Here is a 72,089-nt window from a genome sequence, read left to right on the forward strand (position 1 = left end):
GCATGTAGGACATTTTAATTCGATATTCAGCTATGCAGTAGTTGGTTTTGTAGCGAATTGAATATTGAATGGGCTTTCGCTTTACTTTAAGCTAGTAATTGAAATGTGCTTGTGTGTTTGTCTGTTTGCTAGCTTCTGTTGCAACAATTAAATTCACACTAAGCCGCTCCAGCCGCATGACTCGTTCAAATTGCATTCAATTTATGGCCTTCGTGTTGGCAAAGTACTCGAATTTCACGATTTACACATTTACGGCAATTGTATTTCAAAGGCTTGTCCCCTCTCTCTATATATATATATGTGTGTGTTTGTGTGACTGTGTGCTTGTGTGCACACACCTGTAATCCGGGGCAATTTATGTTCGGGTATTATCTACAAGTAATTGCCTTTCGATTTTCATAAAATTTCATTTGCAGCCAGCAAAAGGCCCAAAATTTCAATGCATATTTTATGCCCAAAAAGGAGAGATGAAAAATCGCTGTTGTTGTTGTTGCCGAGATAAGTTGACTTAATCACTTTTGGCATGCAAATAAGGCTGCATGCAGCATTGGCACTGGCTGTGTGGCAATAAATAACGACGATTCTAATGACAGAGTTCAGAGTTCACAAAACGTTGCTCTGGCAAAGTTTCTCTTGTTGCCACTCATCAATATTGATTGCACTGTGTGCACTGTGTGTGTGTGTGTGTGTGTGACTGTGTGCAGGTGCCATGCTATTTTACAATTTTCGGCACGAATTTATTATGCCACAAATCCCCAGCAGCGCTTGTCAAAACTGTGTTGCCTGTTGCCTGTTGCCAGCTTGCCAGCTTGCCACGCTGGCCAGAAGTGTGGCTGAGAACGGATTGGCCAACGCCCCCGCTTGCAATCAGCCAATCAGCCAATCATAAATAGTTCATTACGTTTGCACCGAGCTGGCAAAGGGGACAGCGCAGCACAGTGGGGCCAAGCATGTGCGAAATTGGAGATGTAAGATTAAAAAAAAAAAATAAAATATGATATAATGATACATATTTTATTTTATTTTATATTATAATTAATTATTGCTTTATATATAATTTTAAATATTTTTTATATTTTTTGGCGCTATAATTTATCTTATGAATCATAATTATTTACATATTTTAATTGCAATTTATTTTATATTTAATATTTAAAATACTAACTTAAAATTTATAAGATATTTTTTAATATATTTAAGCACTGCATGCCTTACATACATTAATAAATAAATATTAATATAAATATAAATATTATGTATATAATACAAATCTGATTCCTTTTCTAAGGTCATTAAAGGACGCATCTGTAATATCGATATCGATAACAGCAAATTTACTTATCTGAAATAGAGTCTTACTAACATTGATATATTCTTATATCTCATAAAATCCTCATATTATATACTATATATTCTCGGCTCTTGAACTCTTCTCAGTATCTAATACAATAGATTATAATATTAATATAATAGATTAAATAGCATTTATAAATAATTTTAATTTTAATTTCACATATTCTGAATTACATTTAAAATATTTCAAAAATAATTAAATTAAAATTTCTCCAAGCCATTGTGTTTGCTCCAGTGTGCCGTTGCCAAGTTTTGACGATTACAGTTGTGTGGGACAGCATAGCATAGTAGAGCAGGAGCAGAGCGAGATTGTTGGGGTTTTGGGAATTTGTAGCGCATTAGAGAAACATTTTCGAGCCAGGCCAAGCGATGCGATGCGATGCGATGCGATGCGATGCATTGGCATTAATTTATCCAGTTTTGCAGATTGAACGGCGCAAACTGTTTGGCTTGTTGCATATTTGAAGCGATTGCCAAGGCATCGCGGGACGGGCGAGGGGGCGCTGGCACGTAAACAGCTGAAAGCAGATTGTGAGAACGTGCTGCGAGTTCAATAATAACAAGTCCGCTTTGCCTGATGCCAAATTGCTATTTATTAAAAATCAATGTGTGGCTGGCAACAAAATCAGCAGAATTTAACCAGGTGGCAAGGTGGCAAGGTGTCGCTGTCTCTCTCTTTCTCTGTCTGCGGGTGTGTGTGACATCTGCTGAGCCTCGGGGCCGCAGTGCGGTCCGTGTTGCTGCCATGCTCCAATAACTGTTGCAGCAACACCCACACACACACACACACACACACTTGCCACATATGCCAGTGGTTGTGGAGGCAGCACCGGCATCTGGTCAGCCAGGCGACATTTCCGGGTAGTTTGAAGTAATTGCTTTGCAAGCTGTTGCCCTGGACATGAACGCAACGATGTCGTACAAGTCTGTTGCACAGCTGTGTAGCCAGACCCCAAATGGGGGGCGGGCGAGGAGGGGTGGACCTGTAAAGGGCGCGACGGCCGGGTGGTTGGCGTTGTCGTGGTCAGAGCTTAGCCAGCAAGCGGCTTAGGCTAGGCATTGGAGCCAACTGAGCGCGGCCCACGCGGCGTATGAGAAATTTGTCAAGTAAATTGCGCTGCCAAAGCGAATTTGGCAGCCAGAAGCTGGCAGCTTAAGCAGCGAGGGTCCATCGAGCAGTTTGGCGTAATTGAAACGAATTGAATTGATGAAATGAATTGATATGTTCACTCTGAAGCATTCCACATAGTTAGTGCTCTATATGGCAACTAGATCAGCAAGGAGTTGACAGCTTGGGTGGCGAGGGGCAATCGAAGAGTTTAGCGTGAGTGATATGAATACAATCGAATCGATATGTCGGTTGGGAGGCTCTGAATCTTGTATTATTTATTTATAATTTTGTTTATTTTGACTGTAAGAGCTTGCGGCTTAAGCAGCGAGGGTAGCTTGTGGAGTTTATCGTGATTGAGCTCTATTGATTATAATCATATTGATATGTTAATTGGAAGCTTTTGAAGAGATCTTTTAGTGCTTTAGTTAAAAGTTAACAGCTAGAATTTATAACGAGGGCTGTTTGTGAAGTTATACTTCATCGATATATATTGAAAGGGCATATACAAGTTGACAATTATCGTCTCAGTGCTCTTGCCTAAAGTAGATAGCTACGAGTTGTTGGCTTAGACAGAGAGGGCTGCTTGTTGAGTTTGTCATAATTATCATAAATTGCTGAAATATAAATTAACTAATTTTGTGGAAATCTAGCTCGAATTGGGTAGTTTAAGCTGCGAGGGTTGTTATTGAGTTTGTCTTCATTGAAATGAATTCATATGTTTTTCAGACAAAGAGTATTCCATTGCAATAACTGTTTATATTTATATGAATTTAACAACAGGCGGCGAGGGTTGCTTGTTGACTAAGGCATAAGCATGAAGCATTCATATATTTTAAAAAATGTGTGCTAAGCAAACGTGGTATTGGTATTTTGAGGCAGTGTGAATATAGTACAAATAGCGAGGGTGGTTTGTTGAGTTTGTTATTATTACAAATTGAATTGTCAATTGAGAAACATTAAACTATTTTAGTCTAGATCTATATGTATGCTTCAGTTTAAAGCGCTAATGGCTGGAATTGCGAGGGTAGCTCGTTGTGTTTGCCATGTATTGATTTTAAATATTGTAATTTTACCGATTTATCAAACTAACGTAAGTTCAACTCATACATACATAATTGTCATAACTTCAGTCTCTTTGTAGGTCCGGCCACATTTTACGTACTGCCCTCGCTGAGCATCTACGTGACTCTGAATGCAATTTTTTGCAGTTGTTACAGCTCGACGGGGCATGCAAGCTGTGCATTTTCTTTGCAGATTCCTCTTTTTTTTTGCCCTAACTGCTTTTATATTTCCACAGGCCGCCAACAGATGGCGCGTGCATGTGTGTGTGTGTGTGTGTATCCGTGGCAGCATCCGTAAACATATCCGGCAACGGCTTTGCATTGCGAGCCGCGCGTTTTGCATATTAACTAAGTGAAACATTTCGTTGACAACTTTTCAAACATTTGTGCGTCCTGTGCAAATATTTACCTACATGCAAGACAAATACAGTTAGACAGAGAGAGAGAAAGAGAGAGGGAGAGATTGCGATAGAGTTGCCTTCGATTTAGGGTCTGCTTTTTTTTTTTTGTCGCCTCAAGACGTTCGAAATTGAAATTTAAATTCGATACAAAATACTTTAGCATAGAACATAGCCAAAATAAAAGAATACAAAATCGAAAAAGAAAAGGGAAAAGGACTTCGGGGCGCATCCTTTTGACCGTATCGCTTAACATTTTCCTAAGCAGCATTTTTATTTATCACTCGAGCGGGCGGGGAGGCCGCATACAAATTTCAAATGAAGCCAAGCCAATAAGTCCCTCCCCCCTTCAGCTCCCACTCCTTCTGTCTGCAGCAGGATTTGTGCAAAAATAGCTAACTGAAAGGGGGAGCGGACGAACGTGGGAGTGAGAGAGAGAGAGAGCGAAACGAAATGTGCTATACGCCAACATATTTATTAAATATTGAATGTTTTCCTTTGCCAGCTGCCTGCAGGCGCACCCAGCATATCCTGGCTTCGTTTTTTCGTTTTTTTTTTGTTGTTGTATGTTTCTTCTTCTTTTTTCGTGTCCTTTACGCTTGCGGCAAGCAGCGCAGCGCACCCTCAAAGCCAGCTCGACCGAGAGGGCTTTCATCCATGTTTCTTGTATGCAAATGTTTGTTGTCGATCAACGTTGTTGTTGTTGTTGTTGTTGCTGTTGTTGTTGGCAACCATCATGCCGCATTAGTGAGTCATTTGGGCGAGCGTCTTTATGGCTAGATAATAATACGATGACAATTCGTGGCTGGCCATAAAAGCCATCAAATGCGCTCATCATAAGCCATCAGAGCTCCATCAGGTCCACACAGTAGTCGCAACACTTTGCTATCCTCACTCGCATCAGTTATAGTTGATGCAATAAAAGATTGCCAGAGAGAGAGAGAGAGAGAGAGAGGGACTGACTGGCAAATACTCTACATTTGCATTTAGAAATTTCTACTGTCTTCCATAAACAAATTAAAAACAGAGCAGAGCAAGGCACTTGCTCTATCTCGATGTTTCTAGACAGAGATAAAAGTGAGGAACTGATAAACTTATGCATATCATATCACTAGAATATATGTATATCAGTATAAATTTGAGTATATATGTATGTTTGTAGATTCATAATGTAAATAAATTAAAAGTTTTCCTAGTTTAGTTTATGTGGTTGATATATGTATGTGTATGAGTGTGTGCGTCGATTTGGATTTTAAGTACTATGCGAGCCAGAGTATTTTCTCGTCGGGCACTGTCAAGTTGAGCGAACTTCCGTTAGGTAATTATACCCTGGACTCATTCAAATAGGAAATTAGAGATCTATGCAATCAGTTTTAATGATAACATAGTATGGAACTTCCTTCATTGAATAAATTCAGAATATATTTAAGATATACATATATGTAGACAGAGAGAGAGAGAGATAGATAGATAGATAGATAGATAGACATAAAGACAGCGAGAGGGAGATAGAGAGCGAGCGTGAGTGGGATACAAAGAGTGTGTGAGATTGATCGAAAGTGTTTAATATCTGGATAAATGCGATTGTAGTTTTATTTTTTTTTAGTTTTTTGTTAATTTTTTATTATTTTTTTTTTAAATTTATTTTTCTACCTAGTATTTTGATTGCGAGTACATGGGAGTTCTTTATCGGGCACATCGATCGAGTCACTTGAGATATTTACTTCCTCTTGCCATAGATCTCGACGGTGGAGTCGATGCCACGGCTGACCTGGCTGCGCAGATTGATCTGGGCATAACGGTAACCGGGGCCGCCGCTCCACAGGCTGGGCGTGGCGCCGGAGGTGTTGCGGAAGTTGTCGATCACATTGATGAAGCTGATCGTGTAGTTGTTGTTGGTGCCCTGCATAAAAAACCAAGTGTTAATAGCGGTACTACTTGACATATTCCACTCGGGCTACTTACGGCACGTGGGTAATCGATATTGACGCTCCAGTAGTTGTTCTTGAGTGGGGCACGCCTCTCGTTCTGGCGGGAGAGCAGGATGTCGGTGTTGTTGCGCTTGCCCCAGCTGGCGCTGTAGGCCTGGCTGGCGACGAAGACGGCCAGCAGTAGAACGCAGATGTATAGGAATTTCATTTTGTTCAGTTGTTCGTTTCTAGTTTCTACCTCGAAGACGTTCGATTTGATTCTGCTTCAGGTCTGCCCGGCCAGCTGCTTATATAGTAAACGCATGGCGTATGAGTAATATTGTTTACACACGAGTGGGGGGGATTTTTAATTAATATTTTTTTTTTTGCCGTAACTGAGAAGTGTTTCGGCTTTTTTTGCGCTACATTTTTATTGTTGTCTGCGATAAGCCTGGCCGGGCATGGGCGTCGTTGTGGCCAGGTGAACAGGTGAGCAGTTGCAGCGCAACAGGCGACTGCCCCTGCGCTTCGTTTAATCAGTTCGCTTCTGATAAGCGAACAGAATATTGTTTTTCTCTTATTACAATTTCTTTGAGTCATGCCACTCGACTGGGCCTTACTTTGGACATGTGTCCGTTGTTGATGGCCGATTCTACTTAGTTAATCGTAGATCAGAATTAAATAGAAAAAATCACATATATGTATATTAAAGTGCCATCAAATTCGTGGAACCTACTTTTGGCCAATAAAAATTGATAACCATATCATCACTTGGTGCCTCTTTTGGTTCAGGTATTTTTATTTGTATCAGCTGAAAATAGACAGGCCTTATCATACATACGAAATGTAAAATATGCAAATGCTATCAGTTCTGTACATTTTTCTTCCATTAATTTTTTAAAGTGTATTTTATTTTTGTCTGTGTACTGAAATAGAATTTTTTCCGTTGCTTTGCGCCTTAAGCACTGCTATTGCTAAGCCTCTCTCAACTCTCAGCTCTCGATACGCCATCTTTGTTTGTGTTTATGTATTGAATATTTTAGACTTGCTCTCTCCCTTTGCTCTCAATGCCACTCAGCAGTGCAGTTGTTGTTGCTGGCATATACTTCACTGCTCGCGAGCAGCATTTCAATGATCCGTTATGCTTTGCTCTTGTTATTGTTTTTGCATTTGCTAATGCATGCTCACATTTGTTGTCTGTGTCGCACACATTAAAATCTCAGCTCTGCCTTCACGACTGCCTTTCCTTTAAGCATTTAGCTGCCGCTTTTGTTCTTGTATTTTATTGCTGTCGATGCTTCGCTTTGTGTTTGCTTGTGCATTTGATGTTGTAGCTCTTCTCACTCTTACTCGGTCTCTCTCCCTCCTGCCGAGTTGCTGTTCTCTGTCTTTGCAGTGCTTATGCGAGTCTCTGCTCTCCTCTCGCTGCTTTTGAACGCTATTTTCATAATCCTTTTTGTGCAGCCTTCGCACTTGCAGGTAGCGTTTCGCTGCTTTTTAGATTGTTGTGTAATTGATCTATGATTAGTTGTCGCATGCACATGTTAAGTGGCTGCTATTCGGTTCGACTGCATTTATTTTCAGCTTTTGTTTTAAGTGACAGATACATGTGTATTTGTTCAATGTAGTAATAAATTGTGGATAAAAAAAAGAAAAATAATAAGTGTCGTAAATTGTGTTGTGTTTTAAATACATATATTTACATATGCTAATTACGCATTGTTAATAATGCATTACACGCACGGTCATAATTGTTACTGCTGTGGGTAACTACTTTAATTTTTAGTAATTTTAGCGTTGATATATGTATTTATATAAAAATATACCATAGAAAAGTAAATTATCTTTACGATCTCATCTTCTGCAGGCCCCGTTGTTGGCTTTGCTGCCGAGGACAAATTCTTGAGCTCTTTCTTCTTCTCTTTGAATGCCTAGCGGATTCACGCTCTCTTTGCATTCTTATAAGATTTCATTACATTCAAATTGGGTAAGTGGCACATTAACATTTGCTTAAAGTATTGCTTTTCTGTTAAGTACTTTAACAGTGGACTCTTTGCATGCTGTTTTCTTTTCTGATGGGTGCAATAACAGCTTATGTTAACCGAGAAGTATTTATTTGAATTTAATTCGTTTATCTCATTTAACAGGAATGTAAAAATGATAAAACCATTTCTGTTGAACTGTTCATATCGTTATCAATGCTATCACTCTATAATTAATTTGCGCACGTACGAATGTGCTGATCAATCAAAAAGAAACTAAAGAAAAAAAAAACTGTTTATTTACTATTTTAGAAATTGCTGTGATTGTGTCTAGCCAGGGCCTTAGGTTACGCAAAAAGCAAATATTTCAGTTAAATGCAAAATTTACTTGAATTTATGGCAAAGCTCTTTGGGCAATAGACTTGCTAATCACCAATAAATAATTGAATAAAATGTCTCAAAGGTCATTCACACACGTTGCTCTGCGTCTCTCGCACATGGAATCCATTCTAATAGCACTTAAACAATTGCATATTGATTGCAGCTCTCGCTTAAAGTGGCAAAGCAAACAAACAAACATACAGGAAATATGCATTTCGTCTACAAACTGAAAATAACAACAAATATTTGCCTGAGGTTAGAGCATCGTTATGTGTGGAATTTGTTTAATTATGCCCGAAAGTTTGTGGGTTCATTAAAATGCTGATTACTAATATATCAAATGCCTGTCTGTCCGTTTATCCGGCTGTCTGTCTGTCTGTCCGCCTGTCTGTCTATTTGCCCAGCCAATTGAGTTGAATGGCAGAGCTTAAGTGTAAAGTTTTATGTATTTCAGAGATATGGCAGCTGCAGCCAGGCTGAGCATTGCCTGGGGCTTTATGGATGCCACACGCCGCACGCCGCACGCCTCACAGCTTTTATCTAGGCCGCTGACTCTTGGCCTGGTTGGCTGCATATTTATTGCAAATTACAGAAACCCAAGATACTTGGTTTGAAATAAAATCTCATTACTTGCAGCAGCCGCTGCCGCTGCCGTCGTCTGATAAGGGCAGCGACTTGCCCCGCCTCAGTCTCGCCCCATTTCAGTTTGCCTGTCTGTCCCTCTGTCTCTCTGTCTGCTCCCAATTGCAGTTCGACAGACATATTTGTCACTTATGAAAGGGATAATTTGCCACGCTTGCCAACGACAACAGCAACAGCAACAACTACAAAAGGAAAACTGCTGTGGCAAGAGTTTCCTTTGGGATTTTGAACAAAAGAAAAATGCCTGCGGCCAGAGGCGTAGAGAGTGGCAGAGGGAGGGTGAACGGCGGTTGGGCAAGGCAACGCAATTGCAATTGACTGTCGGCATTTTTATGCAAAACTTGTTAATCACATTTTATTGACACATGCAACGGGGCACGGGGCACGGGGCGCTTGCTGTCTGGCTCACTCTGCACTCGGGGGAATCGATTTCCATTTTTAAATTGGGCAAATTAAGGGCGGCTAACGGAATGACTGCTGCAAATGCGGCCTGATAAGCAATTGGCAGTAGGCAAGTACCCTCATTGACACACACACACACACACACACACACACATGCACACACACACGCACACACACACACACACACACACACACACACACACACACACACACACACACACACACACACACACACACACACACACACACACACACACACACACACACACACACACACACACACACACACACACACACACACACACACAGGCGAACGCATGTTAAACTCGACTCGACAATTGCCAAATTTAAAAGCAATAAACGTACGAGCAAATTTCTGGGTTTATGCCACGTTCTTTACTTCATTTTTTTTAACTGTTTGACAAGAGGGCGGCGAACGCGTGCCACAATTTCACCCCCTGTGCACTGCACACCCACTGCAGCACCCCTCGGCCCAGCTCTCCGTCACTCTATCGTCTATGTCTGAGCGCTGACTGGCATTCCGGCGCTGACTTTGCCATTGCTGTAGCTGTAGCTGAAACATGCAAAGGCTTCCCTTTCATTTACGCTTTCAATGCCAATTGAAGCGCACCCCAAGAGAGAAAGCCTCACACTTGCCCTCTCGCCCCCGGGGCCGGGGGGCAGAGTTCAAAATGCGCTTTGCAAAAATGTCAAGTGCGGAATGTGCACTTTTGACAGTTTCAGTTCATTCGACAGTCACTCACACACACACACACACACATACACACACTCACATATACACTCGCTCGCCGCCTGGCGTCTGGGAACCCTGACAGGCTAGTCTTTAACCCTAAAACACCCTCACACACAAACTGCCAGCCAGACACGTACCCATAATAAAACTTGCCGCCTGCTCGGCAACAAAAAAGTAAATCTTATGAGTGAAGTGAGTTTAAAATACCCTAGAACTAATGCAAATGATACATATGCAAGCTAGAAATGATAGCTATTATTGTTATCGATACTCTATTGACTTTTATCGATAGTATGCCTGTGACATGAACAACCCTGTAATTTTGATCGATAGTCGATTGATTTTATCGATAATATGCCTGGTGACTTATAAATATTACTGATTGAAGTACCCTGTAATTTTATCGATAGTCTATTGATTTATATCGATAGTATGTCTGGTGACATAAATATTACTGATTGAAATACCCTGTAATTTAAGAAATGTGACCTTAGCTGAAAAAGTGTTAAAGCTTAAATGCTGCTTTTAACTGTTTGGTTGTTTATCGATAGATTCTAGTGTGTACAAAAATAAATGAAACTGATTTGAATACTCCGTGATTAAAGAAATGTGATTTAACTACATACAATACAATCTTTACCTTTATCACAATCTTGCTGTGTATAAACTACACATAGATCGCTTATCGATAGTCGATAGGGTGTAGAAATACCTCAGTATTGCAGCCATTATGTTTCAAAAACTTAACAGGAGACACAAGGTGGGTTATTGGCATATACATATGTATATATATAGTATATATGATTTATATACTAATATCTATGATTTATCGTTTATCGGCAATCATAATTGCTTCTTTTCCATTGGGCATTTCTTTTTGTTTATAAAATGTATTGTATATTTAAATATACACTGTAATACATATATTTTAAATTCTCTCGAATATTCAGAACTGCTAACAGACATATATTATCGTTTATCGATAGTAATTGCAACTGTGCTTATCTACTAAATCTATCAAATCTTAGTGATTCCTAAACTTTCCAAGTTTCTGCAGAGCTTCGCTCTTTCATTCTGTCTACAGAATGTCTTTAGCAACAGCATACCCTACCCGGTCAATGGCACAACCAGGGTATAATAAACAAAATCAAATATTAGAAAATCGTCGGGCAACAAGCACGCTCTCCCCCCTCCCTCTGCTCCCTCCCTGCCGTTGCTCGATCTCAGTCACAGCGTGTGTTTTTTATGCTTTTAATGTGTTTTGTTGCCCGCTGCGGCGGCTGTTGCTGCTGCTGCCACTGTTGCTGCTTCTGTTGCTGCCCCAGCAATTGGAATTAGTTGCTGCTGCTAACAAAATAACAGTAAAAAAATAGAACTTAATGCGACGGCAAACGACAACAAAGCCAAGGCACAAAACGAGCAGAGCGCTAAAAGAACAGGAAACGGCAGAAGAAAACGAGCAATACACAGTCAAAGGCGGAGAAAAATAAAGGAAAAACCCAACAGAGAAAAAAAACCGTCATATACAAAGCGTTTAGTTGCTTTGGCAAATGCTCAAAGCCCGTTGAAGTTGCCACCAACAGTTGCCATTGTTGTTGCAGCTGCTGCTGCTGTTGCTGTTGTTATTATTGTTGCTGCTGTTGTTGCTGTTGCTGTTGTTGCTGCTGCTATTGTTGTTGTTAATTGCTGACTTAATGGCGTTTTAATTAAATCGCTACACTGCAGGCGGCCGCTCAACTTTAGCTTAGAGTAATGGCAAGCACACACACACAAACACACACATATATATATATAAATATATATATATATGTATGTATGTAAACTTTGTATACAACAAGTCTCGAGTGCAGCTGCCCCATGCCTGCGTTGCCCAAGTTATAAACTGTTTGCGCAATTTTTATCAATAACAAATAAACAAATATCTGCTGACCGCAGACACGATAAGTTTTTCCTGCCTCAGTCTCAGTCTGAGTCTCCTCCTGCTCCTGTTCCTGCTGCTGCTGCTGCTGTTGCAAGTGATTCATTTGGCTGCAACCCCAAAACTATGCAACATTTTATCTGCACCCGCAGCTGTCTGCAATTCTGTTCGATTTGTATCTCAGTCTCAGTCCATTGTCTCTCTAATTGCCGACTCGCAGTTAAATTGTTGTTAGCTGCTCAGGGCTAAGACGAGCTATGAAAAATGCGCTATTGGCGTTAAATTGCATTGAACGCGACTTTCAAATTGCTTTCAATTAAGCTAACAACTGGTGGAAGAAACTTTTACTTTTCCAACTAGTTTTTCATGGTTTGCACTCAAATACAATTTTTCCTCTACATATATATATTTTTTATGTGTTCATAAGCTGGAGTAAAGTAAAAAAAAAAATCTATTCTAGAAAAACATTTTCTCTGTAGACTCTGTAACTGACAATTTTCATGTAGTATCTCTTGTGTGCTTATCTGGGCAGCCTAACTGCAGGTGCGGCAGGTGCGGCAGGTGTTCCATTTACACGAGCTCCGCACTATTTTGCTTTATTTATAAGCATTAAGGCTAGGCGCACACCGCTTGGATTATAAATATTTCATTTTGCTGCCTTATAATATTTACGTTTAATCAAAGGGAAAATCGATTGCAATAACTGAAAACTGTAATAAAATTTTCATGAAAACGAGTAAGCGCCCCTTGTGAACCGTATACAAAAATATAATATCTCTGAATATTAATATCTCTGCAGAGCTCCACATATAGTCTCTTTCTCTTCAATTGCTGTAAATATTAAATAATAATGCATTGGATTTTAATACTCTTACGCAGAGATGTTTTTAATTTGGATAATGGGAAACGTTTATCAGTTGGTCGGTGGTATTTGAAGATAGAGAAAAGATATATGAGTGGTCGGTGAAGAGGATTATGAGATATTTATATATATAGATGATGTAGAACAAATTTGTACATCTCTGTTCTATATAACTGTAATTAATATTATATGAATATTGTATTAACAAATTATTTTATATTTAAATATAATATTTATACTAGTATAGTATACCAAAATTAATCGATTGTAATGCCTTTTTAAATATGTACTTCCGCATTATACTTATGCTCTGACAGCTGGTGATATAACTCAGTATTATGATGATTTGGCTCAGTTATCATGATTAAGGATTCTCACAATCCTCAGTATAATGATTAAAAAAAATCATTTATAACTCTAGTATATCATGTACAGCTATAGTATAGTTATATCATTTATAATTATCCACATATCCCAGTACACACAACTCAATAATAATCAACCTGATTGCAGCTAGGGTATATCGTAGTCGGATATTCCCCAGTTCGCTGTATTGCTTGTTTTCTTATTGCAATGCTTGCAAATGTATTTATTTTGTGGTTGTGAGCTTTTCAGTTCCGCTAAAAATGTATTACACAGATACGCGCACACACACACACACACATACAAAAAGTCACAGACACACACACACACACACACACACGCTTGCATATATCATTTTAATTAAAGGCCCAAAGGCGTTTAAAAGAATTGAAACTATACACACACACACCTATCCAACTACATACATGAATACTCACACACACACACACACACTCACACACACATAGAGACATGCAAAATTGATTATATCCGCCAAATTCCACAATTTGTTTACCAATTCAAAACAATGCCAAAATGATTGCAAATGAAACGGGAATGGGCGAGCGTGAAAAAATATGAATTTCATTACATTCATTCCATAAACATATACATATATACATATACATATATATATAGAGAGAGAGAGAGCGAGTGCAATAAAAATTAATTTTGCTTAAATTGATTTCAATTTATTTTGATTAAAGCGCTTTGCCCCCGTCTAATCCCCAGCACAATCAAATGTCAGCGCTCGTAATGCGGATTTTAATTGAGCGGCCAAACGGATAGAAATCGCATTTAATAACTGGAAAAGCTGTGGAAGGCTACAAAAATCAAAGCGAATCCAATGCCAAAGCGTTGACATTGCCATTGCATTGAAATTTATCGATTGCGGCTACGGGGCGTATGAGTGATAGCATCGAATACTCTTCGCTATGATTAAAATGTGTCATAGCCAAAAGAGAAATATAAATAATTTCTACATCTAGCTGCAGATTTGACAGTTTTGTTGTTGGCCTGCATTGATTTTGCTGTGACGTTATCTGTGAGGTCAAAATGCCTGAGGGCAGTCCAAAATGTTCGACTGTGATAGAACATGAAAAACATTCGACATTATTTATCCATTTATGATGGCTGCTCTGGGTGCTCTGTGCTCGGGTTTTGAGTGTTGTAAATGGCTGCAAAATGCACACACGCGTCATTAGTGTCGACAATTATGAGAGCGCATAAAAACACGTTAGGCAGAGATGGTGATTGGCTGGGCGGGGCAGCAGCTGATGCTGCAGCGTGTGTGCGTGTGTGAGTGTGGCGCCTGATTTTGGGGCACGCACAGCAAACAAACAAGCAGCAGCAACAACAACAACAACAACAACAACAGCGGGCAGCAACAGCCGAAAGCCCTTTTGGTCAACTGTGCGAGTTGTTCGAGTTTTTGCCAGCTCAGCGAACAAACACACAACGTGGCACTTTTTATTTTTCGCCACTTGCCACGCTTGCCACTTGCCACTTGCCACTTGCCACTCGACAACAAAGTGCTGGCGTTATGAAAACGAAAAGCGAATGTCCTCGCACCAGAGAAATAACAAGAAAAACAACAAAAACACAAAAATAGAAAAGAACAAAAAAAAAGTACAAACAAAAAACACAAAACTGACAGTGATTTTGTAATTAGAGCGCACAGCTAAAGCAGGGTGCTGGAGGGGGGCGGAGGAGGGCGGAGCAGGGCAGAGGCACGCTGTAAATGCGCCGAGTTCAGCATTTGACACGCACAGCAAATACATTCAGCTGTAAGTGTGTGCATCAGTGTGTGTGTGTGCTCCAGTGTGTTTGTGTGTGTATGTGTGTGTGTGTGTGTATGTCTGGGCAGCTCAACACCCAGCTAGATTTGAGTGAAGCGTACCAAATTAAGTAGTTTAGTGCTTTGTGCAAGCCCCAAGTATTGCTCACTGAAGTGGAGTTTATGGATAGTCGGGAATATGTGTATATGACAAAAGCTGTGCTAAGAGAAGCGAAGATTGCAGTGGTAGTGGAAGAATAGATAATAGAATAATAAAAGTGTAAATTTCGGCTCAATAAAATTTCTATTCTTCATTTTACATGATATAAAAGTTAGGTTAGAGAATGAATCAATCTCCATTGGAATTTTTATATTCAAAGCCAAAAGAATTGTTCTTTGGGCAGTGTGGGAATACGAAGCTGAAGGCGTGGCTACCTTAGCTCTCTATATACAGTAGAATTCCGATAGTTCGAAATGGCAATGGGATTAGTTTGTTTGTTCGATTTACACAGAAATTGAAATTAACGAGAAATAATTGGCAACGAATTTCTTGGAAGGACATAGAATTTTGGTCGATTTATTGCGATTTTCGATCTAGCTGGATACGAATTATCGAGACTCGACTGTATATATAATCTTTCTGTATAATCTTATACTCACTATGATCAATATATTCTAAATAACCTATATAAATGATATATGATCTATATATTCAAACTAGATCTTAGCCAATTGAAGTACTGCTTATAGAATACATAAAATCTTCCACTGACTCCGTTATATGTGCCAAAATTGCTGTAAGAAAATTGAATAGCATCATAAGATATCAGTTAATTCATGACATTATATATCTCATAGGAATTTTTGATAGTCGTAAAGAGTTCAGCACATTTCCGTTTTCCTCTAGGCCAAACTAAGCTCTGTGTTAAGAATATCACCAATTACTCTTCTTACGCACTCCAAAGATCCCTGAGAGCGGCACATCAAGATCTCAGCGAGTTCCAGGCCTTACCCATGCCAAAGGTACACGCCATAGCAGTGAATATTTCAGCTAGTTTGGTACACCTTATAAGATTCTCGCTTCTATCTGTGCCACATTTGTTCATATCATCAAAATTATCAGCTTGGCTGTCAAATTGACATTTCTATCTGTTGGCGCATGCCAGAAGCAATGAAAAGGGCAAGAAAGCTCTCAGTAGCTGTGCAGTTTGAGTGCTCCATAAAAAATGGACGCGAGCCAAGCGAGGTTTTTTGTGCAGCTGTAACGGCAAAATAATGTTTTTTTTTGTTGTTGTTTTGTTTTGGTTTCTTTTATATTCTCTTAACCACGATGTAGCAGCATCTTCCTTGCTTCCTTGCCACTTTGTGGTACGTGCCGCGGCATGGACATCACGCATACGCCGCATAAGCAAAGACAAGCCAATCAAGTGAGCCAACAGCAGCGGCAACGGCAACGGCAACGCCAAACGAGTGCATGCAACAACAAAGTGTTGCAAGTGCTGCCTGCTTCGTACTTACTTGTTGTTGCTCTGTAAAACCCATTGAGAGATAATAATAATAAAGAGAGCTTTGTCAGTTTTGTTGATGATTCAAAAGGAACATTTATTTAATTTGCTTTTTCTGTTTTTGTTGTTGTTGTTGTTGTTCATTTAGTTTTTTGTTGTTTTGCTTTTGGGCAAAAATTGAATTTCTGCATTTGCTTTTTTGCTAGCTTAAATTGCCAACCACCCACAGAGGTGGAGTTTTCCGGAAAACCCAAAAAACTGTCGCACGAATGAAACTACATTAAGTGTGTGTGTGTAAGAGTGTGCGTGTGTGTGTTGGGTGGGTAAGGATGCGTGTGTGTGTGTGTGTGTGTGTGGGTTAGTTTAGCAAATATTTATCCAATACACATACATAGTATACTAGGGGATACACACACATACATATATCTTAAGTTAGACAGAGACAGTGAATACATCTATATAAAAATTGGGCAGTGTTAAAGAGTGAGAGATGTTCGGAATCTGAATGTTGATAATATTTAGGTTTTTTTGCTTTGCGTTGCTTTTGCTGTGGCATGTGTGTGTGTGTGTTTTGTTTTCTTAAAAATACATAGAGAAAACCTAGTTGCTGCATATGTATTAGTCATCGTATCCTTTTGCAAAAGTTTTCGATTTCTCGGTATTTGAAGACGAACGCAAAAATAACAAACAAATATCCCTCTGAGGGATATTGTTGGCTATATTTGTTTTTGCTTTGCTTTTGAGTTGTTCAATTTGATGACAAAATATGCATACATAGATGGTACATACATGCACACATACTGACATACCTACATATATACATACATACATACATAGAGACATTCAGAAGTTAGAGAGTATTTGATATAAATATATTTATATATGAAACACATTCAGTTCGTTAGAGTTCTTAGTGAGTGAGTGGAATGCTATGTGCGTGTGTGAGGGTGTGTCTTTGTGAATTATCTTTAACTATTTAAAACGGTCTTACACTTAGCTGTGTGGTATTATTTGGTTTTCTTCTGTTTGCCATCTGCCTAGCAGCTTCACTTAGTCTATATATACTACATAGAGTTGAGAGATCAGAATCAGAGAATTATTAGTTTCTGGTTTTCATTATTCGTTTCTCAAGTTAGTTTTTTCTTTTTATTTTTGTATTTTTTTTTAGTGAGTATCTAGTAGTAGTAGTAGTAGTTAGTAACATTCATATTTTGGATACCTTCGAGTGCAAAGTAAAATTCAGTGTGCTTAGAAAGAAAACATATAGATGTATATATATTTATATATATATATAGTAGAGTGTTATAGCTTACATAGTTTGATGAAAAAGCAGTTGCTGGTATTTTCAAAGAAAAACATTTGCTTATACAGTATTTTTGATACATTTGTGTATTTCTCTTTTTTTTTATAATATATTCTGTAGTTTTTCTTTCGTCGATTTGGTTTTATTGCACATTTTAACAATTACAACAACATTTAATTAGTATTTCGTATCTGGTATTTCGTACTGCGTATTCTATGAATTAATTTCCTGTTGTTGTTGTTGTTGTTGTTATTTGGATTTCAAGTTTTTGTTTACTGTTTGCATGACTTGGGAGCAACTTTGAGTTGCCCTTAACTTTGAACAGAAATGCAAATAATAACATGAATAGAAACAGAAACTGGATACAACGTAACGCAACTTCAACTAAAACTAAAGCAGAAACAACAACAATAATATCTTAAGCTAAGCTGGAAACAGGACGAGCAGTTACAAAAAAAAAAAAAAAAAACAGCATAATCAAGAGCAGTAAAAACATAGAAGATACCCTGTAAAAACCGTCTAGACTTGGATAAGTACAGCTGAGTAGGCTTAGTGAGTGACGTGAGTTCAAGGAGCAAAAGTCGTCAGTCTTCCTTGAAGAAGTAGAAGAGCTTTGTGCGGTTGAAGAGCCTTGAAAGCTCTATTGCTTGGCGAGCTTAAGTTTCGATGTGAGCTTTAAGTATGAGGAGCTTTCAAAGCGCATGAATGCTCGGATATAGTTTAATATGATCCAAGAGCTTGACAAGCCAAGGTTTTAATAAGGACTTTTTATTTAAGGAGCTTTTAAGTTGTGTGAAAGCTCTCTTAGTGCTTGATTCTTCTCTTATATATTATACTTCGTCGATCATTGTTTAGGGCGAGCTTTCAGCTTAGGCAGCTCTGAAAGCACATTGAAAACAGGCCTGTCAAGCTTCTGATTTCTCTTTAATTAGCATTCACTGCATTCAGAGTTGAAATCTGATTGAAATATTCCCTTGCAGCCGCACAAGCGTCTAATAAAACTTCAGGCAGACTGAGTGAGCTGAATTAGTAGTCAGTTTTATAACTCAATTAGTGTGAAGCTGTGTGTGTGCATGTGTGCGCATGTGTGTGCGTGAGTGCATTTTATGAGATTTAATTTTGGGTTTGCTCAGCTTTGTCTCTAATGGAATTTCGTTGATAACTTTTCCAACTTTGACAATTGATTTGAATTTGCATTGCTACGTTTAACAATTGAAACAAATTTACATTGTCTGCCTTTTCACCTGATTCTGATTCTGATACCGATTCTGATTCCGTTTGTGATTCTGTTACTAATTTGAACTTCAGCTGCTTCAGTGCCTCATATTGACTCGCAATCAGTCGAGATTTTCGTTATTTCTCTTATAAATATTCATATGTGATAATCATATATAATATAATAATATTTAAATGCTCGTTTGGTAAATAAATAAATAAATATATATTTCGTTTTTTTTTCCATAACAATTGAGGACAACATTTGAGAACAAAAGATTCCGTATTTTGTTGTCGCACATTTAAATCTATTCACTGCTCCTTCTCTCTCTCTCTCTCTCTCTCTCTCCAGTAATCTCTCCTCTTAGCTTTCTTTATTCGTCATATACACATTCAATAAAATATGCATTCTCATTCACATTCAAGTATCTCCCTTATCTCGTGCTCGAGGTGAATATCGATAAACGTATATCTATATATACAAATACATATAGTATATGCCTTGTAAGCCTGTGTACTTGTCTGTATTCAATTTCTAGCTACTTAATGCTCAACTGTACTTAAGCACTTGCATTCCAGCAAATGTATTTGCTTTAATTATCAGGAAATCCTTTTTCGAAATACAATTGCCTTTCTCTTAAAGGAGAAAACGTTTCTGGGAACAGCACATCTCAAATGCCATTTTGTCTCTGGGGGTTGTTATTGACTTAATTGGTTTTGTTGTGCCACTTAGACGCCTTAACATTTACTTATATAATGCATTGCTATATACTATATTCACATACATACATACATTCATATACATATACATTCATAGAGAATTTGGTAACAGGTAATTCACATTCAATTCTCACATTTAAAATGTAAAAGTTTTCAATTAATTTATCTCACGTAAATCGTAAATCTATCTCTTTCTCTTTCTCTTTCATTCTCCATCTCCCTCATTCAATTGAATACTTAGCCTGCAGTGCTTATCAGTTAGTCAGTTCATCATCATCGTCATCGCCATCTTCGTCATCATCATCGCGTTGCTTAGATATACATGCCCAAATCGACGTGAAAGTCCTGCAGATAGGACAACAGCTGCGAGGGCGTTGGACGCTGTTTGGGCTCCGAGTGCCAGCAGCAGTTCATTACCGTAAAGCTGCATTTGTGATTGAGAGGGGCGGGGGTGTTTGGGGTTTGGATAAAGGGTTGCATAATTGCCCAATGAAACTGGCTAAAAGGCTACTCACAATTCATCCGGGCAATTGACGGGCTGCTCCAGACGATAGCCGGCAGCCAAATAATTAGTAAGCTCAAATATGTCCACCTCCTCGTGCGGCATCTGGGCCAGTGTGACCAGCTCCCAGTACAGTACGCCCAGAGACCAGACGTCGCCCTGCGTGGTATAGATCTTCTTCTGCAGCGACTCTAGCGACAGCCACTTGAGCGGACGATTCTCATTGTCGCCAAGGCAATCGTAATCATCCGGGAAGAGATCGCGCGAGAGTGCGCTATCGCAGATCTTGACGTATGACTCCTCATCGACGCTGTGTGGGAATGTGAGGGTGGTTAATATAGATCCTCTGCCCCGCCTCTAGTAGAGGGCTACTTACTAGCAATTGCGTGTGGCCAGATCCTTGTGCACGATTCCCAGGGAATGCAAGTAGGCCAGGGCCTTGGTAATGTGCAAGCCAAACTCGACCAGCTGGCGGGTGCTGAGCGCCGTGCTCGACTCCCTCGACTTTTGCAAGTAGCTGCAAGGCACATGGAACATAGAGGCAATCATTGGACAAAAGAATTTCGCAGGGCAGCTTACATCTTCAGGTTGCCCTTGGACGGATAGGGGTAGGCGATCTCGGGTGGGCCGGGCAGCTCGGTGTTGGCCAGCAGGGGCGCCAGTATATGCTGATGGCTGACGCCAATTAGCAGCGAGGCATCCTGCAGCAGGCAGGCCACCTGCGTCAGCGAGGCGCCGTCGATGACAGTCTTTACCAGGGCATCGCACGTCTCGCCCAGCTTGCCGGCATAGATGCGCCCAAAGGTGCCCTCCTTAATCAGCTGCTCGTAGCTCAAGGCGCCGGGCTGCACGCTGGGTATGCGGCGCAGACGCTCCTTGGTCTTATCGCCGTGCCCGTGACTAGCTACTGTGATGGTGCTGCCGGTGATGCCGGCAATGCCACCAAAGAGGCTGCCGCTGCCGTTGCCACGACTGCTCTTTGGCGTGGACATGCTGCAGGGCTGTAAAAGGGAGAATGAGAATGAGAGAGAGAGAGAGAGAGAGAGGGGGGATGAGATAAGAAATACTTAAAGGAAGGAATTATGGGTTCATGGCTTAAATTTTGAGCAGGAATGTCTGTGAAACAACGTATAGAAAACTTCAAGAGAGGGTGCTGGTATGTTTTCTTAGGGAGTGAATCTGCGATTTAAAGAAAGGGTTCAATAGGTGTGTACTACCCAAAATAGCAAAGAGAGAGAGAGAGAGAGAGAGACATAGACTTAGAGAAAGCTCCACCACAACCGTCTGGTAGAGTAAAGTAGAGTAGAGTCTGTGATTACCTGCATGGGCTAGCAAAAAAGTTCCTAAAGAGAATTTCTCTGTGATTCCCAGGCGGTTTATCGAAATGATTTATAGAGAGTTCTAATAAAACCCTCTTTCCCTTTGCTTGCCTTAATTATATTATAATCGTAGATAACATTTACCAGCGAAACCTTTTCACCTGCTGTATGCCCTAAAACCTTAACCCATGCAGGAGCTCAAAGTGTTTTCTATTATCATATAAAACGAAACTCTTTTGGGGGCCAATTGATGAAGCTGGGGGCAGCTTGGGGCTGGGGTCTCACAGTTGGATATTACACATGGAGGGGACTCAATGGAAACGCAATTTCATCAACCGGATTTGCATCTTTCAGTTTGCATCCGTTTACCGTTAGTCATGCACTTGGCTGCGCTTCGTTCATTCATTTTAATGAATTGAGTTCCGTTTCCGCTTGAAGGAACTGCTGATGTTGCCAACTGGCTGGCAGTTGACGTTGCCAACGCCATCAAACGCCTGCTGCCTGCTGCTTGCTGGCTGCGCCATAATTTGTGTGTGGCCCTCGGGGAGGAGTGGCAAAGTAGTGGGTAGACGGACCAAAGGGAGGGGAGCGACAGGAGAGGGGATAGAGGAAGACTAGCTCTGTATCCGCCAGGACAAGCCGTAGTTGTCTTACGGCATGAATAATTTATTGGTTGGCAAAAAGCTTTAATTCGTCGAGCATTATGTTTGCATAGCCTTGTGCCAGGAGCCACTAGGGGCCAGGGAGGCCGGAGGAGCAGAAGCCAAGCCCTAGACCAACACGAACAACAACACGGCACGAAGGCATGAAGGGCGCAGCTGTAGGAAATTGCGAGATGAGTTGTATAAACAACGTTTTTCCCGGTCGGAAACGGAGGGATAGGGAGCACGACGGGCACTCAAGATGTATAAAGAAGATAGCGCGACAACACAGCAGTAGCAGCAGCAGGAACAGCAGCAGCAGGAGTAGCAGGAGTAGGAGCAGAAGCAGCTCCTTAGCCATTGCCAGCAGCTCATTTATTTTCATAAAATTCACACAGCGAAAATCATTTACCCGCCCGTTGAGCTGCATGGGTACCTAGAGAGCTCTAGGGGGCTCGGGGGCTAGGGGCGGCTGCTCTAATAAACTCCTAGAAAAATCTCTTCATTTCTTTCTTAATTTGGTGTGGAAAATTTACATAAATGTTGGCTATAACGGTCGAGCCACCTGAGACAACTGTCCAATAATTTTCGTTTATTAAAAGTAACAGCTTTATTTGGAGCACCGGCGTTACATGTGGTCCACTCTATGGCAGTGCCAGAGGGAGTTAAACCAGCGATGGGCAACAGCAACTTTGACAGCAATAAAAACAATAGTTGTTCGCCCATTGTTAGTGAATTTCATTCATTATTGCCTTTATTGCCTTTTCTGGCTGCCCCTGGCTGTCTATTCTGCTGTCCGTCCGTCTGTCTGTCTGTCTCTCTTCTGGTCTGTGCTGTGTTGTCCTTTATTTTATTTGTTCCTGCTCGTTGTTGCTGTCGCACAAAGAAAATTCAATTAAAACGCAACAGTATCGCACTCCATCATCAAAGCTCCAACTCTAGCTACTGCGAGTGCGACTGCTGTTGGTGTTGCTGCTCCTGCTGCTGCTGCTGCTGCTGCTCCTGCTGCTGCTCCTGCTGTATGTCCTGTCCGCTGGTTCAAGCTCATCAACGCGCTCGCTGGTCCCCTCGTCAGCGGCTGCTCGTGAATGCGACGCTGGCGATAAATCCTTGTCGTCCAGCTGGCCCAACGACATGCAAAGCGCCTCACACACACACACACAGAAAGGCAGAGAGAGAGAGAGAGAGAGAGATGGAGAGAGGAGGAGCTGTGTACTACAGCGACAAGCAACAATGTCACCGACAGGCACAACAAAAGTGTCTGCGGGCTGCACCGGCGTCGCTTTTATGACCCTAACTAAGACAGAGCGAGAGGCAAAGGGAGAGCGAGAGGGAGAGGGAGAGGCTGGTACTTCCTTTGCTTGTTCGGCTTGTAGAAACAAGCTAAAATTCCACATATACACATAGTTGTATATGTATATGTGTGTGCATACATATATCAATTTGCGTGTTTTTATTGGCTTTTGTTGTTCTTAGCATTAGGCGGGGCGAAGAGGTTGCCTCCCCTAATGAGCAGAGTTCAAGTGTAATTAGATTTTATGTAAGCAGCTTAACATTAAACGCAGTGTTGGATAATGCAGCAAACTTTGTGTGAATTGAATCAATGCAGAAAATGAAAGTGGCACGAAAAGCGTGTTAAATTTAATTAGAAAGGTAATGCGGAAAAGGTCTTTAAGTGCTGCTCTATGCGATTTTAAGAAGAACTATAGGAGAAACTACTAGAGTAGAGTTGTTCTAATGGGAAGGGAAAATGAAGAGAAGTAAAGTCTGTTTTACAGATGTATTAGGTTAATCTGATTATATATGGACGGAATGGGAAATTCATGTTTGGGCTTGCTCATTTACTTTAATCTATGCGAGACTGAGCCATACGTGAAACTCTCTAGCGATACCGTTGGATAAATGCACAATCCTCATCATCAGCGCGTGTTGTTGTTTCTATTGGAATCGCGTATTGCCGTTTGGGGCTGAGCAGGAAGCAAAGCAGACGAACTGTCTACAATTAGATTAGCACTTCTTAAGAGGAGTTGGAATGCTTCCAGTTGGTTTCATCTATAACTATATCTTGATCCTATACAGTATTTATAGCTGAAAAGACTGCGCGTTTCTATGTAGAAACGTACTATGAATAGACATATGATAAAGGAATATCATACTCTGTGTAAGAAAGTGAATAACAAATGAATGATATATGTAGCTAGACTTGTGTAAACTCTAGATGGAGTTATGTGACTATCAAATCTCCTTCGTCCCATCACAAATCAATCAAAGAGCTTGACTACGCAGATGAGCTAGAGTACACCTTCTGTCCAAGCTTTATGTGCTCTGAAGCATAAGCCACATCAGCATATTCAAATATTGCAATTGGAATCCTTTGACCTTTTCTTCATTAAATGCGAGCCAATAACCGAGAGTTGCTCTGGCCATGGTTCAGTCTGGTGAAGTTCGTTTTGGTAAAAGCACATTTAAGCTGAATCGCATTCCCTTTGTTTTCGATCAAATAGCCAACTGATGCCAATTCGTGTGTCAATGGAGCACTTTCGACTGCATGCATGTGCGTTAGCAGATGAGGAAGAAGAAGAATCAGAGTGAATTAAGCCAACCAGAGCAACAGCAGCAGCAACAGCAACAGCTGCAGCACCTGCAAAAGCCCACAGATAGTCAGCTTCAATGACTGGAAAAAGCTAAGCTATTTTTGTGAGAAATATTAAAAGTGCACGTCAAATAGACAATATTGCCATGGCTTTTGCTGCTGCAGTTGCTGTTGCTGTTGTTGTTGTTGCTGTTGTCTCTTATTGCTTAAACTGAAAATTGGAAAACATCCGTTTGCTGTCAACTGTCTGACTAGTCGCAGTTCTCTCATCTCGCTTTGCATTGACACTCAGATGAGGCGAGATGAGCCCAGGGCAATATAGCAGAGCAAAGAGGGAGTGAGAGAGAGAGCTAGGGGTTGGGTTGGCTTTTTGGGAGGGGGGCAACTGCTTGTTAGTATAAATTTGCACAAATTTAAACTGGATGTGGCTCGGGTGTCAGAGCAACAGCGACCGGGTGGGTGAGTGGGCTGGGCGTTATTGTTGCCAACAGAGGCGACACTTGGCAACACATCACCAAAAAACAGCAGCAGCAGCAAGAGCAGGAGTAGTAGCAGCAGCAGCAGCAGCAAAAGCAGCAGCAGGAATAGCCGCAGCAGCAGCAAGAGCAGCAGCAGCAGCAGCAACAGGAGCAGCAGCAGCAGCAGCAGCAGCAGCAACAGCAGGAGTAGCAGCAGCAGCAGCAGGACTTGCCGCAGCAGCAGGACTTGCCGCAGCAGCAGCAGCAAGAGCAGCAGCAGCAGCAGGAGTAGCAGCAGTAGCAGGATTAGCAGCAGCAGTAGCAGCAGCAGCAGCAGCAGCAGTAGTAGTAGCAGCAGCAGCAGCAGCAGCAGCAGCAGCAGAAGCAACAGCAGCAGCAGCAGCAGCAGGAGTAGCAGCAGGCGCTGCAACAGCAGTGTGACTCAAAGCGTTGGCCATGTTGACGTTTGGTTTGCAGCTGTTTGGCTTTGTTGTGACATTTCTAATGACAACACAACACGGCAGGCAGCGGAGGGGTGGGTGGCTTCGTTTGTCAGGGGGTTGGCTATGCAGCGTAGCTGCTGGTCTGCAAATGACATGTACACCACACCAACACACACAGCACACACGAGACACACACACACACACACACGTGCATAAGCAGACATACACAAATTTCGGCTCACACACTTGACAGGCGTCTGATTTGTTTATGTCACTTGCAGCTCTATGGCTGCCCACACACATACACACTCTACTACACACACACACACACACACACACACACAAGCACACTTCCTGCCTCTGCACAACCACAACGTTGAGTGGCGCTCCCTCGCAACTGGTTCGTAATTAAAAACGCTTGATGACAATTTTGCCAACATTTCGTGTTGCAACCAAAATGCAGCTGAAACTTTTAGCCAGCAACAGCAACAACAACAACAACAAACAATGGCGACAGCAGTGACAAGCACAGTGACACGAGAGTGCGTAAAAAAAGAAGAAAATAAACTAAAGCATATTTAATTGCTGTTGATTTGATGTGAAGTAGTTGGCTTAGGCAGCAGATTGTATTTGGTATATTTTTAGCATTTTTTGTATACTAGTAGTTGTAGTTGAATTTAAAGTATTTTTCAATTGAAATTCTGTAGCTAACTTTAAGAACTCCAAAATTTCGAAATCCATATTAAATTATTTATATCCTTTGCTCATTCATATAATGGAAAAAAATACTTTTCTTATAAACTCTATGATTAGGGTCTGAGCCGCAGGGGTTCTATGGTATGTGTGGGCCAAGGCTTGCTCGGCGACACATATTAAACTCGAATTAAGGAGCAACCCTAGTCAAATTTCAAATTCACTGAGCAACCCCACTGTGCACACTTCAACACCCTCCAGCGCACCACTGTGCATTCTTGAAATTGTTTTAGCTTGCTAGAAAATTGTTGTTGCTGCTGCAGTTGAACACAATTGCCAGAGGCAATGCTGCCAGCAGGGGGTGGACAGAGGCAGAGGTAGAAATTACGTATACGAGCTGTCACCTTGGCATTAGACGTGACGAGCGACGAGTCAGGCATCTTAATGAACTGAAATTAGTCAGTTGATAAAAGCGAACTCTGTGCCCAAGCCAGCAAGAGACTTGGCTCCGTAGCTCAATTATATTTCAATTTACCTGACGGGTTGGCCTACCTGCCCTTTGACTGGATTCCTATTCGAAAGCTCCTTGGATTGAGCCTGGGAATTTTAAGTTTTTTCATTCTCTCAGTCTCTTTCTTATGCAAACTCGAATTAATTTCGCATTTGTCTGCTGGTTAGAAAGAGAGAGAGAGAGGGAGTGACAGGGAACGAAATGATTTTCTAATTGGCAGTGAAACTAATTTGAATTTTCGTTTGATTTATGCCTGATCGATTTGATGCATGGCAATTTGATGAGTTACTCGCCTTGCCTCGCGCTCCCCCTTTCGTATATACTTTAGTATTTAATGGTAGCTTGGCAACTTTTTGAGCTCCCTTTGTTGTGGTCTTAAGCATCTAATGCATAATTAAAGGCAACGAAAGGCCTTTCGGGCCTAATTAAAGCCGCCGCCTAATTAACCCACTTTGCCACCTACACACACCCACACCACCACACCCCCACACCCACACACATATCTAATTACAGGTAATTGGCTTTCAATTAGGCATCGCGTGCCATTGGTCACGCCCATCACTGAGCAGCTGGGGATTGCTATTCAATTGTGGTGTGGATAGCGTAAAAGCATAATTTTGTTCAAATTCGTTTGAATGTTATCTAAAATGTGCCTGAGTAAATTGCGTAATTGAAAATTTCTTACACAAAAGACATGAATATTTCAATGGAGGGAATCTACTCAAGGTGTCTTGCTTATGGGAGGTACATAAATAATGCAAGCAGAGCTTTTAATATTCAATAAATTTTAACTAAATATATTTATCTTAAATTCCTAGTCACACTACAGAAATGCTTGGACAAATCCGATTTGAAAGTCGAGTATAAAATGTGCTTTAAGGCTTTGCACTCTGCTCTTATTTACGGCTCTTTTACTCTCGTCCCACAGCTTAAGTGAGATTGTAAGCCAGAGTTATTGCTGTCAACGGATGCCAATGCATCATTGAGCCACGTTTCGCGACTTTTCTCTCAATCTCTTTCGACTTGTCTACGTATCCCTTTTCAGTCAGTGGCTCAGGTGGTCAACGCAAACTGACCACAATGAAATCAGCCGAGAGCAACAGCCAACGCATCCATCTTATCGCATTGCCTACCCATTCGTTCGTTGTCTGGCCAAGTGTGGGTGGTGTGAAAACCGCAAAGGCCTCCGACACAGTCTGCAACTGACCAAAATCCCACATAAAGCCCATGTCGGACAGCCGAAACACTTCTCTCTCTCTCTCTCTCTCACTCTCTCTCTCTCCCTGTCTGTCTGGGTAACTGAGTAACCGGGCAACAGGCAGCTGGCAACAGGCAACAGGCAACAGACAACGGGCAACAAAGGCAACATCCGTTGCCGACTTCCGTTTGTCTCTTTCTGCGGCTGACAGGAAGCAATCAATAGTGTAATGGCAGACAAAGGCATTCGCCATAGTTTGGCACTCGCCTGCAGAAGAATAGAGCCAAGTCCCTGGCAGGGCCAGGCAGCAGCAAAGAAGAATTGCTGGTAAAAAGCAAAGCCAAAGATATGCAAAAAAAATGTGAACAAAAATCAACTGACAGTTGCGCAATTTGTCAACCTTTGCCGAGAGCGAGTGCCGTCACTGGTGGTTCCCTTCATCCGACAAGACTTAAGCCTCGTCGCATATTAAATCATCTCCATATACCCCTCCAGCTGGCCTCGGGCTTTGTCGCAAATGTAAATAATGCGTTTTAATCAAAAGAACAACAGTGAAAAATCCATTAAGGGCGTACGTGCCGCACACCCAGTGGCTCTGCTTACCCCAAAGTGGGGGCCTTGGACTTACCCCTTCCCACATTCGACTTGGCATGTGCCTAGGCTTAGCTTTTCGCATGCTGCGCGCGTCATTTGCAGGTTGATTTACAAATTTCTTTAATGGGGCGACGACAACATTTTTAATTAGCACCTGTTCAGGTTGCACGAATCTTCGTAATCTCCATAAAATACTCTAGCCAGGGCGTGCTCCATGGAAATTAATTTCCAACTTTGCCTTGCTTCTCCTATCTTCCGCTTCTCTGCCTCACGCACTCTTACAACTTCGCCTCGCTCAAATGATGCCATTCGAATGCGAGGCGGGGCTTGGAGCTGGAGCTGACTCTGTTGCTGCCTTCTAGTTAACCCTTCTTCTGGTGCTTGCTCTCGACATCTTCAACCGCAGCAGCCACTTATGCTATCCTCTCTCTCTCTCCCTCTTTGATCCCTCTTCCCTAAACCACTTGAGCTTAGTCCTGATCCAATATCCTAATGCCTTTCTATGTCTGTTGCCGCGTGTGCAGCTATCCTAGCAGCGAGCTCCTGCTTTGACTCCCCTCAGTCAGTGTTCCCCTTTCCCTTTCGCTTCTCCCTTCTCCCTCTCCTATTGAGAGTCTTTGTTGTTGCTGTTGCAATAATATTTTGCAAGTGTTTCTAAACAAGCACAAAGTCATGTTTCAGCAGCTGTAGTCTCGCTTCTTCTTCTGCTTCTTCTTCTCGCTGCTGTTTTTATTGTTGTTTACCCCTCGTCCCTCTGGCTTGGGCTGTAATTGTTGTACGTTAGTCCCCGCAGTCGTTAGCTAAACTTTCGCTGAACATTAAAGCAATTTGGCCAACATTTATAGACTGATTTAATGGAATCAAAAGGGAGTCACTGGGGGTGGGGAGAGAGGAAGGGGTAGCGAGAGGCATGCTGTTGGCAAAGGAGCCCCACACAAATGAGATATTTCCACACAAGTGAGCAGATCAGAGCCGACAACATTTCAGTGTGTGTGTGTGTGTGTGTGTATGTATGTGTGTGTGTGTGTGTGTGTGTGTGTGTGTGCACTTGGATATAATTGTTTGACTAAATGAGTGCGTCGCTCCTAGCTCGCCAGCCCCCTCGCCTATTCCCTTTGCCCAGTGCTTCACAGACACTTGTCTGAGTGTGGTTTGGGGATATAACAAGAGAACAGCAATAATTATGGCAAACACTCCCTTCACCCACAGCCCCCGCTCCTTATACACAAGAGCCATATGCAATTTTGGGGCTTCACTTTTGTATAAATTCACTTAATGCCCCGCCCTCTCCCTTGGCAGTAGATAGCGGCAAATGGATATGACTCTTGGTGCTGTGCATTATCCCAGACATCCAGATATGCCAGATATCCATGCGAGGAGAGAGACACCATGTGTGTGCGAGGCGAGTGCCGAGCTGCTCCCCAGTCAAATGGCTCGAAACGGTTGCCATAATGAGGATGAAATTGAAGTCTAAACAAACAGAAATCGTTTGGGCGAATAGCAGAGGCCAGGAACCGTTGGAGGAATGTTGAGGAATAAGCAGCAAATAAAAATCCAAAGGAGTCTCCATGGAAATCGAATATTTAATTATGCGTCGATGGAAATGGCGTCTCGAGATGGTGACGAAAATGGCCCAAACAATCATGGGAATGGCGACGGAGTGAGGGAAGAGGCGCCACACTTTGTTGTCTAGGAAAAATGTAAACGCTGCCTGATTTTGCAAGAGAAAAGGCAAAGAAGAAGCTGCTAAATAATTTATTCTAATTTGCGACAGATTTGCCAAGGCCAAGAAGCTAAAATGTCAGAGGGATTCCAAGAACAGAATACATAAAAAGAGAAACCGAGGAGGCAAAAAAGTTTCGTTGGGGTCTCGTTAAATTAATTCGAGGGGACTCGCAATAGATAATTCTTAAGGTTTGATGGCTGCCTCACAGGGATTCATCTGCGGCTTTTGGTTAGTTTAAACTTAGTTTGCCAATTTGCACCCAGCGAGAGCTCAACTGGAAGAAAAACAAAGGGACGAGCAAGCACAGTCGGAAGCACCTTCCGCTTATCTAAACAGACTCACACGCTTCTCCACAGCGACTCTCTGCTCACACATAGAGCGCGTATCTACATAATTTTCGTCTGCTTCGAGTGTGTGTGGGGCTACGTGAGTGCCAGGCAAAACTTGCCCCAACCCCAAACAACCCCACTGAACACAACTAGAGCTGGCAGCCTGGCAGATTGGCTGCCTGCTGGGTGGAAGGGAGAGAGAGAGTCCCATATTTATGAATGGCTCTTGTTTCGAGTTTAACGCACTTCGGGAGCTTTATCAGCTCGTAAATATAAATTAGAATTTAATTTTTATCGACGTGGAAAGGTGGCTCGAGTCGGGATTTGTATGTGGATGTGGACGCAGACGTTGCTGCTGCCTTGGGAGCAATCGTCTGGTCTGCTGTGGTAGCGGAGTGGATATGGTGGCCTAGGCAACCGAGCGAGCGAGCGAACATCAACGGGATTCATATCCATTTGTGGCTGGCACGTGTCGCAACATATCAAAGGCATTGATTTGCCTGGGGGCAGTTGGTGGCTCGATGCAACCCCCTTGGAGGTAATTCATGTGGCCACAGAATCAGATGGAGATTGGGACTCACCTGGGTTAGCTGCGAGGAGGCGTAGTAGGAAATCCTCGAGGGACATACCGATTCTGGTTTCGAGTAAATGGTCTCGCCGGCCTGGTCGCCCATGGGCAGCAGAGCGGTGGCGTAGGGTGTGGGCGTGGGTGAGCTGCGGAAGCCTGTAGGGAAATGAATAGTTCGAAGGTCGATGAAAAGGGAAGGGGATTATTGAAGAGGGCCAAAACTTACGGTCGAATATGCTGCAGGACTTTTTGGTCTCCGTTGGATACTTGTTGAGGCTGGCAATGGTCGCATAGGAGCCGGTGGCACTCGGCGGTCGTCCGAGGGGATCAAGGCGGATGAACACGTTCTGATGGCTGCCATAACCCGCCGTAGTGAAGCTGGTGCTGAGCATTAAATGAGAATGAAGGGTTAACAGTTAGCTAGATAATTAAATTGATGTGCCAATCAATCAGACTTACTGCAGCGAATCCTGGCGCAGCTGCTTGCGAGCCCGAACATACATCATGCTGGCCACAAGGCCTACGGCCAGGACTAGGCCCAAGGCACAGGCAGCGGCGCTCATCAGAGCCGGTCCCTGGGAAGGGGCGTGAGCAGGCGCAGGAGACTGATTCGGCTCCGGCGAGATGCCTGGAATAGTTATGGTAATGGAAGGGAGATATAAGCGAATGACAATTGGTAATGGCAGACGATTGGGAGCTTACCCTTGGCACAGATCTTGTTGCGCTTGAAGTGGAGTCGGGTGTCGTTGAACCGGGGAGGTCCTTGTACCACCATGTTGACATTGACCGGCAGTTGGAGGCTCACGTTTCCCGTGCACGGGAGGTACACCAGGAACGACTCGATCTCCTGCGGCACTACGCCCTTGTGGGGAATGCTGAGCGTGGGCGTGCCCAGTGCGTCCTGGTCAGTGGCGTACTCGATGCTGATTGTATAGCGCAGCTGTCAGTGAGTTGGCCAGTTAATGGAGTGCAAATCAAATTTTCAAGGTGGGTAGGTGGCTTACCGGGTAGCTGATGAGACTCTGCCAGGAGAACTCCAGCTCGTGCACATCTGCCGGGACGGGAACGGTGAAGTGCATCGCGTATGTGTTAATGGCTCCCTCGTGCACGTAGAACAAATCCGCCTCCAGCCCTATGAATGAGAGTAAAGAGCATAGTGAAGATGAGATTAGGTTTCCGATGCATTGCAGCTATAAAGAGAAAGTTTATTTCACAATTTGCTTTGTTACAGTTTCCCTTCGAGTCCCTTCCCGGGATTTTCTACTGCTGTGCAAACTTTGTGCATTCTCTGTTTACTTTCCTCGCAGTTGATGGCTCTCTCGTTCTCCACCCTCCCGCTCCATATACCTTTCAACTTCAACGGAAATTGATTTCCTCGACGATGCAAGGGGGTGGAAGTTGGCAGGTTGTGAGCGGTGGGTGAGCGAAGTTCGGTAAACAAAAACCAAGACACAATAATAATCGAAATCGAATCCGTCACCAGCAGGCGACAATGCAAAGGGCGTCAATTGGTTCTCGCTCTCGATTTCTGCCTCAAATGGTGCGCGACAGACACCCGAGGGGAACGAAGAGAACGAAGGGATTTGCGTGGGGATGGGGCGAGATATTAAAAGGTGTCAAGTGTTGTCTAACTCGATTCGAGACGAGACCAGGCGAGACAGCGACCGACTCATCTTCATGATTCGCTTTGTGTAACTTTAACTAGCTTCGGGAACGTCCTAATCTCTGACCCCGACCCTGGAAGCTCCAAGCCGCCGTCCCTCACTCTATTGGCTGTGAAAGACGAGCTGTTCAAGTTAAAAAGACGTGAAATTAAATTTCTTCATCCGCTTTCATTGTTGTCTCTGCCTCTGCATCATCATCTTATGTTGCATCATTTACTTCCTGGGATCAGGCCTTGCTTTGCATTGAAAGTCGCAAATGCTGTTTACTCTCCTTAACTTGACTACCAGCCCTCCTCCTCACCTCCTCCTCCTGCTTCTAAGTTTGCCATTCATCTTTTGACTATGCGTCTGTGCCGGATGTTGAGTGTTGCGTTTCCGGTAGAGGCCAAGGCAGGGCAGGGGCAGGAGGAGAAGGAAAGAAGCGCGTATGTGCGTGCATTTAGAAGAGAAAGGAGCACAGCGCACTCTGTGTTCTTAAAACAATTTCAAATCCAATTATAGAACAAGAAAAAGCATTTTTCGTTAGCTTCCTTCTATTCACTACTCGTCTAAGAACTTCCCCAGTTCTTACGCCGTTTTCCTTCACAGTTTCATTTTGTTTTTGAATTCGAAATTGTTATGCACCCCGCTGACTATCCTCCAGGCAGCCGAAGTGTGCTACTTTTCCTTTACATTTTCCGGTTTTCGTTGGCAAACTGCACAGAAAAAGAGAAGAGGTGAGGAGAGAGAAGAGGGACTGCAATTGACTCTACTTTGATCCCTCTTTATTCATCCATTTTGGGAAATGCGCCACAGACGAGACGAAAAACACAAACATAACCTCAAAGTGGCTCGCATTAAAAATGCACAAACACACGAAAAGGACAATGTCACTTAGTTCGAGCTGAGTCCTAGGAAAACAATGACGGGAGGTTAGACAAGGTGCTATCAGAGTGGGAAGTACACCTTGTTCAACCACAAAGGGAAAGGGGGAGGAAATGCACTTGTTCTGGCTTAATTAATTCAGCTCTGATTGGATACAAATGTGATTCACTCTCAAAGAGACTTTCAGCTTTTCGATTGGCCTCTTGGGCGAATTTAAGCTACTGCCTGAAACGACTTAAATTTTCGTGGGATCCTCTTCGTTCTGCAAGTGGAGATAAAAAGGAGAGCCAACTTGGTTACGGGTCCAAGTCTTCTTCACTCGAACTTTGGCCGTCTTTCATATCACGCGCCTTGCACAGCGCCAACTTTGCCGTCGCTTTGCAAAGTTTTTAGCTCGTTCAGGAGTCGTCCCAGTGCCTTGTCCCAGATAGTTCCCCCTGTCGCCTGGCTCTCCACCATAATTATAATACCTGCGATTGTCTGAATGGCTTCGCCACACACACGTGACGCTGCAACCGCAGACGCTCGCTCGCAGAGTTGAAGGAGGATGGGGAGAGATGAGGAAGGATCGGCAGAAGGGCTCCTCGGCTTGGCTTTGACAATGGCATCACACAATTTGCATAAAAGATTAAGAGGATAATTAGTGTCATTAGCTGAGCAGTGCAACGCCGAGCATTCCCTGAAATTATCATCTCATCTCTCCTCTCTCCCATCTTCTGCTGTCTAGGTGACACCTCGACAGGGCTTATCCCTTTACAATGAATGCAGCTCCCTGAATAGCCTTCGCATTCGCTCCTTGAATCAGAATCGAGCTGGACGTTTAATTGGCACAGTTTAAGAATTGTTCACGCCTTCTCTTTTCGCTTTTCTCGCCTTGCTCAGCAGTAATTCGAATCGACCCAGCTCTATAGAGAGATACAGATAGATAGAGAGAGAGAGAGAGAGAGAGAGAGGGCGCAAAAGGTCGAGGGTTGCTTTATTATTGCGGCGATTTTCGGGCTGTTTTCTATTCATTAAAAATAATTTTCTTTTGCATTAACTTTTAATTTAAAGGGAAATTTTCAGCCAAAAAGGTGGGAGCATGCTCTAGACCTAGAAACAAGTCCTGTTCGGCTTTGGGTTCCTGTTCGCTCTCAAGAAATGTGCACATCAAAGTGAAACTTGTTGAAATTGCATTTTTACGCACCCTTGCACAGCAGGAGGGAGGAGGAGGTGAAGTGGGTAAGTGGGGCAACCCTCCCCGACTGGTATATGAAGCTGGTGTCGCTGGCAACTGTGGGTCGAGAACTGTTCGTTGCTGGGATGACGCTAGGCAATGGAGGGCAGAGCGGAAAATCTTCAGCAAAAGCGTAAAAAATATTTAATTTTAATGTTGTCGTCTCTCCATCGAATCGAGACACACACACACATACATCAGTGTAGTTAGGAGCAGTCAGAAAAGAAATCGTTTAACTCATGTTTACAGCTCGCTGTATGGAACAAACTTACAAATTGAGAGTCGGAGGGGAAGAGGCAGAGGCAGGGGACGGCGCTTGAAATAGCAGAGCGAATGCTGTACTCGATTTTTATTGTGGGAATGCATCACGTCAATCACAGTCACGCAATGAAGGAGCTGCCAGGCAGTGAAGTTATTCGAGAAATGCGTATGCTGAATAAGGGACGAGGAGCAGGGAACAGGGAGAGAATCGGCAGCTGGAACGGGAGCTGGGTCATGCAGCCGTTACACACATTCCACTTGAACAAATAGCCATAGAGACACATGCAGGGGCAGATGAGGAGCCCGGGAAGTAAATCATGCAATGGCATGTCGCAGTTGGAGGAGTGGGAAGCGGAAGTGGGGAGGAGCGTGCTGGGCGGGTCAGTTTGTTTGATTTCATGCTGCTTGTTAATTTTGAAATGGAAAACAGGCCCAGAGGGTGGCAAATATTACAAGGGAGGGGGTGTTAACTGGTCGTTAAAAACATAACGAGCTATGCGGAAGGGGGTGCGGAGTGGAAGATGATGGGGAAGAGTGAAAAAAGGAATCTGTGTGAATCGCGCATTTCACAGGAAATTACAAAGAGCAACAAGCAAAGTGGAAGACTCTTTGAGTTGTCGCTAATGAAATCCGATTTGCATTCAAAGACGTGAGGGGGGTGAGGGGCCAGCGCATGCTTTGTAAAGTGTCAATTGCCAGGGCGAGCAGCGCATGGCTCAGCGAACTCGAATGCAATCTCAGAGTGAACTAGAGAAACGAGAGATATAAAGAGAGAGAGAGAGAGAGAGAGAGAGAGAGCTGGAGAGGAGGAGCTGGAGGAGCTGACCCAGTGACGTGGCCGACAGCTGCAGCTCAAAGTTCTTTGGCCATTCATCAATCTGGGATCCGTGTGGCACTTGTGTGGATTATTTTTATGCTGTTCAACTAATTGAAGTGCCGTGATTTGGCGATTAGCCGGAGAACTGGACTAGGACTAGGACTAGGACTAGGACTAGGACTGGGAGTACGATTGAGCCTGCATAATGAGATTGAAGCATTTTGCTCCAATTACAGCTAAGTGCCGGAAAATGCTGTGCACAGCCAACGCATGAATGATGGACTCTCGGCTAGAGGGAGGGAGGCAGAGTAAGAGAGTCGTAGGAACCGCCTTGGCTCACATTTTGGAGCCATGAACCATTAATCAACGAGAGGCAAGCAACACGACGTCATTCCGCCTTGGCACGCCGAATGAATGCCTATTACTGTAACTATTCTCGAGGACATGAATTGGGTAGGAGCTGGGGGAGTGGGACTGGGATTGGGCCTGGCACAAGGTCGACCTGGAGCCACTTGAATGGCTGGCGCCATCAATAACGAGGCCTCGCGTTGAGCAAAACAGCAAAACAAACAACAAAATGCGCCGCACCGGACTGTGAAGTCGTTAGCAGAGAAAGGGGGAGGAGGAGGGTGAGGGTGGGGCAACTAGGCGAGAGCAGGAGGCGGACTACTTGCAGCTGTCAACAGGGTGGCAAAGGTGCGAGGGTGGCTCCGTCCACGGCCGGAAATCGATTTGTGTGGATTTGTTTTCTTCCGTGTTTTCGCGTAACTTTTGTGGTCGTCCAACCCCGCGTCTCTCTCTTCCTCTGCCTCTTCTATATCGTCGTCGTCATGGTCAACAATTATTTCGGAACTATTAATGACTGCGACGTGCTCTGTGCCTAAGCCCCCGCCTCAACTTGTTTTGTTTGCTTCTCCTGCTGCTCAGGAGCAATGAATTTGTCCTGTCGCACTTTGCCATTCGGCTATTAATCATATCAGTGGGGCGGAGCTCTGAGTTGGTCTGGACTATTATTTTGAAATCGAAATGAGATTGCGCCACCCCCAATATGTGGGGCATATATGTATCTATAGACTTACCCATCAGCTTCATCACTTCGTGGTGACTGATGAAAATGTTGAGATATCCGCTGACCGAAGGCAACTGCCAAGAGTGCAGCGCTGTCCAGAGGAGCTGCAGCAGCAGGCAGCGGCTGCTCCTGCAGGCCATGGTGAGGAATGGAAGTTGCTCTCGTCAGTGTTGCTTTGCGGGAGATGCTTATCTGCCTGGGATGTGTGCAGTTGATGACTTGTCAGTGCATGTGACGCCCCAATTGGCGCTCATTTCAGGGGGAGTGCAGCGCCCCTTTGGCTGTGTGGCAGCCAATTTCAATGTGTGATCATTGAAGCGTTCCGCAGGCACAGACGAGACTCACTCTTCCTTTCAGCTGTGATTTGGTTGCCCGTTACCAGTTGCTGCCAGTTGGCAAACAGGCGACGCGGCTCTAAAAGATGCATTAAAATCAAATTCCGGCTACGGCTACGGCTGCGACTACGGCAACTGCTGCTAACAGTTCCGGATGCAACCACAAAGCGACGAGCGACGAGCGACGCCGAGCAGAGCTCTACGAAATTTGTGTCTGGTAAATTTTGGAACTTTTCAGCCGCTGCAGCCTCTGTCCCCGTTCAACTTTTCCAGTTTTGTTTTTGTTGCGGTTGCGTCTGTTGTTGTTGCTGAATTCGGCTGTCGACTGCAAGCGCCATCAGCATTTTCGCATCTGACTCTGAATTTCGTTAGCTTTTTTATTGGCCAGCTTCTGCCCTCTTCTGTGGCTGCTTCTCTCTTGACCAACTGCTGCTCCTGCTACTCCTGCTGGTGGCTTAGCTCGTCACGTTGGCAACGTCTCGCCCGTTGGTCAGTAGCCAGTGGCAATGGCAGTTGCTGGTGTCGAGCATGTGTCCGGGCTGTCCTCTTAGTCCAGCTTGGCTTGTCCTGGTGGCCTTTTTGTGTCGTCTGCTCCACTGGTTGTCCGGCTGGCCAGCTGCTGCGTCCTGTTGAATAGAAAGTGATTTAGTTAGGAGTCGAGTGGTCGGTGACAGTGGGGAGAGTGTGTGGTGCTGTGGTTGAGTGGCTTTGTTGTTTGTTTCAAAAATAATTTCAGAATGTGCTGCTCAAAGAAAGTTTCTGCCTGCAAAAGTAATTACAAAGTTGAAAAAAGATTAACAGCTTACAGAAACGCACATAGGGAACTTGTGGAGAAGAGGAGAAGGAGGAGGAGGAGTGGTAGGTGGCGTATCCTCTGCTGATTAAAAGTCACACGAGTTGCTTCGACTGGTGTTTTAATAAATTCGTGTTAATATTTTAAATTATGCAGAGGGGGAGAAGGAGAAGGAGAAGGAGGGAAGTAGGAAAAAGTTTTGCGTTGCAGAAATGTTTGTGTGGATTTTGTGGTTCAAGTGGTTCAGTTGACTCTCCCCTCGTCCCTCCTGCTTCTGCTGCTTGCGTGTGTAGCCATACGAAGGGAACTCCAGGTGCAGTTAGAACCAAAATCAAAACATTCGGCCAGGTGGAAAGTCAAGAGTTGGCATGGAAATGGAAATGTGAGTGGAAAGTGAAGAGAGACGGACGAGGGAGGAGGGAGGAGGCAGAGTGGGTGCAGCAGTCAAGTGCCTCCAAAATGAAATTGTTGCCAAGAAACCGACCTCCAGTTCCACCTGCTTGCACTTTCAGCCCCTCTCTCTATTCCCCTTTTCTTATGTCTGCTGCCTGCTCCTGCCACCCCTTGCAATCTCCATGGCTGCATATTGGGAATAGTTGCTCGGTTTTTGGCCGCAATAAAAATCGAAATCAGAAAACTTTGTTGCCTCTGCTTGCCAACGAAAAGTGCTGAGAGTTTTGCAGTGCGCGGTCAAGCCAGTTGTGGGCGTGGCAGCAATGCAGCCGTGGAATGTGGAATGCAGAACAGAATGCCAGAGCTTTAATTAAACTTAACTGCGATGAAAGCCAAAGCCGCGGGGAAAGGCCGAGCGACGACTCACTTGATTAAGATCCGTATCATCACGACGTCAACTGCAGCTCAGATCCCTGCCACAAGCTGAAGTCGATGCCATTCAGCAGATTCATTAATAATTCAAAAGACAAATAACAAAATGAAGGTACATGTGTGTGAGTGTGTGTGTGTGTGTGTCTCTTGTGTGTATTTGTGTTGACATTGCGAGCAATGTAACTGATTTAAATGGAGCAGCAGACAAACAGCCAGCAGCCAACCAGCCAAGCAGTCAGGCTGCCAGGCAGCGCGCCTCATCACTCGAGCTGCTGAAGCCGCCAAGTCGTGAGCGCGTGGCAGAGACTCGCACTGAGAGACACAGCAGAGACCCTCCGAGTCGAGGAGGAGCTCGGAGTGTCCCGAATCATCATCGATAACATATTAACGACGTCAACTCAATCATAATCAAAAGGAAGGATAAGAGGGAGCGAGCGGGGGAAAGGGGAGCTGTTTCTCTGCCAACTGGGGACAGCGAGTTGTCTGTCGCCGAGCTGGGGAGTCAATGCTGAAAATTTTCTGCTTAGTCACACGCATCATCAGTCTGGGTATCCACGCCTAGACACAGCTGCCACACCTTCCCCATCCGCCCACTAGCTACGGTGACAAATTATGCGACGCGCTTTGTCTTCGGCTGCGACTGCGGCTGCGGCTGCGGCTGCTGATGATGATGTGAGTCCTGGCAGTTGTGACAAAAAACTTTTCAATTACATAATTTGCCGTCTAATGAATAATCATCTTTCATTTTCTGCTCGTCCCCCCACCCCCAACTCCTGCTGCTGCTGCTGCTGCTGCTGCTGCCATTATTATTATCTACGTAGGCTTCCCTTTTCGCTAATTTTTGTTGCTCGTAATATTTATTGATGTTCTTTATTGTTTGGCTTTGGTCTATGCCACAGCCGTTTGCCTGTTCCTTATCGTTCATTTGATGGGGCAGACGCCTGCAGGCGTGGCAAGCGTGGCAGGCGTGGCAGGCAGTGAGGCAGGCAAACTCATTTCAATTATAAAATGGCTTTCGCTTCTTAATTGAATCGTGAGTTTGAGTTAAGCAAAGTTAATATTTTATTTCCGCCTCGTTGTTGTTTCAATTGCCGACGCCCCACTCCGTGTGGCCACCCTTACGTCTCCTGCTCGGGGGGTCCCTCTGCTCAGCTCTGTTTGCCGCTGTTTCCCTGCCATCATTTGGCGACTTTAAATGGCAGCCAAGGCAGGCAGCTAGCTCCCGTTTCCCATTTGGCATCCCCATTCCCATCCCCATCCCCATCCCCATCCACTTCCATTTCTCATTTCTAGACTCATTCCAATTGCTGTGCCAATGTTGCCAAGAGCCGCGAGGCATTTGCTTTTGCTTCAATTGCAGACACAAAACTCTGGGGATTGGGGAAGCTTCAAGCGTTGCTGTTGTTGTTGTTGATGATAAACTGGTAACAGATTCTGATTCAGATTTCAATTCACTTGAAAATGACAGAGAAGTATCTATCTCATTGCCTTGGCTATTAAGCTTTCTCATAAAAATGGCAAATAAAAATCCGAAATTCAGGCATTTGAGTAATTTGAAGCTTTTCACGTTCGTAAATAAAGTACAATTTCAATGAATTTGGCCTACAGCAACGTTTTGGCAAATAGTTGCCCTCCATTTGCCCTGCCCCCAATGAAATGACCACTGAATTCCTGTTCGAGCAATTTCCTCATTAACTTTAATGCGACTCGAACAACAAATTTCAATATGCACAAAGCACACACAGACACAAACACACACACAAACACACACACAAACACACAAACTAAATACAAACAAGCTAAAAGTCAAATGTGCCAAATGGGTTTTTAGTTGGGGTCGTGGTCTGGGTCTCTATCGTATATGCGCGACTTCATTAAATATTTGACGTGAAAAGAATTGCTGTTGCGCGCAATATTAAAATTGGAATGAAATGGCAAATGTTGTTCGGTTGCCTTTCGACAATGTTTCGGATGAATTTAGCAGCTTTACATTTTGATAGCTGATTAAAAATAACGAGCGACATTTGCATCTGTTTACCTGACAATGAGCAAATGTGAGTGAGTGTGTGCGAAAGGTGGAGAGTGGCTTAGATAGGGTATATGATCGTATGAGTATAATATCAGTAAGTCAATTTCTTTATGAAGTGTGAGCTCAAGTTCATTAAAGCTCATTCTTGTAAAGCTTAAGTATAATATTAAACTGTGCATACAGCTGGATTACAGCTTGAGCTTTGAGCTCGATTCGCCAGGATATTATAGGAATAGAATTGGAATAGAATAGCGCAGTGTTCATTATTCAATATGTACTTATAGAGCAAAGCTTTATAGGGGAAAGCACATTAAAGCTTCGTCTTATTTGCATTGGAATGCAAGATGAGTTAAGATTATACGAATCATTACTTACATGATTGAATTCTAATAATCATTTGAGTTCATGAGCTAAGATTATGCGAATCATAACTTAAATGATGGAAATCTAATAATCATATAAACCAGATGTACAAGATGAGAGATAGAATTTACTTGAATACCCTGATGTAGAGTGCTTCAAATGGGAGACTGGATGTTGTATATAAAGCCTAGGAATACTGTGAGGGGAAAGTGATTGGCCATATATACAATTTAGAGATAAATTGCAGAGAAAGAGTAAGAGATTCTGATGTATCTGCTCAATCTGTCCATTTCTATTGTCAGCTCCCAGAGTAGATTAATCCAAATTTAAAACACAATAAATATATATTTATATGTTTAAGGCAAAAGCTTGATTTTCCTACTTTCACATTCTCCTCTTAAATAAATAATATAAATAAAATAACACAAAAAATATATATATTCCTCATTAAGGCTCACTTAATATTAAAGTCAGGGTATATGCTAGTTGAGCATTTCGATGGCAATTATTTTTGCTGGTGATTGTCCAATTATTTCGTATGGGGAAATTAGGGAGAGTTTGCCCATTTATGCCAGCATTTGGTGCGCCTGGGCCTAATGTCCAAAATGTACAAAATGTACAAAATGTTCGAAATGTTCGCCGAGTTGGCTAATTTGTACAGGCAATTAATTTACATTTGGGGCGAGGGCACTGGGCAATGGGTAATGGGCTTTACGGGTAGGCAAACGCAAATGAAGAGGGGATGTGGTGCAAGCCATTTGTGCGATTTTGTAACATTTCGGCGCTGCGCTTCACTAGGCAAAGGCGAAAGAGAGAGGGAGAGAGAGAGAGAGAGAGAGCGAGCGAGAGAGAGAGAGAGGGAGAGGGAGATAGAGGCAATTGGTCTTGACATGGATATACATATAGTACTATATATACCAGCATAGAGCATATGCAACCCAGAGCGGCATGAGCTGGGCAGACAATTTGTCGTGTGCACTAAATATCGCAACTCCATGGACACTAATAAAGGCTGTGGCCCGAAACGGTGGTTGAGTCTGCCCGGAGGGGCCACAGGAGGCGGTGCGCTGGGCGTGACCCGGTAGCTCTGCGTGAGCTGAATTTGTGGCAGTGTAATTTGTTGCGATATAATTGACAATTTGTGCAATTTTCAATGAACAACGAACAATTCACGTTGAGCTTCAATTGTCCGCGCTGCCACGAAATTAATATGGATACAGTATATGGTTTTCATAATTAAAGTTATATATCATTCATTAAATTTAATTGAAAATAATAAAATAATTTAAAAATGATGTAAATATGGGAAAAGCAATCAAGTAAAATAGAGAAATATAATAATATAAATAAATATATATATAAAGAAATTAATTGAACTCTTTAGAAATAAAAAAAATTGAATTTATTAAGTAAATATATATTTTAAAAAATTAAATTTATTAATAATTTTTAGAAGTATATAAAAAAAGTATATAAAGTATATATAAAAATAAATAAATATGTATATAAAGAAATTAATCAAAATTTTTAGAAATTTAAAAAAATATTGAATTTATTAATTAAATATATTTAAAAAAATTTAATTTTTTTATATTTTTTAGAAGTATATAAAATATATTGAAAGTATTAATAAAATATATCCTTTAAAAAATTAAATCCGATTATTTATATTAAACATAAGAAATTAAGTTTAATTAAATATTAGTTTAATAACTTAAAAAAATGTAAATATATATTATATAGTATAACTCTTATTAATAAATTCCATTTTTAAAATAATATATATCAAAAGTAATAAAAAAATGTATATATAACTTAATTTTAATAAATAGAAAAAATATTTAAAAAATAAAAATAAATAAATAAAAATAATAAAAAAATAAATAAAAATAATAAAAAAATAAATAAAAATAAATAAATAAAAATAAAAAAAAAATAAAAAAAAATAAAAAAATAAATAAAAATAAAAAACAATATATCAAACAAAATATTAAATTAATCAATTATTTTAATGAAATAATAAAAAAAGAAAGGCATTTCATCTTAAATACAAATTTATTATATAAATAAATTTTACTGAGTTCAAATTATAATCTACGACATCCTTTTAGTCCATTTTGATATAAAAACAATTTCCCATAAATTGTTATGCGTCCTTTAAATCAAAGAGACTCAACTCTAAAATAAGAATATGCTTCATAAAGTTGTTTAAAGTTTAAAGCGAGCTATATAAGTCAGCTCCGCCATCCATGTGGGATGAAAAACAATCTCAAATTATGTTTTATGTGCTCCTATTGATAACTCGAACGCCCCGAGCTTGTCTCTGGCCATTTTTCATGTTTATGTGTGGCAAATTTATTGTTGGCAGCCAGAGAGAATGTGACAGAATCGCAGCTAAGCGATGACACATTTAGGCATCTCTCTCAGTCACCAGGCACACCCACTCAGACTCGGACTCGGACTCGACTGGGTCTGGCTGTGTGGCTGTTGCTTTTATCTGTGCAAGTGCCATAAAAAGAAATAACTCGACTCAACGACCCATTTTAAGAAATTTGAAATGTTCTTTGGCCAATTCCCCGGCTACAATGGCTGGCAATAATCATTGATTTACGATGGCTGTCAATGATGCTTATTAAAATCATATAATATTCAGATTTGAGTGGTAACATCAAAAACTCTTGGCCATTGATCCAGCTTACCATTTAGAATCCCCGATTGTTTGCTCTCGGCTGCTCTCTAATTGAATCATCGAGTCGCCTCATAAAGTAGGGCGCTAAAAGCATGCCTAATCTATGCATATTTCTCAACTTGCTCACATAATCAAAAGCCCTCCACTTAGCACTTGCCCCAAACTACCCAAAAAATGGGAGAAAAAAAAGAAAGAAATACCCATAAAAGCACAACAAAGGGAGGCGGGCAGGAGAAAAATGTAGCATACATTTCGGGGCAACATTTTGTTGCACTTCGACACTGGCGCCCATTGTTGTCCCTTATGCTTGGCCATTTAATGTGGCCGCTTGGCAGCGTGTCCTGGCCAAGCACTTAGACATTCCATCAGCATAGTGGCATAGCGTGCGCAAATGTTCGACGGCTGGGTTTGGGGGCATGGCCGACCGACCCCATTCAAAAAAGTTGCTCAAGCGCAGCGCAAGATTTGCATAACTTGACATTTTCTTAAGCTGCTGATGATGTTGTTGTTGTTGCTGTTGTAGTAGTTGTTGTTGTTGTGGATGTTTTTGATTTGAACGGATTTTGCGGCCATTTACTTTCGCTTGTTGTAAATAGAGAGCAGACATTAGTTATGTGCCCTAGAAAACGGGACGAGCGGGCTATGATGAGCTGGAGATCAGATAGGTAACTCTGAGAAACGTACAAGATGAGAGATGAGATTGACTTGAATACCCTGTTGTAGAGTGCTTGAAATGGGAGACTGAATGTTGAATATATATCCCAGGGTATCCTAGGAATAATGTGAGAGGAAATAGATAGACAATAGATAGAGTTTAGGAGGTAAATTGGAGGGGAAGAGTAAACAATTCTGATGTATCTATCCCTACTGTGATAGCTTAAAGGCTACCCAAAAATACTCGTATATATGTATGTCTACCCTGTAAAGTACACCAAAAAAGAAACCACCAACTCGATTCAGTCCCTAGGATACAGCACTACACGCCTATCTCCCCATGTAAGCTCCATGGAAGTTTACTCGCTTACTTTAGGGCAGATTAAGATAATTAGCCTGTAATATGCGAGCATGGCCAACTTTTTACGCCAGACCATTAAAAGACAGTAATAACTACATTTAAGCGTGTTTTTTTAATGTGCTTCATTTCAATAAACTCTTCAGCCCTTAAATCGCTTTTTACGCTCTTTTTTTACAGGGTGCTCGTGCTGTGGGCTGTCGTTCAATTTGCCTTTGATTGCCTACTTTGAAGAGTTGGCCAGAAGCTTTTAATCTGTCGCACGTTGCAATTAGTGTCAGCGCTTAACACAGACACTTCACACACACACACACACAGGCCGGCATACACTGAGCGAAAAATAAGGGGTAAGTGCTTCACTTGAACATAAACTGTTTACTTAATTTATTTATAAGCAGCTGCTTAAGTATGAGTGAGTGCTTAAAGTTTTTCGAGTTATGTTAGCATCTGTTTGTCATCTCGCAGTTTCGCTCAGTGTACTGACCAGCCACATGTCTGGCAATGCTTGAATGTGAAAATATTTATTTAGTTTCACTTTGAAGTGGGTCTAGTCTGTTGACGTTCCGTCTCGAACCGAGTTAGTCACGGCTGCTGGCGCTGGCTCCCCGAGCAGGACTCGTAAGGACCGAACTCGTGAAAAGTGGGTGCTCGAGTGTTGAGGGAAAAATGTGTTTAGCAAAACACATTAAATGCTTACTTATCAAAACGCAATCAGCTTAGGCGTAGAGGCATCCGTCCTCTGTCCAAGCTGCTGTATCCTGCTGTGGCCTGTGCGCCGTGTGTCCTGTGGCCTGTCAACCGATATGAAATGTTATGCCTTTAATCCTTTCATTGGCTATGCGAGAGAGACGCGCGGCCTTATGGCCAGTTAACACGCACACGGAGAATACGCACGCACACTTACACACGGAGAGACGGTGTCGGGCACGAAATGCTTAATCCTTTTTGGCTGAGAGCGCGTATTCGCACTTTGGAGCAACACTTTTATTTGCTTGGGTGTAATATATCATTTCACAGGACACCAGCCAAAACGCTGACAGGCGTGGAGAGGGAGCGCGCGAGCGTAATGAGAGGAAAAGCGCCTTGAAATTTAAGCGCTTAAAAGCCCATTTAAGCCTGTCAACATGGCTCTTTTCAGCGGACAGCGAGCGGAGGGCAGCGGGGTAGTATACCGACACTTGCGGGCTCAATGTCCTCGCTGCTGGTTTGTCACAGCACGCGCGAGGCGAACCGCTAACCGCGTACAACAATAATTCCGATGACAACGATAATGATAATGATAATGATGCTGAGGCTGGAGCTGTAGCTGTAGCTGTAGCTGATGATTCTAGCCCTTTGCACGTTTGGTTTAATGAGTTGGTTTACTTCTTGGTTTATTTATGTATATTCTGGGTATTTCGTTAAGGTCGAGGAACAATATTTGGTATTTCTTGGACGGAGTTCACTTCGTCACTTTACGAATTTTGTAAGCGAGTCCTGCCGGCGATTCGTTGGCAGCGTTCAACGCTCGTTTTAGTCTTGCCCGTTAGCTTCGCGACTCCGACTGACTCTACCGGAAAGCTGTGTGCGACTAAATGCAGTTCGAACATTGCGAGTAGCCGAAAGCCCGCGATAAAGCCGAAATTCGACGAAGCTGAGTTCGTTTTTGGGCTGTGTGGGCACATGCGCAGTGGAGCAGGAGCTGGATGCCGGCTGGCGGCTGGCGGAGTTAGGGTATTCGGGGTGTGTTTGGCAACAGCAGAAAGGACAATTGTTTACCGCATGCCGCATGCAACTGTTGCGCATTTTTTCCAAATGGCCAAAGCTCGAATATTTTGTTATTGTTGTGCTTACACAGGCAGAGGGAGAGAGGGAGAGAGAGAGGGAGAGGGCAACTATAGCGATTTCTATTGATGAACCGATAAGCTAATAAGCATATCACATAATTCAATAATAATTATGGAAATGCCTCGTCATGGGAAGACGAAATTAATTGTATCGGGCCTTGAGTGCGATGCTCATATCAATATTTGTATACCGAGCACTCCCCTGGGTCAAGCCATTTATTGGGAATGATATCCAATTATGAACTATTGCTAACTGCTTGATTGGTGGACACAAATATATATATATGTATATATGCATATATAATATTTGCATCAAATGAAATATTATTGGGTTCGGGTACCTAAGGGACTTGTGGGCAGAATTAATTTGTTTATGGAACTAATTTGTATCAATAAACAGAAAGACAATTAGCTAGAAATAATAGCTCATTTTGAATAATATATAAGGGAACTGTGGAGTGTTGTAAATACAGTAATATTTCCTACTTTCAAGTGGGTCTTGAGGACATTTGTGCCTTAGACTCTTTGCAATTCTAAATAGATTTCGTTGTAAAAGCAATTTAATTGGCTTAGCTAGCAAATACTTTGGGCTTTGGATAAAGTTTTCAGTTCTGTAAATTGAAATTGAAGAGAGAGAGAGAGAGAGAGAGAGAGAGACAGAGGTAGAGAGAGAGAGAGAGAATGACATGCAATGGAATGATATGAGACGGTAGCTACACATATGGCACCAACACTTGCATATGCTTAATTGTAGAGCCATACAGCCTTATGTATGTGTATGTGCGTGTGTGTGTGTGTGCGTGTGTGTGCTTGACTGTGACAAGTAGCCCTATTTGTTGTGCAGCAAATTCAATTTGTCACTCAAAAGCCGTCGAAACGAAGCAATTTCCTGCTGGCTGCCAACAACAGTTGCCCTAGGAAGAAGAAGAAGAAGAAGCTGAAGAAAAGAGGCGGAAAATCAGTTCAAGAAGAAGCAGAAGCAGAAGCAGCAGCCGGGAATGATGCGCTGCTGCTGGTAGCAACATTTTCCAAACTAATTAAATGAAACGAACTCTCAACGAAGTTGGAACCAAACCGAACTAAGCAAATTGGGCAACTTGTCGCAGTAATTACATCAAAATATCTAAAAAGAGACCAAAAGAAACAATCAAAAAACTAAGCAATCTATATATAGAAACCTATATAAATGTGCGTATATATGTATGTGTGTGTGTGTGTAAACTGTCAAGTTGATTCATTTGTGGGAGCAGAGGCAAAGTTATTTGGCATTTCCTGTCCCAGGATCTGACAGATGGCCAGCGCGACTTGTCGGACACAAAGCTCAATTTGGTAGAAGAAACGAATGTCAATTAAAATTTTTTAATGAAATAACTTTCTTTGATTTTGTGTGGAGCAGGAGATGGGACGTCGGGGCTATTTGCCATTTGCCAGCTGCAGAAATTCAATTAAAAAAGGTTGATTAGTTAGCAATTACATTGCCAAACGCCTCAAATATGCCTCATTAACAACAACAACAACAACAACAACAGGAGCCGTCCGAAAAAAAGAAAGAAAGACCGAGAAAAACAGGGCAAATAGAAAATTCTCTGCTTCTCCAAAATTGCTGTGACAGCCGCCCCAGCAGGCAGGACACTTAGAACTTTGGACGACTTTTAATTAAAGCAAACGAGTCCTGAGCGTCGGCAAGCAAAAATATCAAATTGGAAATCATAAGAAAGCTCTTGAAAAATAATTGAAAATATTCAAGCTGTGCGATGGAAAACCCTTTTACTTATTTTATGTTGTTTACACGTGCAATTGTAGATCTGGAAGAGGAAGATTGCGTAGCCGAAGCCAGCAGGCGCCACGTGTGGCTATTAAGTGTCGGCCAAGTAAATTGCAGGCGATAAGACTGTGATTTAAGGGGAGAGGGGAGGGAGGGCAGAGCAACAGCTACTGATAGCTGATAAGCTCATAGGCGGGCAGAACCACACGAGAACCACTAAGCCACCAGACGTGCTCTTATCAGCGAAGCCAACAGGAGGCAACTACCCAGGGACACGCCCACTTTACAATAATGAGTCCAGTCTAAGCACACACAGCGAAACCAGTCAGGGGAGGAAAGGAAAGGTTAAGCAACAAATGTGAGCAAAAAGCTGCACAGAAGGATAACAATAAGCAACAACAACAAGAGCAATCGAGAGACGCTTAAACAGCTGCAGCAACTGTAAAAGAAAGCTGCAGTAGAGTGTCAAAGTTCACACCAACCCCTGCCATTGAGAAGGAGGGGGAGGAGGAAGTGTAAGTGGTATAGCGGGCTAAGGATAAAGAAAAGGATAATGTGAATGCAAGAGCAAAACCAAATATGTGAGACTTGATCTGTGGCTGCAACTGTGTGTGTGTGTGTTGGGTGTGTGTGGCTGGCACACGCGAGGACAAAACAAAACAACAAATAGTGAGGAGAACACAGAAAATAGAATCAAATAGCAATAAAACGAAACGGAATCCTCTTAATGCGCCATGTAAACAAAATGGGCACGTGACCCGCAGGAGGGCAAGCTACCCCCTTAGCGCTCTAGATTCTTCCTTATCCCCAACCCAAATTTGTGTCCTGCTGGCGCCGGACAAATTGCCTCGTGAAATAATCCTGCCAGGCAGCAGATGCAGCTGCAGGAGCAGCAGCAGGAGCAGGAGGAGCAGAGGAGACTCTCGTGGCGCCTTCATAAGATTCAGAGAGTCTCGAGAAGTTGTAGAGGATTTATCTAGGGGTCGAGGTGGGCGCTGAGGAATAATTCACAGTTGACCGAGCAGTGTGAATGCACTTTCCAGTTGCTCATCCGATTTATCCTGGCGCACAGTTATCAGAGTCCTTGAATGGCTGTCAAGTTGCGGCCGCTTTACAAATCGTTGCAAATTCTCAGATCAAACATTTTAGAGTAGAGCAGGGAGAGGAAGAGGAAGCGGAGGACGCAGAAGTGTGCAACAATATAAAAGATGTATCTGATGTGTCTGTTGAGAGTCCGTTGCAATCCTTTGCCGCAGCTCACAACAAAAGCAACGCAAGTTCCGACACTTCCTTCTTCCTCTGCCCATGCCTCTGCCCCTGCCTCTGCCTGTTACTGCCACATTTTGGGTCATTTCCTTCATTGCTTCAACACATTGCAATTCCATTGTCAGCTACTGAGAGGGGGGAAATATTGGAAGAGGGGCACATGGGCAACTGCTGTCAGTTACAGTTGGAATGCCCTTCGAGGATACCTAATGTGTCCAGTTGAGAGAAGGAGAAGAAGAAGAGGCTCCTCTTGGCCTGCTGCCAGGCTTCTATTGCCACACGTATTCTCATATGTCTCACTCGTTGGTTAATTACCTCGATAAATGGCTAATTGCCTCACTTGCTCGCACAGCAGATGGGGCCAACAACCCCAACTTGGACTCTCACTGCCCACTGTCCACTGCCAACTGCCCACTGCACTTAATTTTGTTTTATTTTATGCGTCACAATTTGTTTTTAGTGGTTCGCTTCAGTGGGGAAGATCCTCAAGTGCCAGGAATGGAATGGAATCTGTGGAACTATCAAGATTTTACGAGTCGAGTTATGAAGTCCGAAAGATAATAATGGGCCAACACTTTGCGCTTGGCACTAATTCAAAATCCGCCAACAAGTTTGAGCGCCCCCGGCCAAGGCCAAGTCGGCAGCCAAAAACAGAACTACACTGAGAGAAATCTTAGTGAAATTCATTTGACGATATTGCTCGTATTATTATTACTTTTGTTGAGAGGGAAAACTATAAGGAAAACTCTAGCCAAAAGTCAGGCGAGTAAATTGTTTGATGCTTCGAGGCACAAACTCAGTTCCATCCGCCTCAGCGGGGGTGATGCGACGAAGGGGGCGGGGCAGTTTGTCGGAAGCGTCGGAGAATTTTCGTTGCCAACAGCAGCAGCAGCAGCAGCAGAAGCCATCAACTGTCGGGCTCCACTTGGATGTCAGCAGTCGGCAATGGGCCAAAAGGATAAGCAGCGTCGCAATATGAAAGATCTGCCCATCCACAGGAGAAGGACAAACGGATAGTAGATACGGGGAGATACTGGACCAAGGAGGACTTCTTTTCTCAGAGCTTTTATTGCCTGTCGCTGTCTGGAGGAAGACTGCGGAAAGTAGCGCCAAATTTGTATGATTGGAAAAAGTCAGAGGCAAACTGAAGTTCGGGGGACGGGGTATGTGGATGTAACTGTGGGGAGCACGCCGGGTAAATGAAGTGTGACGCTTTGTTTTCCTTTGATTTAGTTTTATGGGTCTACATCGGATGTAATTGAATTATGCAACTTGGCGCCGACACCCGACAGGCCAGGGCGGACCCCGCCCACAAGACACAACACAAAACAGACAACAGACAAGAGCCGACTTTATTAGCATTGAATCGTAAAAGCGAGACGAGTCTATATATGGAAACAGGAAATGACATCTACATTCGCAATAATGAATCGAGTGATGATAGAAGAGCAGCCAGGGGGCAGGCAGACTGCGATGGGGAATACGGATATAGATGCCAGCGGGGATGGGAGTACGTTAGAGCTTTTTAGCGTTGGCATTTGCATTTTAGATGCCCAGCTCCGTTTGGTTCGTGAAATGAGTTGGAAAATATGTCTGTGGTTGCCCAACAGGCAGAGCTCGCAGCGCCGGCGACATCCTGCGATATCCTGCGAACTCAATGAATCTGCACAATTTCCATAACTCAATAAGCGACGCATTAACTGATAAGCAGTCGTTGCCAGCGTTGCCAGACTGCACCCAGTTGATAGACTAGCCGAGTGACGAGTGATGGGAACATAACTCAGCAGTCTGTGATATGGATGGAAACAGAAAATGCCAATGATATGGCAATTGGAGAACAGAGAGAGGGAGAACAGAACGATGGACATGGAGAGTGAATGCCCTTAAAGGTTGACTCTGACCCAAAGATGAAACGAAACTGAAACAGAATCCATTTAAAGGGCGAGGCAACACACATTTGCTCTCAGGTCGAATATCCCAAGGGGGAATACGCAAACTTGATGGAATAGAAACGGGTTCTGTTTCACTGGTAAGGTATAGAGTCTGGGACCTGCTCATAATTAATATGCGAGTTGCCATAGAGTAATCTGTCATATCATATATTGAGTGCAAGCGAAAGTCACCCTAGACTGTGTGACAGTGCGACAGGAGGACTCTAGGACAGGGGGACAGGAGGAGTGTTTCAGATTCAGACACAGATTCAGACAGCTCGCTTCAGTGGCTTCCAATTACAGTTTCATGTCCTGTCAGAGCATTTCGAGTCTCCATATCCACTTGAAGCTCGATGCCTGATGCCTGATGCCTGATGCAGTGCTACTCATCGAATCGATGCGAATTAAAAGTCGAGAGAGACCAGGGAACCAATTGAAATCAAAGACATCACCTTAAACCCCTCCCTCAACTGGGCAGCGATTCGAGTCCCGATGCAGCGCAATGTAAACGATTGAGGGCGGTCCAATCGAGAGCTCTCTGGCATTTGTGCTGCCCCTGTTTGATTGTTGTGCTGTTGTGTAGTCCTGTTGGACACGGACTAAGCTGTGTAAACGACGACTGCACCAGAGACATCAGCAGCAGCAGCAACAACAGCTCACGCATTGACACGGGACTTAAAAAGCTGGACGGATGTTGTAATTCCAATCAACACGAATAGAGGAACAACAACAGAACCTGGGGAAGAGTTATGGGTCATGGATTGGCGCAGTCGTCGAGTGTAGAACAATGCAGTTTAGTAGAGCTTGAGGCGAAGGGTTTTCCTAGTTTCGAGTTTCGTCCTTAAAGTTTCCCTAAAATGCTCACGTCTTGGGCACGTGACCAAAATGTTTGCACATCAATGAGGAAAATATGAAAATGAAGAGACAAAGTTCTCGAATAGAAGAAGCGACTCGCTTATGCTCAAGTTTTCTTCACTCTTTTAGCGACTTCATATGAACCAGCAAACTTCGCACGAAACCTTTGAAATATTCATCAATAGCTCGTGAGACCCAGCTAAAGGAGGACGAACAGCTCTCTCAGGCAAGCTCTTCCACCCACAAGACATTAACCCCAATTGGCTAAATGGCTCATTAGGTCAGTGGAGAAGTCTGTCAGTCTCTGGTATACCTGTCTGTCTGTCTGTCTGTCTTTCTGTCTTTCTGTCTTTCTGTGGCCCTTCAATGAGGTAAGCAACAAGAGTCACTCGACTGCCATTCAGAGAGTTTTCCCCATTCAAGCAGTCGGTCGTTGGGGCTTTTCCATTTCTATTCCCACTCATTCAGTCGGAATGAAAGCGGAAAGAAAACGCAACGCAACCGAGTTGCACTGCTGCGTGGTCAGTTATAATTAGGAGGCGCTTTTGGGGTTTTATGGGCTAAGCGATTATCGCCAAGCGGAAAGCAAAAGCGAATAGCGAAAGTGAAGAGCTAAGCGGAAAGTGAACGCGACTCGTAAACACTTTCACATTGACCCACGCGAAAGGATTCCACTGGAGCTTCTTCTCTCCTTCTCCGCCCCTCCCCATGCTCCACTCTGAATTCAATATTGTTAATTGGCGACATGGTTCCAGCACGACTCGAATAACCCAAGCGACCCATAAACCCATCGCATACAGCTGTACCCCAATTCGAAGCAGCACTAAGTTATGTTGACTCTGTGTATTTAGCAGAGGAGTGGAGGAGGAGGGCGGTGGTGGGAATACAAATGGGTGTGGTCGTGGATACGCATAAGTCGCTGAAAATATGTTTCGGATCTGGCTCTGCTGTAGGGTTGATTAATTGGTCATAAACCAAACGATTATCATACTAATTCTGAGGAAAGGAAGCTCATTGTTCAGATCAACTTTTACTTCTCAGACGAATCCACTTTGTGAGGGATGACCCAGGGATATGATGAACTGGAGTTACGTGTGAGGAACTGGACCAGGGAAGCATGTAAATGGCAGTTGGAGTTGTTTGAGTTCCGTTTGGCTAGGCAACGTTTACCGTTATGATTGTGGGGTGCAACTTCCTCAACCTCTGCTTACCGTTCTCTTTCCCGTTCCTCTAGATTCCCAGCTCGCAGTTGCACGAAGCTCACAGAACTGCCCCATAATCAAAGGGGATGTGGATTCGGTTTCACTACAGAGCTAGCTACCCATGGAAATGGGGCATGGGGCACTGACAGGGGCAGGGGGCAGACGCAAGGCAGTAATTGCTTAATTTGATTACGTGCCGCCGTAAAAAGCAGAACAGGAAATTTGCACACACACACACACTCAGACAGCCTGTGCTCGGTAATGAAGTTGATTCGCTGAATGGATGAATGGATGGATACATGGATAGATGGATAGGTGGATAGGCAGTTAGCAGGCACTCGCACACGGGTGGTTCGAGCATGTTGCTCGTAGTCCCCGAATCCTGCTCCCAATCCCTTGCTCTCTATGGCAGTCGACTGGGAGCTGCCTCGACTTTAAACTGTTTTCAGATCCGAAACGACTTAATTTATGTTTTCGGCTGGAGCTGAAACCCTTTGCCCAAATGTCGCCAACATCGGTGCGGACAACAACAACAACAACAACAGCAACAGCAACAACCACAACAAGGAGAAGTGCAAATTCAGAGGCAACAATAGAGCGTCAAAGGCACGAAATGGAAAACCATTTGGTTCGGTTCGTGCGATAATTAGAAGCGACCTCTGCACGCTCAATTAGAAGCTTGTAAGCGTTGCACCCGAGGGGGGCAGAGGAAGAGGAAGAGGCGGAAGGGGAGGCGAATCGGGACAAATACGTATATATAAACACTCTCTATAAACCCAGCTGCAACAGCTAAGGCAGGCAATATGAAGGGAAACACGCGACCAACTGCAGCAACAGGAGGAGAGAGTGAGGGAAGGAGGGGCACGGACAGGGGAAGGGATTAGGCCGAAACACGAACCGAACGAGGCAATGGGAGTCAAAGAGTGGGACGGACGGCGGCTGGTTGAATGTCTTAATTAACTGTTAGCTGCACTCAGCTAAAACAGCAGGAGGCAGTAGAGTGTTGGATGGAGAGGAGCAGAAGGGGAGGGGGAGAGTTACTGCTTCTGCTTGTCGCCGTTGTCGCCACTAAATAATGTCGAGGACAACCGACGCCAGAGCCGTGCCTCAACTTATTTATGATTTGCAATTATTTTAGAGAGAGTTTCGCTTCACCAGTGAATAGAAAACAAAAGAGAGAGTGAGAGAGAGACAGTGAAAGAGAGAGAAGAGTGAGGGTAGGGAGTGGCTAGGGGGCGTTACGAGTTAGGTTCGCTTATCTGATTTAGCGATACACGAAGTGTGCATAAACCTGAACACGTCCCCATCATCAACACACGCACACACACACACACACACAGAGGAGAGTTGGTTGTGGCGTTGTTTCATTTCTTTTTTTCAGTTTTTGGCGGCGGCGCCAGACGAAAGTGTTCGCTAGACAAATGCTATGGCCAGGACAGAGAGAGAGAGGGAGAAGAGGGAAACACTAGGAAGTCAATGGGTTGCTGTTGAAACACATACAGAGAGAGAGAGAGACAGATGAGGAGGAGAGGAGACGACGAGGCCCACGAGACTGAGAGAGCAGTGGAGAGAGGACGCGAGAACAGCGAGAGGACCCCCGAGGAGCCGAGCGATCGACGACCGTAGAGGAGAAGGAGAGAGTGAGAGAGAAGAGAGAGAGAGGAGAGAGAGAGAGAGAGAGAGAGAGAGAGAGAGAGAGAGAGAGAGAGAGAGAGATAGAGAGAGAGCAGGAGACTGGGCTGACATGTCACTGGGCCATAAAAAAAGTTTATGTCTGACATGAGCCAAAAACAATTTGCATATTTTTCCAGTGGATAACAACTTAATTTAGGATAGGTTCAAGCCGCGCCACTGGCACTGCGACTGAGACTATTGCGTAATCCCAGTTGGATGGGATTGAGGGCCAGTCATATCTGTAGGGAGCAAGGGACTGACATGGAAAATTTCATTTAGTTGAGAGTTGACCAATTATTTGCCAAGTGGCTTAAGGCAGAGCTCGAATGCGAAATGGATTTGCGCAAGAGGAAGCTGCAGGAGCTGCAGGAGTTGCAGGAGTTGCAGGAGCTGCCGCTGCAGCCGCCTTTACCTGAAATGCAATTTATTTGCTGTCGTCGCTCTGACTTTTGACTGACGCCATATTTTCCGCAACATTTGCAATAGCCGTGAGCTCATCCGCCTGCCAAGCAAGCCGAGGCCACTTAGAGAGAGAGACAGAGAGAGAGAGGGAGTGAGAAGAGGGAGAGAGGGAGTGGCTACCGCAGACAGTGGAGGCATGCAGCCTGTGGTCGCTCATTGATGCTGTCTGTGTGTGTGTGTGTGTGTGTGTGTGTGTGCAGCCATTTCTCAAAGTGTCATGACTTCCAGCTGCAATGACTCTCCCGACTGCCTGATAGATTAGCATAATCTGAAACTGAAATAGCACTCGGCTCAGCTGGCAATTAGAAGCGAAACTTATTAGTCATGTGCTAGATATTTAAACGGAAGTTGGGATCTTGAAATATGAAGCAGGCAAAAGTTGAACCTAACTTTGACTCTTGACTCGCTGCCTCCATCTATTTTATTAGAGAGCCAATTGTTTGGCCGCTTTGATGTGCGTTTGCCAGGGAGTAGCTGCCAGTGATGTGATTAGTGACAATTTTCACTGCATTTACAGTTATGAAAGCCAGCCTCTAATCTAATATGGAGTGCACAAAGTCAAAGCGGAAGCAGCTCGACTGCTTCACGCACAAAACGAAAACGCTTTCATTTACTCTCTGTGGGAGTGGGAGAGTGTATGTGTGTGTGAGTGTGTGTGTGAGTGTGTGTGTGAGTGTGTGAGTGTGGCACATGAAAGTGGATTTCGCTTTCTCCGAGCACTTTGTGTGGTGCTTTAGAAAAAGTAGCAAAAAATAAGAGAGAAAAGAGGAGAAGAGTAGAGTAGAGTAGAGTAGAGTAGAGCAGAGGTGAAGTGGGAATGGCATAGAGCAAAATCCATTTACTCTCTGGCCAGGAGTTTTAGCTTTAGCTGCTCACCTGAAATGCGTTCGGCCCGTTGGCAACTTTAAATGCATTTGGCGTTGCTTTCAACTTTGGCTTTATGGCCAAACGCTTTGGCGAGTGCCAAATGTCGGTTGCATTTTGGGCCAGCTTTGGTCCGTTGTTTTTTTTTTTGTTCGTGCATGTGCATGCACTTAGCCAACACTGGCAGCCGACACTGCACAACACTGTGGCACGCTAATAAACTTGAAACTTTCGCAAGGGCCCAAAATCGAGTCAGAAACTTTTTCATTGCCTTGTCGACGCTGGCCTGGCTACGTCTGCCTCTGCCGCTGCTGCTGCTGCTTCTTCTTCTTCTGACTCCTGTGTTTTTGTGTTTTTTTTTTTTGGCTGGTAGTTGGGCGCCAAAATGGCGCACATTGTGGGGCGCCAAATGAATTTCATTTCACAGACGCAACGCGCACAATTTTATTCACTGTCAAACCAAATTTGCTTCCCAACTTTGCCCTAGCAACGGAACAGAAGAAGCTAGAAAAAAAAAACAACATGTAGGAAAGGGGAGAAAAAAAAGTGCCCCAACATTGAAATTAATTTGCCAGCTTCTTTTTCTGTGTATATATGTATGTATACATGTATTCCGGGCAGCGCTGCCTTTTAAGCTAATTTGGCTTGTAGTCCAACTCCTGCTCATCCATTTCCATTTCCAGTTCCATTTCCAGCTCCATTTTCATATCCATATCTGGCATACGCTCATACAGAGAGCATTTTTAATGCATTGCCAAATGCTGCTTTGGCTGTGTAATAAGCATTTGCTCTCCACTAACTTAAATGTCCGATGATGCAGCTATCTATCTCTCTCTATAGCCCTCTCTCTCTCGCTCAGTCGAATTTACGACAGGCCAAAAACAGTTTGAAGCCGTTAACAAGCTCTGCCGGCTGCCGGCTGCTGCTGCTGCTGCTGCTGCTGCCTGTTAATGTTGCCCCAGCAACGCGATTGGAATGCTGCTGGGATGCTGCCCGGATGCTGGGGCGAAACACTTTAGCAATTCGCAATTGGCATATCGAGAGCCGGTGGGGGAGATGAGTGGACACAGCGCTGCATTGGCAGAGATCAAGATGCATTCATGCATGCAAACAATCCACGGCTCAACGCACTTCTATTGCAGCAGCACTCGCCGTTTCCTGTTGCCATGGCTACGGCACAGGCACGCCCCAGGTGGCCCAGAGGGGTCACAAATCACGCTACGTTGATTCGTTCGCACGCCAAAACTACAATGTAATATTTATGATTCAACCTAATTCAACATTATTCACAGTTATTCTTCTTCTTCTTTTTTTTTTTTTTTTTTTTTGGCTGTAAAAATAAGAATTTGTGGCTTGATTTGAATAATTTTTTAGTGGAAATTTCGTGGAAAATGTATGTAACAGGCAGAAGGAGGTGTGGCAGAGCCCATTAAGCATATATACATACATATATTCTGGAGCAGGGCGACGAGCTGAGTCCTCTGTTCCTACTCCTGCTGCTATCAGTTCTTCGCAGAGTTCACTCTAACTTCTTTAGTATGTATGTATTATAAATAATATATTTGTACATAAAACAGTCAATTACTTAAAGCTGAAACAGCTCCAAGTGCAAGTCAGAGTTTGTAAAGTTCTCGCTTGTTGCCTTTAATATTGTTTCAACTTTTTAATGCTCTATTTGCCCCATCTGTTCGCACTTTACATTGTTTTCCACTTGGCAGCGAGTCGAGAATGCTGTTGCGGCTGCTCAGATAAAGGTCGCCGTGTGGAAGGCGTTTGCCACTTCATAATAAAAGTTCGCCCGTTCGGGCCACGTTAGTTAGTTGCCAGCAAGTGGCTTTAAGCCGCAGTTCAGCAAAGGCAATAGAAATTAATTTCATGGCTCAGCAAGCACAAATCGTAAACAATTAGAAAAAGGGCCAAAAGCCAAAGGAATTTCGCAAAAACCCAAACACAATAAAGTGCAAATAAATAGAAAGAGAAAACATGTGTAGAGCGAGAGGCAGAGTAAAGGCCAAAAAAAGAAAGCCAGAAGTAAATCTTGAAGTTTTTGCTCAAGCTGGGCCAATAAATGTCAACTGCCCATTGTCGTGGCTAGAGTGAGGACTCATATGAAGCACAGAATAAACCGCAATGCTCGCAAACACGCAACTGCAACAAGTGCGAATGCTCAACTTGAGAATACCCTGTAAGTGCTGCAAAAGTTTACCAAGTTGAGGAATTTTGTGTTTGCAGTGATTCATTCGTCCATATGTGTGTGTGTGTGTGTTTGTGTGTATCCTGTTCGTTCGTCCTGTCGTCCATCTGTGATATATTCCGTTCGTTCCGTTCTATCTCTCTCTCTCTCTCCCTCTTTCTCTATCTCTCTCTTTCTCACTTTCTCTCTCTCTCTCTCTCTCTCTCCCTCTTTCTCTATCTCTCTCTTTCTCACTTTCTCTCTCTCTCTCTCTCTCTCTCTCTTCGTTTCTCCACCTATGCGCTCTTGAAGCTAGAGATTGGAGTTGTATGGAGTTCGTACCCTCAGCACTCAATATACATTCGCACATTTTTTTCAGATCAAGAGGATGAAGGATTATATTTTGTAACATATGCTTGGATAAAGTTTTCTATAGACTGCTTTAAGCATAGATAGCATGTGAAAGAAGTACTAAATTTATATAATCAGTATAAGTTAAACATTCTATAAGCTCTTCATATAAATCACATTAGCTATAGCCAGTAATACAGTTAATACAGACAGATATAATACAGTCTATACAGTATCTGTAATAATACTACATAATGTCTGTTATACAGATAATACAGTCTATACAGTCTCCTTTTATGTATATACCGGCCCTTAATACTCCCTCTTACTCTAAACGTTTACAGGGTATCTCAAGTGCCAGCCAGCGGCAGCAAAAACATTTGCCAAAGTTTAGCAATTCGTTTGATTGGGCCAATTGTGCACAGTTTGTTAACACTTTGAGACGGACATGCAATTAAAGTTTGCGGTCGTCTCTGTCAATCTGGCAACGCCACTTCCGCTTCCCTTACGCCCTCTCTCCCTCTCTCTCTCTCTCTCTCTCAGTCAGTTGCATACCAAGTGAAGTTGGCTTGCATTGATACTTTTAATTGTTGGCCAAGTCCTTCCACTGGCCACGACTTTGTCAAAGATGCCAGCCAACAATGTTTGCTCATGTGGACACGCAACTTGCAGCAAGCAACTTGCAACTTGCCCCATGCCACATGCCACATGCCTTTTGCCACTTGTCTATTGCAACAGACATTGTCGATGATTCACTCAGGCAATGTAAATACATGTGCGAATGCGAGCACCTGAGAAATCAGCACGCCACGGCGGCCGCGCCGCTCTCAGCCGTGTGGGCGTGGCAAGCAGCTTAGCTGGGCGGGGCATTGGCATTGCTTGGCTTGTTACCGAATCGCGTTATATATTGATCAAAAAATTTGAATGTCGAGTGTGGCATGGCTGCTGCTGCACACGTGGGTATTCAAGCAGCTGCCACATGCCTCACGCCCCACGCCCCTTGCCACAAGCCGCAACTTTTCTCCATGGAAATGCTTTTTATAGCCATATTCGTTCGCTCATCTTGCTCAAACGGCTTTTGTTAACTGTGCGCCAACAAGCCGCAACTGCCGAACATCAAAGGTAACAAGCAGCAGCTTTTCACTCCCCCCGCCGCCTCCTGCCTGCCACGCCCCTGCCTGCTGTGTTTTAATGTCTTCATATGCGCTGTTGTCCTTGCGGCCGTGCCACAGATTTTTATGACATTGCCGCACATTTAATTTAACAGCTTATCAAAACAGTTGACACTTACACGCCGCTATCTCTCTCTCTCTCTCTCTCTCTCTCTCTCTCCCTCTCTCTCACTCACTCACACTTCCTCCCTCTTGCAGTTGGAGCTTTTCAGTTTCGGTTTTAGTTTCAGTTTCAGTTTTTGGGCTTTACGGGCAAACCACATTGACAGCGCGAGCGACAGGCAGGCGGACGGACGGAGGGATGGACGGACGGAGGGACAGAGGGAGGTACAGCGGGACAGACAGACAGTCGGGCACAGGTTGAGGCCAGGCGCGGGCATCCCTTGACGCCATTTACATTTTGGTTAACTGTAAATTGGCTTTGTTTTCACTGTGTGTGTGTGTGCGTGTGTGTGTGAGGGGTGTTTATGTCTGTGTGTTTGTGTGTGTGTCGTAAAGTTTTTTGAAGCTCATTGAGCGCGTTAATTGATTTTCGCGCCAAACAAAGGCAAAGTTTGAAGCCAAACGAGGGCGGGGGGAGTGGCTGGGCGTGTGGGTGTGGCTGGGCCTGTCTATCAGGGACATGCGAGCAGATTGCTGGCTGCACAAAAGGACGACGCAGGACCAAAAAGGCCAATTGTTGGCGGCAACAACAACACAATAAACGGGGGGGTGGGGGTGGGGGGACAACATTTATTGAGTGTGTGATGGTGTGTGTGTGTGTGTGTGAGTGTGTTCCTGTGTGGCAACTGAAGCAATTTACAAAATGACATTATTTGAACGCAAAAACATAAAGCAGAAGGCAAAAAAAAAAAAAAAACAAGAAAAAGAGAAAACAGCATTGGGTAAAAATGACGACAACAACTAAAATAGACAGCGATGCGGCCATTGTGCCACGCCCGTCCACCCCCTTGCGACAGTTGCCATTGTTATTGTTGCTGTTGCTGTTGCTGCTTTCTATTTTCTTTCTTTTCCATATTTTTTCAAGCTGTAACAACAACAACAAGTTTGAGGTTTACATATACATACATGTATATATATATATATATATATATATATATATATATTGCTGTAAAGCGAGGGCGCAACTATTTCTGTTACCACTTCATTTTTTTTCTGTTGTTGTCTCTTTCTAGCTGTTATCTCTTGTTGTTGTTATTGTTTGTCCTTTCGCTGGCCCTTTGAAAACGCAGAAAAAACAGCAGCAACAACAACATTTTATAGCCTCTTATGCAGGCGGGAGGGTGAGTCAGGGGGCGGGGGGTGTGATGGGGTCGGCAGGCAGGTCAATTGCAGGCGTTTCTCTGATATTTTTTTCGTGCGCCGTTGCATATGTGTGTAAAGGGGCTGGCGGGGTGAGACAGAAATGATAATAAAAACGAAATAAATTTTATGCAGCAGCAATGCAGGAGAAGACGTGGGGTGGGGGAGCGAGGGAGGGGTGCACGGCGCCAAGCTAGAGAGTGACTAACCAAGTACATGCACATTTAAAAGGGGGGTTAAAACGCATAAAATAAATGAAGTGTACAAAGACAACAACAACTAACAATGTGTGAGTGTGTGTGTGTGTGTCCCTGTCTCTCTCTCTCTCTGTGTGTGTGTGTGTGTGCTGTAACTGACGAATATTTGAAGAAAATGCCCCATAAAATAAATGACTCAGCTGTTAATGTGCATAAAGGCATAGCATATAGCTCACTCTATCTATCCCCTCCTCTCTCTCTCTCTTCCTCTTTCTCCCTCTTGATATTCATGTATCCCTTTCAGTCTTTAAAGGAAACAATTTTGGCCTTCGCTTATAGATTCGTTTTAAATTTGATAATATTCCCACTCTCACTGTCTCTCTCTCTTGCACTCTCTCTGTCTCTTTCTCTTTCTATGTATACCTTTCAGCTTTTAGCTGTAACAATTTTTGTCCTGTTTATTGATTCGTTTTAAATTTGATAAACTAACCCACAAAATCTGCACAGTCAACAGGAAATCTCTCTACCCACCCCCCTCTCTCTCTCTCTTTCTCTCCCCCTCTCTCTCTTTCAATACATTTATATCTCGTTTTCTGGTTTCAACAGCAATTTTGGCATTTCTTCTGCTTTTATTTCGGTGTGGCCGTCCAGCACAAAAGCCTTTTAATTAAAAATGTGAAATCATCTGCAATCTGCATTGCATATTCGGCGGCAATCTCTCTGCACCGACAAATTTACCTTTGTCCAGCCAATATTTACCTGCACTGATTTAACAATTTTCTAGTTTCGCTTTTGGCCCGAGCTCTGTCAGCAAATTCTATTTGCTCATGTTCAGTGTCTGCAGAGTGCGAAAACAAATAGCAATTTATATATATACACGCACACACACATACATACATACATATATATATGTGTGCAATATGCAGTTACACTCGTGTAAGCATCAATCATTCGCATGCTTCGAAAATTCATTTCGAATTATGCAACACTGGCAAATGTAGCTTCGCATTTTCCATTTTCCCCAACAACTGGCTGAAGGTTTGATTGATGGATGTATTATATAAGGTTTGACTGCTGTGCTATATTGTTGTACTATTGAGTTGCCATGGTTGAGGGCATTTAACAAGAGCGCTCAAGGCTAAATATGTGAAATAGTTAAGCATTTAATAAATATTATAGTTAAATGAAAAGTAAAATGTTCATCAATATATTTATGGATAAATAATGAGAATACAAATATAAAGAAAGTATTTGAAATATTGCTAAATCTTATTTTATGAGCTCCATATATACTCCTCTATACTCCTCTTTGTCTACTCCCTACCCACGCGCTTCTCTCTGTGATAGATAAAGAGAGAGAGAGAGAGACAGAGAGGGAGTTCTATCTCTCTGTCTTTATCTATCACAGATTATCTTTTTATATCACTGATTCTATCCATATACATATTCATCTTTCCCTTCGCGTTTCTCTCTCTCTCTCTCTCTCTATCTCTATATCTCTCTATATATCTCTCTCTCTCTCTCTATCTCTCTCTCTTTCTATCTCTATCTGTCTCTATCTCTCTCAGTTTATCTTTTTATCCCACTGATTCCATTCGTTTACCTATCTATTCTTCTCTTATCTATATCTCTCTCCTCTCTCTCTATCTTTATCTCTCTCTTTCTATTCCTTCCTCTACCTATCTCTCTATTTCACATTTTACATTCTCCAAATTAAGAACCCTTTGGAAAAACATATACTGATCCTTGGTAAATAAATCCTATCGACCTTCCTTATTCAATTAACAATGTTAATTAAAATTTGTTCAAACCCCAAGATCCTTAACTCTCTATTTATAGAATTTATATATAATATTTATCAAATGTATATATAATATTCATATAAATAATATTTATTGAGTTCCATTCTCATGCACTTCCAATAATATATTTATGGCCAACGGTACGCCAAGCAGCAGCGGTTCGACTGCTTTTATTCGAATGGGAATCCATTTTTTTGGCCAGCATATTGTCCGTGTTTATTGTGATATCGAAATTGGGAACATCAACATCAACAATTTGCAGTGTAATGGAAAATGTTGCTTGTTAAACAAGTTGAACACAAAGTTAAAAGGTTCAGTTTATAACAAGACCAACAGAGGGAAGGAGAGAGAGGGAGAAGAGAGAGATGGACAGAGAGTGAGGACGAGTGTAAATCGAATGCAATTGTTGCCAGCAAAACCAATGCCAATGACAGGCAGACAATTATGCAAATGTATATATGTGTGTGTGTGTGTGTGAAAGTGTGTATATGTGTGTGTGTGTGAAAGCAACGTTGCATAATGAATGCTCTACGATGCGTGGGTGTTCGATATGTTCATGTCATGTTAAATATGCATACACACAACTTAAGCACACACACACACACATACACACAGAGTGTGTGTGTGTGAGAGAGAGAGAGAGAGAGAGAGAGAGAGGGAGGGAGAGATGCAGCCATTGTCCAGTGATGCGTGCAACTGAATCTCTGTTGAATGCGAATGTGAATGAGTGCTTGAATGTGTGTGTGAATGTGTTTGTGAATGTGTTTGTGAATGTTCGTTGCATTTTGGTTCTGTTTTATTTGTTTGTGTGTGCAGCTTGTCGCAGCTGACCCTTTGATTTATCAAATGAAATTGTTAATTTGCAGCCAAAGCCAATTTTCGAGCTGAGGCGCACATGGGCCACAACCACTTAACCACCTTAGTGCCCCCAGCCCCACCCCCAGCCCCTCTTCCATTTGGGCAGCTGTAAAAGCCGCAGAAAGTGTGCAACAACAATTGCTGTTGCGGCTGCTGCTGCTGTTGCATTCAGTTTGGACAGTAATTGACAACAACAACAACAACAACTAGAGCAACAACAAAAACAACAACATCAGCATCAGCTCTAGTTAATGCAGTTCCAGTTTCAATTTCAATTTCAATTTTGTGCTTCAATTTGCGCAACGCGCATTGAAAATTTCAATTAAATTTTCGCATTTCGTTACCAATTAATCGATTTTCATTTAAATTTTCATTTAAATCAATTGCCCACACAGATTTGTTGTTGTTAATGCTTGCAACATGCATTTGTTTGACTTGCGGCTTTCTGTACAGTGTGTGTGTGTATGTATGTGTGTGTGTGGCATAGAGATCAGACGCAACAAAAACGCATTTACCATAACCAAATTGATGGCAATTTTAATTGGCATTGATTGCAAAATAACAATTGCATTTAATAACCCTCCCATACATGCACACATACACACACACACATATGTATATATATACGCACACACCCCTCTTCAATGCCAGCACTTAATGAAATCTCCCTCTTTCTCGTCAGCTCACTCACCCATCTGTTTGCATCTATCTCTCTCTCTCTCTCTCTCTCTCTCTCTCTCTCTCTCTCTTTCTATCTCTTGCCCTCTGTTCGTTGTCATTCGCTTGTTGTCTCCCTCACACTCAGGCTGTCTCGTTCGGCTTTGTGCATTGGCTAAATCAATTACCATACTTAAGGGGGTAGGAGGTTGACAAGAGGCCATTTTTTATTGGGTTTGACTGAAAGGTTTCGCGAACGCAGAATTCTCATTACATAACCTAAAGCATGACTTGGCTAAAAGCTGCGCGGAACTAGTTCAAAGAACCAAAGAAATATCTTTAGAATGAGCATAGTTAATTGGGATTTGTACTGCTTTATTTATTGCTAAAAATAAGTATTAGCTAATGGGAACTAGTTCAATGAACCAATATATATGTAATGGATTAATTGTTTAGTTATGATCCACATGGAACTAGTTTAAGGAATCAAAAATGCATAATAATGAATTAAAATTTGAGTTTATTATGAAACGTAGTTGATTATGTAAACTCAAATCGTTAAAATATGAATGGAACCAGTTAAATTTATAGTAACTATACTGAGAAATAATATAATGTATGAAATAAAATTTGATTATTGAATAAAAAGTCCTTAAATTTATAGGCAGATAAAAACTAGTTCAAGGAATCATAAATAATATAATTAAAAAATTTAAATAAATGAATATATAGTAGAATTATAATAAAAATAAAAATATTAAATATTCATATGAGCAGCTGTAAACCAGTTTAATAATCCAAAGAACTTGTCACTAGTTCTTCAACAAATGCTTAAAATTTCTCATACCTTACGATTTTTACGGTTTTTTCAGTAAATTCACACCAAAGCTTGGAACTAGTTCACTTGGCCTGGCCCCACGTGTTCAAATGAGTTGAATTGAAGCCATTTCCTCACATGTCAGCCAGCGTAGCGCTGAATTAATTCAAATCAAATGAGAATCAGCAGAGATGCACGCGAATCTGAATCTGAATCTGAGTCTTTCCGGTGAGTTTTGAAAATCTCGTTTCCATTTCCCCATTTGTGTGCTCCATGTGACGCAGTCACGAAAATTCCGGATATTTCAGGACGCTGCGTCTTTTGTTTGACGCCAAATTCAATTAACGCGCGTTTCGCATGAAGCCCACAGCCAATTTACAGTTAACCAACATTTGAATGACTTTCGGGGGCGAGTGGGGACTGGGTCTGGCTGGGGTGTGTCGTCTCTTTGATAAGTTATAAAATTTAATGCGCCATCATGGTCGTAAAATCTGTGTGAAACGTCGAACAACAACTCAATGAAGTTGCCACACACACAAAGTCATAAAAGAGAGAGAGAGGGAGAGAGAGTGAGTGAGATGGGGCACACACAGCACATAAAGCAGCCGAAATATGCATGATGTACGAGTTGCAGGAAATCCTAGTGTGGGTCTGTTCTGTTCCGTTCCGTTTCGTTCTGTTTCGTTCTGGGCTCGCTCGTTGTCTGGCCAACATTGCTGTTGTTGCTTTAAAGGAATGCCTGAAATTCCGTTTGGCAAACAGTTTGGCCCCGATAAATATGTGGCGAGGCCCCTTTTGGGCTGCCGTGTTGATAGCCAGGCATTTTCACAGGTGTTGCGCTGCAGCTGATTTAAATTATTCGCATGTTTGGCTTTTGGCCTAGGCCAGCGCATAAATTCCACAGCCAGGGAGGGAGCGAGGGAAAGAAAGAGACAGAGAGAGGGGGGAGAGAGTGACCGTCCGTAAAGCTGACCGAAAGCAATTGGCCAAGATAAGATGTAATGGCTTTTTATGGCCACGGCCCCTAATAGTTATCTACAGGAGTTACGAGCCAAGCTGACCAGTGCAGCTGCTCCTGCTCCTGCTGCTGCTACAGCTCCTACTCCTGCCTGCTGCTGCTTAAAGTCTTGCACAAAACGGAGTCAATGACACTTGGCCAAGTGTGTTTTGCCAAAGCAGCCACCCACAGGACTTGGCTGCAACTTGTCTGCTGCCCATTGCCCATAGCCCGTTGCCCGTTGCCAGTTTAATGGCCGCTGAATGATTTAGCAGAAGTCTGCCGCTACTCCTGCTGCAGCTACGCTCGCCTGCCGTCTCCTGCTCCTGTTTGTTTGCCAAGAGTTTGCAGGCAGCTGGCGCTTTCCCACGTGTATCAGCCCACGTTCGATTCATTCTGATTCATTTTGATTCATTTGCGTTGCCTCCCACAGCCGCACAATCGCAATTTACATTCAATTTTAGATCCATGCCAACAGAACGCATAATGGCGAGACAACAACCGTAACCGTGCTTCCTTCCAGCCATGCAGCCATCATCCCGTCATCCAATCCATCCACCCTGCCCCATCGCTCGCCCCTCCCTCAGCAGCCGCGCAATTGTGGCCACAATAAGCTGCTTCGTGTTGCCGCATTTTGTATCATTTTTATGGCTGTGCCGCCCCCACCCCCGCTGCCAGCTGGCTCAGACAATTGCACTTGATATCTCAGGTGCTCGCTTTCGCACATGTATTTACATTGCCAATGCAGCAGAAGGGCCACCCCAGGGGGCCAACACACACGAGTCCTGGCCAAGTCAAGGTTTGCCTTGGCTCACCCTGAATAGTTTCAGCGCTGCATTCATTGTCTGGCAAGGAGTAGCGTGTGCTCTTGGCTTGTCTATATTCATGTTCAGGGACAAACACACACGCACACACACACACACGCACACACATGCACACATTACTTACATCTTCGATGAGCCGAAAGTCCCACTTGAAAACTTTTTGCCACAATTACAAGTATCGAGGAGCTGCACTTTTCAAGTGCACTTGCCAAGCGAAAACACTTGGAGCCAAAGTGCTTTGCCTGCAGCAGAGATTCTCAATGGGCTGGCAGGGACAGTGCGGAGGGGCACTGCGGGGGCTACTCCGAAAAACCACAAACATTAATTGCAGTGTACGGCACAAAGTGCCGACAATTGACCAATCAAAATAATTTTAGGATAAACTTTTAACGACCGGGGAGTTGGCTGAGAGAATGCTTCGATATGTTTTGAAAGCTAGAATAAGTGAAATAATTATAGTCATTGATGCCCGCTTTATTGTCGTATTCCATTTCAACTAGTTCCTTAATTATATAGAAAGCGTCGCATAATGTGCTTTCAATACAACTAAAGAGCCCTCGGGTCTTGGCAGATATTTAAACTGATTTCCAATACCTGGCATGCATGTGAGGAGTCCACATATGTTACACACATATATACGTACATATATACATACATATATGTAATCCTCTTTGAAGACAGCTTTCGTTTCGACACTTTTTCGACATTTGTATGCCCTGAAAAGGGGATTTCAAGGCATATTGGTTTTCAGAATAGGAATGCAACAGGTGAAAAGAGGCCGACTCTATGAGATATAGATACAGATGTATATATGAACATATATGTATATACATATATGTCGGATTAGATTCAGCGTATTCCTGTACTGTTGCCGTTCTTCCTTTTGCTAATCAACTCCGATTTTTCTCTAGCACGTTCGCTTATATCTATCGCAACTGGCAACCTCGTCAGGACCACACTCGATATTAGTGTTAACTAACATCTCACTCAATCAATATTACCCAATACTATGCATGAAGCGACATGTCGATAAGATATTCTATTCGAATAATACTATCATCTCCGACATATAGATATATGTATATCTAGCCGTATCCGTCTTAATGTCCATTCGTGTGAACGCAGCGAACTCTGGACTCAGAAAGAGTATTAAAATTTGTATAGAATTAATTCAATTACATGTAGTTATTAATTATTTGTTAAAAATGCAGTATGAATTTATCATTTATAACGATTTCTAATAATCGATAAATATCGATAAGCAGATTAAGCTATTTTCCACTTTGCCCATAATCTCCTATATCATTATTATAAGAGGGGAATATGTTATATATATATATATATATATATATATATATATCACCCTTTGGGCATCTGCTACTCGCTTAGACCCAACTTGTTCGCCTTGGTGGGGCCGAGCGGGCGGGGTGCTAGCATAAATGAAGTGCCAACAATGAGCTTGATTATGTGCTTTCTTCCATTCACACATTCACACATTCGCACCTTTGCAGCTTTACTTTTTCACAGCTTTTCATCAGCATTGCTGTGGCTTTGGCACACTTGCCGTTATTTGTTATTGTTGTTGAAGGTCTTAACAAAAATTATTTTCAATTTGAGTGCTGTGAGCCATGAAATTAATTTCGTTTGCTTTTCCAGGCAAACAACTTTCATCTGTAGGAGTTCTAATCCCTAAGCAAACACACACACACACACACACACACATACACATACACTCATTCATGTTGTATTGAATTTGAAAGTTTGAATCTGCTATTGCTCTCTCTGTTTGAAATCAATCGTTGTTGACACTTGGAGGGCTTTTAGCCAATAGTCGAGTGCCATCTGTTAGCCTTACACTTCACAATTGACGCTTTCATTGTTCGGCCAATTGTCCAGCCGAACAAAGGCCAACTGGGCCTTGGCTTCCCTATCTGGGAACAATACTTTGTTGGCTTGCTCTCTGTTTCGGTTTTTTATTACACTGATTCATCTCATCTCTCTCTCTCTCGCTCTCTCTCTTTATTATGCGATTCATTTCCATCTAGTTTATTTCAAATATATATCTCAATTTGAGACAGCGTCTCACACTCGTCGAGCACTCCATAAAATACGATTACTAATCGCTTTGTCTACTCCGCTTCGACTTGGCCATGGATTGGTCTGGTCTGGCCCGTTGTGTTTCTTGCTGCGGGCCCTTTTTGCGCAATCTCTTAGTCATCCTTGTCACAAAGGGACACGCCCACTGCACAAGAATTCGCCAGCTCATCATTTGTGCAGCGCTGTGTAATTAAAGGCGCTCCAAAGAGCTCGACCACAGCTGAGACAGAGTGAGAGACAGCGGGGCAGGAGGGCAGGGGGGGGGGGGCAGGCAGGCAGTCAGCCAGCCCGAGCCCAAGGCATCAGCGTGAGTTGCTTAGTCCTGTTCAAAAACCTACGACTCTCTCACTCTCTCTATATCTCTCTCTCTCTCACGGTCTCGCTGCCTTTTCATGTTGATTATGCTAATTTCCAAGTCTCACTCTGAACACAAATTTCGAGTGAACATGCTTTAGCCATGTTCAGCAGCAGCTGCAGCTAGAGCTGGGGCTGGGGCTGGCGCTGGCGCTGGCGCTGGGTCTGCGTCAGCTAAGGAAGCAGCCAAAGGACCTGTCAGCCACACACACACAAATCCATCCATGGGACGTCTTTTTGGCTTTGGCCACATCCACCTCCACCTCCACCTCCACCTCCACCTCCACCTCCACCTCCACCTCCACCTCCACCTCCACCTCCACCTCCACCTCCACCTCCACCTCCACCTCCACCTCCACCTCCACCTCCACATCCATTGGCACTTCCGCCGCGGGCCATGCAAGAAATGCCGTTTGCCACTTTAATGAAAAATGCTGCATAATTCCGCCCCGCCTCCTGCCTCGGTTTTCACCCATTGCCAGGCGCCCTCAAGAAGTTAACCACTTAGGTGTTGGTTGTTGTTGCCCGTGCCCGTGCCCGTAATTAAGGCCTTGTAGCTGTGAAAAGCAATGCGCATAATGTACTCTTACAGCTAACGGCACACACAGCTCACAGCTCACAGCTCACAGCTCACAGTTGCCAGCTCTTGGCCATTAACTCCACACTTCGATGGCTAAGCAGAAAATGCGACAGTTGCACAAAAGGAAAATTCCCCTTCCAATCTGAGCTCTGAGCTCATATTTGTAGAATGGGTACGAGAAGAGTATTAAGAGGTCTCAGTGTAAGGGGGAGGGGAGGGGGGGGGGGAGGGAGCTTGAATGGGATTTGGGTAGAGACTTTGAATTGTGCGCACAGCTGACAGTTATGAAAAATGAATGGGCGCATGGGCGCACGAGTGGGCGTGTGGGCGAGTGGGCGTGTCAGCCATAAAGCAAGCGAACGCCGACGCGTCGCAAATGTGGCGGAAAATATGGCGTCAGTCAAAAGTCAGCGCAGCGCGTTTAATGCGCGCGACAGCAAATAAATTGCATTCGGCTGCAGTGCATCCAGCCAAAGGGCGGCAGGAGACGGAGGCGGCCCAAGGTGAAAGGTGAGCTGGAAGTGAAAAGCAATTTCAAAGAATGTTTGCAGCACCCGCTGCGTACGCAAACAAAAGGTGTGAAACGCCACTGAGACAGAGACAGAGACAGCGGCAGAGAGAGTGTGAGAGAGAGAGAGTGGGGAAAGAGAATAAGAGTTTTTATGTGAGTGAAACTAATAAAGCATCACCACATCGAAGCCCAGGGAAAGGCACTGCGCCCAGTGCACTGGCAAACAGTGATGAATGCGAGTTATTCCTGATGTCTGAAAAGAGAAAAGAGGAAACTAAAGCAGAGAACGAAATAGGAGAAGCCAATAAAGTGCATTGAAAAGAATGTCATAAAACAACTAACATCAGAGTTCAGCAAATATCTCTGAAACGAGCAAACTGCTTGAG

At 43.3% G+C, this 72,089-nt stretch overlaps 2 protein-coding genes across 2 annotated transcripts; both read right to left on the reverse strand.

Annotated features, from left to right (window-relative positions):
• Positions 1-5,498: 5,498 nt before the first annotated feature.
• LOC108655151 (putative salivary secreted peptide) lies at positions 5,499-6,131 on the reverse strand. The gene is made up of 2 exons (XM_018106873.3): positions 5,889-6,131; positions 5,499-5,826 (listed from the first exon to the last, which is right to left on the reverse strand). The coding sequence occupies exons 1-2, from the start codon at positions 6,060-6,062 to the stop codon at positions 5,644-5,646; spliced, it is 357 nt and encodes a 118-aa protein (XP_017962362.1). The 5' UTR covers positions 6,063-6,131; the 3' UTR covers positions 5,499-5,643.
• A 13,242-nt stretch (positions 6,132-19,373) lies between these two features.
• On the reverse strand, positions 19,374-46,754 carry Drl-2 (tyrosine-protein kinase derailed 2). The gene is made up of 11 exons (XM_089261040.1): positions 45,864-46,754; positions 37,131-38,081; positions 32,234-32,361; positions 31,932-32,169; positions 31,689-31,857; positions 31,456-31,613; positions 31,243-31,385; positions 20,736-21,157; positions 20,533-20,673; positions 20,170-20,466; positions 19,374-20,078 (listed from the first exon to the last, which is right to left on the reverse strand). The coding sequence occupies exons 2-11, from the start codon at positions 37,258-37,260 to the stop codon at positions 19,967-19,969; spliced, it is 1,938 nt and encodes a 645-aa protein (XP_089117166.1). The 5' UTR covers positions 37,261-38,081; positions 45,864-46,754; the 3' UTR covers positions 19,374-19,966.
• Positions 46,755-72,089: the final 25,335 nt, after the last annotated feature.

This window comes from Drosophila navojoa, chromosome 5 (assembly GCF_054131105.1).
Source record: "Drosophila navojoa isolate 15081-1374.11 chromosome 5, UAZ_NAV_1.0, whole genome shotgun sequence".
Taxonomy (NCBI): Eukaryota; Metazoa; Arthropoda; class Insecta; order Diptera; family Drosophilidae; genus Drosophila; species Drosophila navojoa.

Coding starts and splice junctions, on each gene's coding strand:
- LOC108655151 (XM_018106873.3), bottom strand. CDS start 6,062: ATGAAATTCCTATACATCTGCGTTCTACTGCTGGCCGTCTTCGTCGCC. Junction 5,827..5,888: donor ATATCGATTACCCACGTGCC/GTAAGTAGCCCG, acceptor TTTTTTATGCAG/GGCACCAACAACAACTACAC.
- Drl-2 (XM_089261040.1), bottom strand. CDS start 37,260: ATGGCCTGCAGGAGCAGCCGCTGCCTGCTGCTGCAGCTCCTCTGGACA. Junction 32,362..37,130: donor CGAAGTGATGAAGCTGATGG/GTAAGTCTATAG, acceptor TCTCATTCATAG/GGCTGGAGGCGGATTTGTTC. Junction 20,079..20,169: donor GTCAATTGCCCGGATGAATT/GTGAGTAGCCTT, acceptor TCACAAATGCAG/CTTTACGGTAATGAACTGCT.